The following is a 72089-nucleotide window of genomic DNA, read 5'->3' as shown; positions in this document are numbered from 1 at the left end:
AGTTTTTTTTCTTTCCTCTGCTCTTAATTGTAATTCAATGTGTTTCATTTCTTTTTCTTTCTTTTCCTTTTGCCTCTAATTCAAGCTGTTTCATATTCAATTGAATTTTAGCCATTTCCAAAGATTCTGATGGAGTTTCCAGCCAAATTAAATGCTGAACTACTGTTGTAATTATCTCTCCTTTCCCCGTGGATGAAGGTAACCTCATCTCCAGCTTGTCTGCCAATTCCCGAGCAACTTCTCCTTGTTTACCTTTTGTAAAGCCCCCAAAGTCACGTCTTCCATCCCCAGAAAACTTTTAGTGACTGAGAGAGGCATTACTGCACTAAGCACTGCTTAAACCAACTGAATTCAACACCTGGAACAAAAACCATTAACAAAGCTCTTGTCATTCTGTGTTTGCCACCAGTCTGACCAGTGTTCTTTCTCCAACTTCTCTTGCTGCACTGAGCGTTGACTGACCGAGGAAGAGATCACTGCAAGAAAAATGTGGTTATCAAAGGTTGTCGGATGAAAAGAAAAAGCAGTCCAGAACTAGAAGGCATAGAGTTAAGGTGAGGAGGAAATAGTTAAAAGGGACCCAAAAGGCAGAGTGGTGCGTGTATGGAATGAGCTGCCAGAGGAAGTGATGGAGGCTACTACAATTGCAACTTTGAAAAGGCATCTAGATGGGTATGTGAATAGGAAGGGTTGAGACGGATATGGCCAAGTGCTGGCAATTGGACGAGACTAATTTAGGATATCTGGTTGGCATGGATGAGTTGGACTGAAGGGTCTGTTTCCGTGCTGTACAACTCTAAGACTCTATGATCTACCACTCGCCACCTTCGAGTCCAACGACCCTAATTCCAAATTGCAACTATAGAATAAATCCTGACAAGAGCACACAATTTGTTATGGACTCAGACAGACCCCCTGAAATACTTTAAGAAGGTAACTTATACCCTAATGTTTTCTTATTTTAAAGGCAGATATGAACTGGATATTCCAAGAGTAATGCAGTTGGTCAAACAACTCAGCTTTAAGCAAAACAGGATTTATTTGCATACTACAGTTGGAACACGAACAAAAGAAAATAGAGTTTGGAATAACTTAACTATTTGGAAACCCAACCAACTCAAAAGGGGGCGGCACGGTGGCTCAGTGGTTAGCACTGCTGCCTCACAGCTCCAGAGACTCGGGTTCACTTCCTCCCTCAGGCAACTGTCTGTGTGGAGTTTGCACATTCTCCCCATGTCTGCATGGGTTTCCTCCGGGTGCTCCTGTTTCCTCCCACAATCCAAAGATACGCAGGTCAGGTAAATTGGCCATGCTAAATTGCCTGTACTGTTAGGTGCATTAGTCAGGGGTGAATGTAGGGGAATGGGTCTGGGTGCGTTGCTCTTTGGAGGGTCGGTGTGGACTTGTTGGGCCAAAGGGCCTGTTTCCACACTGTAGTGAATCTAATCTAATCGAAAAAAGCACAACTTAATGAAGGAGCTGTTCCAATATCCACAACATGTCAAAATCACCCCCCTTGGCAAATGGTAAATTCAAACTCAGGTTCTTAAAGGCAGGAGATATTACAAACAGAAGAGTCAGGCAAGAAACATCTGTTGAAGTATGGAACCCTTCTTCACAGTAACAACTTCTCTGTTACCAACAGATTATGACTACCTGCTAAAACAAACCAAACTAGAAAAAACCTGAACTAGGAGAACTGGTCACTCCCTTGCCCCATTGTTTAAGGTAACCATTTCCAGACATATCGGTACCTGTGTCTTTATGACCCTTCTTGAAAAAAGCTAAAGACAAAATAACCTTGTTAAAGGGACAGCATTGTCACATTAGTGGGAAACATTTAAAAACCAGCAGAGGATAACTACAAAGCAATAAGGGAGGAAAAAATGAAATATGAGAAAAAGCTAGCTAGTAATATACAAAAAATGCAAGAGTTTGCTTAGATATTTAAAAGGTAAAAGAGAGACAAGTGTGTACATTTTACCACTGGAACATAAGTTTGGAGAAGTAGTAATGGGGAACAAAGAAAAGGTGAAGGAACTGACCCAAACTTTGCATCAGTTTTCACAGTGGAATACATCAGCATCATTTCAGAATTTCAAGAAAGTCATGGAACAGAGATGAGCATAGGAACCATCACAGATGAGAAGGTGCTGGGGAAGCTGAAAGGTCTGAAGGTGGACAATCATCCACACCAGATGGACTACATCCCTTCAGATTTCTGAAGGAAGTGGCTGAGCAGATTATAGAGTATTTCATGAATCACTGGAGTCAAAGAGTAGCCCAGAGGCTGAGAAAATGGCTAATGTAACACCCTTGTTTAAGAAGGGAAAGAGATAGAAGGCAGGCCACTATATGAGACAGTGAGGTCTGCAGATGCTGGAGATCAGAGTTGGGAGGGTGTTGCTGGAAAAGCACAGCAGATCAGGCAGCATCCGAGGAGCAGGAAAACTGATGTTTTGGGCCTGATGAAGGATTCTGGAAGGAAACTATAGGCCGGTTAGCCTGACCTCAGTCAATGGTGACATTTTAGGGTCCATTATTGATGATGAGATTGCAACGTTTTGAAAGTAAAATAGGCTGAGTCAGTATGGCTTCATCAAGGGGTCATCATGCCTAACAGACCTATTAGAATTCTTTGGTCAGGTAACAAGCAAGTTAGACAAAGGAGAGCCAGAGGATGTGATCTATTGGGATTTCAGAAGGCCTTTGACAAGGTACTGCACAGGAGGCTGCTAAATAATATAAGAGCCCATGCTGCTAGGAATAAGGTACTGGCATGGATAGAGAATTGGCTGACTGGCAGAAGACAGACAGTAGGCATAAAGGGATCTTTTATTCAGGATGGTAGCTGGTGACTATTGGAATTCCACAGGGGTCCATGTTGGGACCACAACAATTGTCGCTATACATTAATGATCTGAACATTGGAACTAAGGGTATTGTTACTAAGGTTCCAGAAGACACAAAGATAGGTAGAGGGACAGGGAGTGTTGATGACGTGGGAAGAAGGATTTCAACAGGTGAGGAGAGTGGGCAAAGAAGTAGCAGATGAAATACAGTGTGGGAAAGTGTGACATTATGCAAGTTGGTAAGAAGAATTGAGGCATAGACTACTTTCTAAACAGGGAAGTCCTTGGAAATCTGAAGCACAAAGGGACTTGGGAGTTATAGTTCAGGATTCGTTTCAGGTTAGCACTGCTGCCTCACAGCGCCAGAGACCTGGGTTCAATTCCCGCCTCAGGCGACTGACTGTGTGGAGTTTGCACATTCTCCCCGTGTCTGCGTGGGTTTCCTCCGGGTGCTCCGGTTTCCTCCCACAGTCCAAAGATGTGCAGGTCAGGTGAATTGGCCATGCTAAATTGTCCGTAGTGTTAGGTAAGGGGTAAATGTAGGGGTATGGGTTGGTTGCACCTCGGCGGGTCGGTGTGGACTTGTTGGGCCGAAGGGCCTGTTTCCACACTGTAAAGTAATCTAATCTAAAAACATGTAGGTTCATTTCACCGCAAGGAAGGTAAATGCAATGTTAGCATTCATTCCTACCTGGCAATAATACAAGGGCAGGGATGTACTGCTGAGGCTGTATAAGGCTCTGGTGAGACTGCATTTGTATTCAAGGAAGGACAACAGAAGATCTAATTGAAATGTATTCTCCCCACTAATTGGAGAGACTGGGACCTGAGGACACAGCCTCAGGGTGAACCATTGAAAGATCCCTGACAGTGTGGATGGATGACCTTTTCGAACTGAGGTGTGGAGGATCTCAGAGGCTGGTGTTCGTCACCTGATGAAGGGGCAGCGCTCCGAAAGCTTGTGATTTCAAATAAACCTGTTGGACTATAACCTGGTGTCATGTGACCTCTGACCTTGGTTACCCCAGTCCAATACCGGCATCTCCACGTCATGGCTATCCTTCAGCATGTTAGGAAAATGGAAGCAAAGTGGTGTGGTCGTCACAGTCTGAAAATTATGAATTCAGAATTGAGTCTGGAAGGCAAAATTGAAAAATGAAGCACTATCCTTTGAATTTTCAAGCAACTGGTCACCAGATACTTGTGCTCATATTTACAATACAGTACAGTACAGGAACAGGTTCTTCGGTCCACTTAGTCAAGATCGATTCGGAATCCTTACTTAGACCGGTGACTTATTGCCCATGCATATATGTATCCCTCTGTTTGCCTCACATACTTGTACAATGAAAGGAAGGGCAAAAGCAGTCATCCAACCTATATCTGATCTCCCCGGAGTACAGAAATAGCTTGTAAGCTTCCAATAATTGCTAAGATTGAACAATTCAGTATTCAGTGCAGCTATTCAACATTATAGGTACAGGAGTCGGGAGATCATATTGCGGCTGTACAGGACATTGGTTAGGTCACTTTTGGAATACTGCGTGCAATTCTGGTCTCCCTCCAATCAGAAGGATGTTGTGAAACTTGACAGGGTTAAGAAAAGATTTACAAGAATGCTGCCAGGTTTGGAGGGTTTGAGCTTTAGGGAGAAGCTAAATATAGCTGTTTCTCTAGAGCATCAGAGGCTGAGGGGTGACCTTATAGCGGTTTATAAAATCATGAGAGGCATGCATAGGATAAATAGACAAGGTATTTTCTTTGAGTTGGAGGAGTCCAGAACTAGAGGGCATAGGCTTAGGATATCTGGTCATAGATTCATAGAGTCATAAAGATGTACAGTACGGAAACAGACCTTCGGTCCATCTCGTCCATGCTGACCAGATATCTGAACCTCTTATCTAGTCGCATTTGCAAACACTTGGCCCATATCCCTCTAAACCCTTCCTATTCATATACCCATTCAGATGCCTTTTAAATGCTGTAATTGTATCAGCCTCCACCAATTCCTCTGGCAGCTCATTCCATACATGCACCATTCTCTGCATGAAAAAGTTACCCCTTAGGTCTCTTTTAATCGTTCCCCTCTCACCCTAAATCTATGCCCTCTCGTTCTGGACTCCCCCACCCCAGGGAAAAAGACATTGTCTATTTATCCAATCCATGCCCCTCATAATTTTATAACTGGTGTGGATGAGTTGGACCGAAGGGTCTGTACTGTCCTGTACTGTCCTATGACTCTGTTTAGCAGAATCTACTGCAAAAGTGCTTTGGTTATGTAACCCTAAGGCATGATGTTGGGCTTTTGCTTTGTTGACATCCTTCATTAAACCCCAAATCGTAAATTGAACCCATAATCAATAAGAAATTTATTAAATGTGAGTGAATACAATATTTTGTCCATGTGTTCATGTTCCATCTTAAGATCAGTGACTTATTTTTATGAGTAGAATTAATTGGGTTGCTTTTCAAAACAAACTGCACTGGTACAGTGGGCCAAATGGCCTCCTACTCTGCTGCAGGATTTAACAATTCAAATACACATAAATCTTAATGTTTCACTGCCACATGATAAGACTACCTATATATGTCATTCTTGAAGAAAAATATTGTTGTGGCAATGTTACACAAGGTCCTTCTTCTAATGAAGTCTCTGCTTGGCACTGATCCTTAATTTATTCTGCTTCTGTCTTATTTCCAGTTAGTTTTCCAGTCAGTATTTCTCTTTACAGTTTGTATGCTCCTGACATTATTGCTGCTGTCATCTTGATGTCTGTCTGTTGGCATTTGTTTAAGCTTTGCTCAGTAATGTTTCTCTTTGTTTAAGGCTCCCACTCTGACATTTTTCTGGCAACATAGGCTTATAGGATTAGGAATAACCCATTCAGGCCCTTGAGATTAATCTACCGAAGATTATGGTCGGTTTCCATCTTAACGTCATGATTCCGTAATGTGTAAAATAAAATTGAACAATGTCAATTTCCCCTATACTTTTGGGGTGTGAGCTAAGGCCAACATTTGTTGCCCATCCCTAATGAATCTTGGGAAGGTGTTGGTGGACAACCTTATTGTATCACCACAGCCAATGGGAGGAAAGTTACCTCCGCAGAACTGTTAGGGAGGATATTCCAGGATTTGATCCAATGTACTTCCAAGTCAGAATGGTGAGTATGTTGGAGGGGAACTTGCTGGTGGTAGTGTCTCCATGTACCTGTTGCCTTTGTCCTTCAATTATGAAAGGTGCTACATAAATGCAAACCTATATGTTCCTTTTGACTGTCCATTTCTGATTGCCTCACACTTTTGAAATCTGGATGTCATGAAACCCAAAAACCATTGCTGCTTATCAAACTAATCTTGTATTTTGCTGCTGTTGCTGCCGGATTTGACGATCACCAGGGATCAGGGATAACTTAGTAGGGCACATGGTGAGGCTGGGTAGTCAAAGTCAAAGACTCAGATGGATGTGATGTATTGTGGCCTGAAGTGGTATTTTAAACGAAAGACAAAGCTGAAGCTGGGCTGGAAGTGACAGTGAAGCACAGACTATGGTGAAAGGGTAATATTTGGATTAGGAAGCTGACTGCATTCTTGTGACCAAGTGAATAACAAAATATATAATTGAAATAAAATAGAAAAATTCCGTATCTGCAGATATCATCGGGTAGAAGGTGCAGACATCTGAATACACGCACCAGCCGGTTTTGCAACAGTTTCTACCCTACTGTTGTTAGAATATTGAATGGACTCAGGAACTCTTAACATTTGCCTGTACCTGTGTTTTTGTTTTTGCCACTGTTTATCTATTATTTACTATCTATGCTACTTAACCCTGTGATCTGCCTGTATTGCTCGCAAGACAAAACTTTTCACTCTGCCTTGGCACACGTAACAATAAATTCAATTCAATTCAAGTCCAACCTAATTATTATAGATTCCAAGAATACAAAGCAGAAGTCATTAGTAAATTCAAAATCATTTAAAACATAATTATGATTATAATGAATCTAAACTTTTTGTGGCATGTATCTTGTCTTTTTGAATGTGTAGAATTTTAAAACGTTTTTTATGTGGTCATGCAACTGGGACATAGCCTCTGTGTGTTGTCTTCCAGGTTACTGGCAACATTGAAGGAAGAGTGATCACAAGAGAGAAATAATTGAATTATCTCTGATTTTAATAGTATTTAATTCTTGATCAATGCTCTTTATCAAGCTCTAGCATTGAGTGGGTCCAGACTAATAACCCACATCTTCAAAGTCATTAGAGAATGAGATGGAAGCAATTCAGCACTGTTCATGTTTCCAAAAGCTTTCCTCCATTAGAAAATCTCAATGTCTTTTATGTTCAGGCATTTATTTTTATCCATTCATGCTATGAGGGCATCGCTGGCTAAGTCAGCACTTATTGCCCATCCCTAAATGCTCAGAGGGCAGTTATGAATCAACCACATTGCTGTGGGTCTGGAATCACATGTAGGGCAGACAAAGTAAGGACAGTTTCCTTCTCAGAAGAACATTATGAACCAGGTGGGATTTTCCCAACAATCGATTCCATGGTCATCATGAAACTCTTAATTCCAGTTACTAGTGGCGTACCGCAAGGGTCGGTGTTGGGTCCACTGCTGTTCATCATTTTTATAAATGACCTGGATGAGGGCTTAGAAGGGTGGGTTAGTGAACTTCTGGACGACACTAAGGCCGGTAGAGTTGTGGATAGTGGCAAAGGATGTAGTAGGTTGCAGACAGACATAGATAGGATGCAGAGCTGGGCTGAGAGGTGGCAAATGGAGTTTAATGTGGACAAGTGTGAGGTGATACACTTTGGCTGGAGTAATCAGAATGCAAAGTACTGGGCTAATGATAGGATTCTTGGGAGTGCAGATGAGCAGAAAGATCTCGGTGTCCATGTACACAGATCCCTGAAAGTTGCCACCCAGATTGACAGGGTTGTTAAGAAGGCATACAGTGTTTATTAACAGAGGGATTGAGTTCCAGAACCAGGAGGTTATGCTGCAGCTGTACAAAGCTCTGGTACGGCCACACTTGGAGTATTGTGTGCAGTTCTGTTCACTGCATTATAAGAAGGATGTGGAAGCTTTGGAAAGGGTGCAGAGGAGATTTACTAGGATGTTGCCTGGTATGGAAGGAATGTCTTACGAGGAAAGGCTGAGGGCCTTGAGGCTTATCTCGTTAGAGAGGAGAAGGTTGAGAGGTGACTTAATAGAGACATACAAGATAATCAGAGGGTTAGATAGGGTTGTCAGGGAGAGCCTTTTCCAAGTATGGGACGGCAAACACGAGGGGACACAACTTTAAAGTGAGGAGAGATAGGTATAAGACAGGTGTCAGAGATAGTTTCTTTACTCAGAGAGTAGTAAGGGTATCGAATGCTATACCTGCATTGGTAGTAGATTCGCCAAGTTTAAGTGCATTTAAGTCGTCATTGGACAGGCAAATGGACTTACATGGAATAGTGTAGGTGGGATGGGCTTCAGATCAGTATGACAGGGCGGCGCAACATCGAGGGCCGAAGGGCTTGTACTGCGCTGTAATGTTCTATGTTCTATGTTTTGTGTTCTATGTTCAGACTTTCTAAAATAAAAATTGAATCCAAATTCCACCATCTGCCATGGCAGCATTTGAACCAGGTTTCCCAGATCCAGTACTGGGGGTCTCTGGATTAAAACTCAAGTGATAATGCCACTGGAGCATTGTGATGTCACAAACAAGCAGATAAATTCCCCTCTCCATTCTACGTTTTAACCTCTGTCTCTTTCCAATATACCATGGGCTTTTTTTTTATTATTCACAGCACGAGGGCATCACTGGCTGGGTCAGCATTTGCTGCCCATCCCTTCATACCTTGAGGGCAGTTAAAAGTCAACTACATTGCTGTGGGTCACATGTAGGCCAGACCAGGTGAGGATGGCAGTTTCCTTCCCTCAAGGGCATTAGTGAACTGGATGTGTTTTTCCTAATGATCGACAATGATTTTGTGGTCATCATTCGACTCTGAATTCCAGATTTGCTTTTAAAATTGAATTCAAATTCCACCCTCTGCCACAGTAAGATTATGAAGCCAGCTCTCCAGAACATTACCTGAGTGTCTGGGTTAGCAATCCAGCGATAATACTACTAAGCCATCACCTCCTTCTTTAGCTGCAATGACAAAAACGCAACTTTTATTTTTATAGTTCGTTTATGGCATATCACAGGAGTGTTATCAAATAAAATTGTACAGTTACCCACATCATGGGAAGTAAGGCCAAGTTGACCAAAACGTCAGTGAAAGTGATTGGTTTGGACAATGAAGAGAAAGAGGACCAGAGATGGTAAGGTCCAGAGAAGGATTTCTAAAGTTGAAGGCCTCGACAGCTCAAGGCCAATGGCAAAGCAATTAAAAATCAATGATGCACAAGAGGCCAGAATGCAGGAGCCCAGAGATTTATGAGGCTGTAGATTGTTATGGAGATAGAAAGGAGTAAAGCCATGGAGGGATTTGAAAATCAAGAGGAGAACTTTCAACCTGAAGTCTTGTTTGACCACAGGTCAGTGGACTCATTTGGACCGGGACACAGTGTGAGTTGGAATGCAGGTTTACAGTTGTTCGATAATGATTGTTAACATTTTAACAGTGACTTGGAGACAGTAAGGTCTGCAGATGTTGGAAGCTAGAGTCAATAGACCTGAAGCTGGAAAACACAGCATCTTAGGAGCAAGAAAGTCAACGTTTTGGGCTGAAAACCATTGTCAGGACTTTTAAAATACTTAATATTAATATTGATATTTAATATGTTAACAGGTCCCTTATCCTTTTTGAGTTAATTCCTGACAGACAGTGCTTCAGCAGCACCATAAATCAAAACCTTCTACCCTTTAGGCTTTTTAATTTAATGAAACTACCTTGCATGTTACAGTAAAATTGTCTGATTTCCCTTTCTGTCCCTTTCCCTGTCTCTCCAAATAATGACCTCATCGGGGACGTTTCTAGACTTGCCCTATCTGCAATTCAGATCCAGATCAAATTGCAAAACTAAACATCTGAGATCCAATTAGAGTCCTTAGAACATAGAACATAGAACATAGAACAATACAGCACAGAACAGGCCCTTCGGCCCACGATGTTGTGCCGAACATTTGTCCTAGCTTAAGCACCTATCCATGTACCTATCCAATTGCCGCTTACAGGCCGCCAATGATTCTGACTCTGCCACTCCCACAGGCAGCGCATTCCATGCCCCCACCACTCTCTGGGTAAAGAACCTACCCCTGACATCCCCCCTATACCTTCCACTCTTCACCTTAAATTTATGTCCCCTTGTAACACTCTGAAATTTATGTCCCTTTGTTGCTTGACTTTACGTATCTTAGTGACTGTAACAGGGGAAGGTGCTGGGACATTTTTTAATTAAAATCTGAATGATGTAATATTACAGGAGCAGTGGGAACAGAATAAGCTGTGACTGGGTGGATGTGGATTTTCGAAGGTGCCAGGGTAAGTTGAGAAAGCTGTTAAAAAGTATTTGGGATATGACTGTATAAATAGTATCAGAGCACAAGGGAAAAGAAAGTTCTATTAATCATAGAATCACACAGTTGTAAAACTTGGAAACAAACCCTTCAGTCCAACTTGCCTATGCCAACCAGATATCCTAAATAAATCTAATCCCATTTGCCAGCATTTGGGCTATATCCTTCCAAACCCTTCCTATTCATATACCCATCCTGACACCTTTTAAATGTTGTAATTGTACCAGCCTTCACCACTTCCTCTGGCAGCTCATTCCATATATGGAGTTTAATTCAGACAAATGCGTGGTACTGCATTTTGGGAAAGCAAATCTTACCAAGACTGATACACTTAATGGTAAGGTCCTTGGGAGTGTTGCTGAACAAAGAGACCTTGGAGTGCAGGTTCATAGCTCCTTGAAAGTGGAGTCACAGGTAGATAGGATAGTGAAGAAGGTGTTTGGTATGCTTTCCTTTATTGGTCAGTGTATTGAGTACAGGAGTTGGGAGGTCATGTTGCAGCTGTACAGGACATTGGTTAGACCACTGTTGGAATATTGTGTGCAATTCTGGTCTTCTTCCTATCGGAAGGATGTTGTGAAACTTGAAAGAGTTCAGAAAGGATTTGCAAGGATGTTGCCAGGGTTGGAGGATTTGAGCTATAGGGAGAGGCTGAACAGGCTGGGACTGTTTTCTCTGGAGCGTCGAAGGCTGAGGGGTGACCTTATAGAGGTTTACAAAATTAGATAGGATAAATAGACAAAGTCTTTTCCCTGGGGTCGGGGAGTCCAGAACTAGAGGGCATAGGTTTAGGGAAAGATATAAAAGAGACCTCAGGGGCAACTTTTTCACGCAGAGGGTGGTACGTGTATGGAATGAGCTGCCAGAGGATGCGGTGGAGGCTGGTACAATTGCAACACTTAAGAGGCATTTGGATGGGTATATGAATAGGAAGGGTTTGGAGGGATATGGGCCGGGTGCTGGCAGGTGGGACTAGATTGGGTTGGGATATCTGGTCGGCATGGACGGGTTGGACCGAAGGGTCTGTTTCCATGCTGTACATCTCTATGACTCTATCACCCTCTATATGAAAACGTTGCCCCTTAGGTCCCTTTTATATCTTTCCCCTCTTGCTTTAAACCTATGTCCTGATGATGTTACCTAGTATGGTGACAAAATGTCTGAAAACAAACCTTCCAGCTCAGCGAGCAAACCTACATCCAGAACCTCAACTTAAGCTACAATTCTTCTCAAAACTCTGCTCTTTAGCTTTGAAATCCTAGGGAAAAGACTTTGGCTACTTACTCTATCCATGCCCCTCATAATTTTATATCCTTCTATAAGGTCACCTCCGAGCATCTGACACTCCAGGGAAGACAGCCCTTCACAAGTCATCGGTTTGACCTCAGTTGGTGTGATGCACCCTATTTTTAGTGCGATAGTTTAGCTTTGGTTAAGGTTTTGATGAAGATTGACCAGAATTGTATTAGGGATGAGAGGCTTCAGTGAAATGGAGAAACTGGTGAAACTGGGACTGTTGTCTGGGCATGGAAGCAAAGTTGAGGCAAATTTTATTGGGGTGTTCAAAATGATGAAGGTTTTGGGTAAATTGTATAGGAGCTACTGTTTCCAAAGTGGAGGGCCAGTGACCATTGGCCACAGGAATTAGATTACTTGGTAAATAAGCCAGAGGGGAGCTGCAGATTTGTTTTAAAGCACTGAGTTGTGATGATCTGGCCTGTGTTGCCTGAGAGATTCATGAGTAACTTTCAAAACAGAATTGAATAAATAATTAAAGGGAAAAAGAAATGGGTGTTGGAGTGAGATACTAGTAAATGGCAGAATGAGCTCAAAGGGCCAAAATGGCTGACTCCTGCATGCTCCTATGGCTGGGATTTCCTGCCCTCCCTTATGGTGACTTTGTGTTTTTTTAAATTAGTTCACAAAATGAACACATTGCTGGCTAGGTCAGAAATTATTGCCCATCACAAACTATATTACCAATTATTCCTTTCTCATTGCATAATACACAGACTAAGATGGCCTGTTCATGAGTTGGTTCCTCAACATATTTGTCCAGAAAACACTCTTATGTACACTCTCGGAATTCCTCCTCTTCATTATTGTGACTAACTTGATTCCCCCATTCTGTATGCAGATTAAGGCAACCCATAACTGCAGCTGTTTCTTTACCACATTCATCTCTGATTTCCTATTTAATGCCATTCCCAATATCACCACTACAGTTTGGTGGTCTATATACCACCTGCAACTGGGACGTTTGGCCCCTTGGTATTTCTCAATTCAACATACACATCGTCTAGATTAATATCTTTCCTCATTGTTGTGTTTATACCCTCTTTAACCAATAATACAACCCTACTGCCTTTTTCTTTTTGTCAGTGTATCCTGAATACTGAATAGTCCAGGATATTCTGTTCTCATCCCTGGTCACCGTGCAGCCATGTCTTATAAACATTTACATTTATGTGCTTGATTAGTTTATTCATTTTATTTCGAATGCTCCTTGCATGCAGGTGCATTTTTAATGTTCCTTGTCCTTCTCCCACTAGTTTTACGTAGCCTTGTTTGATTCTGGACTTTGATTCCTCTGTCTATTTCTTCTCTTATTCCCCTTTCTGTCTTTTGTTCTTGTCCTTGATTCCCCTTCCTCCAACTCTTTGCATAGGTTTCCATTCCCCACCCAATTTAGTTTAAAACCTCCCCAACCACTTTAGGAAATGCTCCCCCTGAGGGCATCAGTCCCGGTCCTGCCTGTTTTTACTGCTCTGTCCTCCCCCAGTCCCAATGCGCCAGGAATCTGAAACTGTCCCCTTCACACATTTTCTTTAGCCACATGTTTGTCCAATACATCCTGTTACTTTTACCCTGAGTAGCACTTGGCAGTGGAAGTAATCCTGAGATTACTACCTCTGAGGTCAAACTTTTCCAAGCTTGCTTTCTAGGTCTTTTTTAGGATGTCATTCCTTTTTTAAAAATCTATGTTGTTGTTTCGGGTGATTTAATTCCCAATAAAACTCCATCCTACCACTGCAGGTAATAATCCAGCATCAGCGATATTTCTCACCATGGCAACTGGAGAGAGGGGAATGGAGATGGTGGGGACCACAGCATGGAAACTACTGCAGTGTGCTTGCAGCCTCTCCCACATAATCCCAAATCTCTCTCACATAACTCCCTGTCGCTCCCAAATCACTCCCACTCTCTCCCACATAACTCCCTGTCACTCCCATATCACCCCCACTCTCTCCCACATAACTCCCTGTCACTCCCACATCACCTCCACTCTCTCCCACATAACTCCCTGTCACACCCACATCACCCCCACTCTCTCTCACATAACGCCCTGTCACTCCCACATCACCCCCACTCTCTCGCACATAACCCCTGTCTCTTCCACATAACCCCAACTCTCTCTCACATAACTCCCTGTCTCTCCCACTTAACTCCCTGTCTCTCCCACGTAACTCCCTGTCTCTCCCACATAACCCGCTGTCTCTTTCACATAACCCCCACTCTCTCTCACATAACTCCCTGTCACTCTCACATCACCCCCACTCTCTCCCACATAACTCCCTGTCACTCCCACATCACCCCCACTCTCTCCCACATAACCCCCTGTCTCTTCCACATAACCCCAACTCTCTCTCACATAACTCCCTGTCTCTCCCACTTAACTCCCTGTCTCTCCCACGTAACTCCCTGTCTCTCCCACATAACCCGCTGTCTCTCCCACATCACCCCCACTCTCTCCCACATAACTTACTGTTTCTCCCACATAACCCCAACTCTCTCTCACATAACATGCTGTCTCTCCCACATAACTCCCTGTCTCTCCCACATAACTCCCTGTCTCTTTCACATAACCCCCACTCTCTCTCACATAACTCCCTGTCTCTCCCACATAACCTTTACAGTCTCTCCCATAGCTCCCTGCCTCTCCCACATACACCTCCCCCATTCTCTCCCACATAGCTCCCACATAATTCCTATCACTCCCACATAATTTCCACTCTCTCCCACATAGCTCCCAGTGTCTCCCAAGTGGTGAGCACAATTCAGCTAATCACATCCCTTCACCTTTAGCACATAGGCCAGCAAATGTTTCAGTTTCAGATAATTATCCTATTCCCTTTTGAAAACCAGGTTTGAAACTGCCTCGAGCACTCACTCAGACAGTCCAATTCAGTTTCAGATGAATCAGAAAAAGATTTTTTCCTCATGTCTCTTCTGGTTCTTTTGTCAATCAGCTTCTATTGGTGTTCTTCATGATTCTGCTGGCTGAAATGTTTTTATAGAATAAAGTGAGTTCACATTGTTTGGAATTGCTTCGTCTATGAGCTTTTGAAACTGAAGCCATCTTTAATGGCCAATTGAATCTGACTTGCTCCAGGTATAATGCAGAATAAAAATTTCAAATAGTGAATGGATTTTAGCTTGATGAGTTGACCCATGACTCTCTCCATGTATTTCAGTGAAATTATGCATTTCCTTTCAATTATGTATTCACAAAGCTTTCCAATCCTTTCACAATTTTCAAAGTTTATTTTATTCATGTGGAGCTCACTCCTTTACAATCTAATGAGATCAAGATTTTTTTGACAGTCCACCAACTACAGTATAGAGTTTAGAGAGATGGCTGCTATCCAACATGTTACATCTCAACTTGGAGCTAATAATTTGCCCCTCCTCACCTCTCATTATGTACCAATCTCTTCCCCCACTGACACAAGAGGGCTGTTGTTTTTAGGGTCACCATGATAAGTTGGAGAATGCTCTTAGGATTTTGATCTCATGACAATGAAGGAATGATGATATTAATCCAAGTCAAGAATCACACAACAATGACCATTTTGGTTTCAGTTCTTTCATATGTAAATCCCAGAACTTTTTTATAATTACATTCTCAAGTGAGCTTTAACAATAGGTGCCATGTTGGCCCAGATAATGCATTGAAGATGTAAGGTGCCCTGTATGAGGCTGGCTGTGCCCCAATGTTCAGACTGATTCTAATCTAAAAAAGGGATTTACAGAATCTTACATGGATTCATGCAGTTTTTGAGCAAAATAAAATGTAATTCTGCAAGTACAAATTTACCGGGGCAATTTGAGTGTCTGTGAGAGAGTGTGTGTGAGTGTGAGTGTAAAGGGGTATAAGTTTGTGAGAGAGTGCGTGTGTACTCACATACACACACTCTCTCACAGACACTCATATCCCCCAAAATGGTCATTGTAAAGGATGAGAGTCTTGCTCAAAAACTGCATGAATCCATGTAAGATTCTGTAAATCCCTTTTTTAGATTAGAATCAGTCTGAACATTGGGGCACAGCCAGCCTCATACAGGGCACCTCACATCTTCAATGCATTATCTGGGCCAACATGGCACCTATTGTTAAAGCTCACTTGAGAATGTAATTATAAAAAAGTTCTGGGATTTACATATGAAAGAACTGAAACCAAAATGGTCATTGTAAAGGATGAGAGTCTTAACAAACAATCCAGCTCTTTTTCAATATCTAATTTCAGTTACATCACATTGTAAATTTTTGCTATAAATTCTGTGTTTATGACCTTATACTCCACAACCACCTGATGAAGGAGCAGCGCTGCAAAAGCTAGTGCTTCCAAATAAACCTGTTGGACTATAACCTGGTGTTGTGTGATATTTAACTTTGTACACCCCAGTCCTACACCGGCATCTTCACATCATTATTCCAAGTCAGAATGGTTTGATGGGGAACCTGTAACTGGTGCTGTTCTCATACATCTACACTTCTTGCCCTTGTATGATAAGGAGCTGTTGGTGTTGGACTGGGGTAGACAAAGTCAAAAATCAACTAGGCAAAAAAATCACACCACACCGGGTTATAACCTGGTAAGATGAAAGACTTAACAGCAATCTAGGTTTGTTCAGGATATTGTATCAGTTGCATGACATTATTATCTTGTGCTATAAATTCTGTGTCTTATGATCCTGCTCCACTAGCTACCTGATGAAGGAAGAGCCTTCCAAAATCTAGTATTTCTAAATAAATCTGTTGGACCATAACCTAGTGTTGTGTGATTTTGAACCTTGTCCTTCCAGGTGCTGGAGACTGTGGGTTTGAAAGTGCTGTCTGAGGAGCCTTTGTGTCTCACTGCAGTTCACCTTGTAGCTGGTACACACTGCTGGCAGGAGTGGTGGGAACAAATGTTTAACTTGATGGGTACTGACTAAGCAGACTGCTTTATCCTGAATGGTAAAAAAACTCCTTGAGTGGTGTCCTCCTGTAATATGTTATCGTCTTTATCTCCCCAATCTACTATCATCTGCAAATTTAAAAATCTTATTTTTAATTCCAAAGACCAAATCTCTGATGTTAATTGACAGAGTACTGATCATTGGGATTATCCCCAGCACATCCCACTGCTTTGAGTAGTTCCCCTTTATTTACCACTCTGTGTTTTCAGTCTTGAAGTCAGCTAACAATCCATTTGGCCACTTTCCTCCAATACTATATTTTCTGGGTTCATTGCTCGTTGGTTTAGGAGGAACATTCTCAAAGGCACTGTTCTGATTATGTTCTTCGAGAGGAGATTAAATTTCTGGGGATGGGATGAGGGAATTGTAATTATTCATTTTGTTGTTTTTTTTCCCACATATTCATGGGACTGTTGGCTGGGTCAGCATTTGTTGTCCATCCCTATCTGTCCTTGAACTGAATGGTTTGCTGGGTCATCTCAGAGGGCAGTTAAGAATCAACCACATTGCAGTCAGTCTGAAGTCACACGTAGGCCAGATCAAGAAACGATAACAGATTTCCTTCCTTAAAGGACATTAGTGAACCAGATGTGTATTTAAGACAATGGCTCAGCAGTTGTCATTTTACAGCTTTTAAGTCCATACAGTTATGAATTCAAATTTTACCATCTTCAAGCAGGATTCAAAACCATATTTCAGAGCATTAGTCTCGGGGACTCTGGATTACTCGTTGAGTGAGATTACCGCTACCTAACCACTCTCCAAATGGTGAGAGATGGCAACATTTTGAGATTCAGAGGGAACTGGGTGTCCTCATGAATGAATTGCAAAGCTTAGTGTGCATGTACATCAAGTAATTGCAAAAGCAAATGTAATATTTTTATTATGAGCAGGGTAATTGAATATAAAAGAGGAAAGATTATGCATGGCATTAGTGAGACCTCACCTGGGGAATCTCCTTATTTAAGGAAGGATATAAATGGATTGGAAGCAATTCAGAGAAGATTCACTGGACTAATTCATGAATTGGATAGTTTGTCTTATGAGGAAAGGTTGGACATGTTAGCCTTGTATTCATTGGGGTTTAGAAGCATAACAGATGATTTGATTGAGACATATGAGATCCTGAGTGATCATGACTGGGTTCATGTAGAAAGGATATTTCCACTTGTGTGGAAGCCCAGAACTAGGGGTCACAGTTTAAAGATAAGAATCATCCATTAAAGACAGAGATGAGGAGAGTTTTCTTTATTCATAGAGCGCTATGAGCCGATGGAACTCTCTTCTTCAAACTGTGCTGGAAACAGAATCTTTGAGATTTTCAAGGCAGAGGTAAATAGATTCCAGTTAACTAAGGGGGTGAAAGGTTCTCAGGGATCTTTGGGGTACAGTGGCTCAGTGGTTAACACTGTTGCCTCACAGTGCCAGGGACCTGGGTTCAATTCCAGCCTTGGCAGCTGTCTGCGTGGGATTTGCACATTCGTCCTATGTCTCCAAGGCTTTCCTCCGGGTGCTCTGATTTCCTCCTGCAGGCAAAAGGTGTGCAGGTTAGGTGGATTGGCCATGATAAATTGCCCCATAGTGTCCAGGGATGTGTGGGTTAGCCATGGGAAATGCAGGGTTACAGGCATTCGGTGGGATGCTCTTCAGAGGGTCCCTATGCAATCGATGGGCTGAATGGCCAGTTTCCACACTGTAGGAATTCTATGATGAGCAGGAATGTGCAGTAATCAGATCAGCCCTAATGGTGGAATAGCCATGATAGCTGAGTGACCTACCCAATGCTTCTAATTTCCTATGTTTGTATGTTCATGTTGCCGTTTATTAGTGCATGTGGGCAACTGAGCACTCGGATGAGAATGCTGAAATCTCATTTGTTAGAGTAGCTAAAGAGTAACAAGTTGCCCTGTGATGTAAATGATCTTTCTTGTGGTTTATTATATTAGCACTTCTCACTGTTGTGAATGGCAACTAGGGACGCGGCCACAACAGAAACATTAGCTTGAGCTTGAAGCAATGCTGCAGAAAGTTACAGACCTGTAAAAGCAAGGACGGTGAACACAACAAGGAGCTGCAAGTTGCTAATGAGACAGTCCTTTAACAATTAATAGCCAGCAATGATGCTCCAGTGAAAGAATTCAAGCAGGGCCCAGAATAAAACAAACACTGAGGCGGGAATTGAACCCAGGTCCCTGGCGCTGTGAGACAGCAGTGCTAACCACTGTGCCACCGTGCCGCCCACCTGAAATCTGAAACAAACATAGAGAATGCTGGAGAAACCCAACTGGTCTGGCAGCATATGTGGAGAGAGAAAAACACAGTTTCCAATACAAGTCCGGCATGACTCTTTTACAGAATGGCTAAAACTTTGATAGAATTTAAACAATCTAGGGGGGTCAAACCAGAATCTTCATAATGAGTTGGGAGCTTTTACGAAACAAAACAATAAGTGCCAAAAAAGATCTGAACCACTTGAAATAGCTTGAGGAACAAAATAGTCAGTGGCTAAAGTGGAACAAACCTTGACTGTGGTAGGTCAGGACAAACAAATCCTGGAACAGCAATTGCTGTCAATGAAACAAAAACCTAACAACACAATGAAGGCAATATCAGTGATGATTGTGGGAATCAATGACACTTTCAGCTGAACCTCACCATCCTGACATTTGGGTGTAACTGTCAATTACCTACATATTATAAACTCATAGACTCGCCTGTTATTGCAACTACTGTAATCTTTTTATTATCTGATACTTACGGCACCAGGAGTGTACCGACTGATCAAATATTCTAGTTAATCAAGACATCCACATAATCAGCGTACAACTGCACACCCAGTAGTAGAAACGTAATTATGGATGTACAACATCACTGTTATACTTTATTTCCAGCATAAATCACTTAAATAATAATGTAATTTTGCCTTAAACAAAACTTACCAGCAGACAGCCTTCTCACCTCACACCCTCAAATGACAACTCGGACATCACAATATTTGAGGAGAAATTGACTTGAAATTGAAATTGAATATTGATATTTCATGTGGGCAGTCACTTGAACAAAATGTATATTTACATTTAGGTACTTAAATGAAAGAAATATAATAATTGGACATCATAATACAGTCTTTGTGGTTTATAATTTTTGCCAGTTTATCAAGGGTGCTTTTTCACAAGATACAGGTTAAAAAGAAGTTTGCTGGAGTTAAAATTGTTCTTTGAGGAGAAAGTGAGGTCTGCAGATGCTGGAGATCAGAGATGGAAATGTGTTGCTGGAAAAGCGCAGCAGGTCAGGCAGCATCCAGGGAACAGGAGAATCGACGTTTCGGGCATTAGCCCTTCTTCAGGAATGAGGGAAGTTGGTCCAGCAGGCCAAGATAAAAGATAGGGAGGAGGGACTTGGGGGAGGGGCGTCGGAAATGTTTAGAGGTCGAGGGCAGGTAGGAGGCCAGCACGGGGTGTCCAGGTGGATGGGGTGTGTTGGAGGCGGGAGAAGGGGTCGTCAGAGGGTGGGCGGGAGTCTTGGTTAAAGAAGTAGGCGCGGAGGCGAAGGCGGCGGAAGAATTGTTCGATGTTTAGAGGTCGAGGGCAGGTAGGAGGCCAGCACGGGGTGTCCAGGTGGATTTAGAGGTCGAGGGCAGGTAGGAGGCCAGCACGGGGTGTCCACATTTCCGACGCCCCTCCCACAAGTCCCTCCTCCCTACCTTTTATCTTGGCCTGCTGGACCAACTTCCCTCATTCCTGAAGAAGGGCTAATGCCCGAAACGTCGATTCTCCTGTTCCCTAGATGCTGCCTGACCTGCTGCGCTTTTCCAGCAACACATTTCCATCTTTAAAATTGTTCTTACAAAGTGGGTTAATGCTGAATGTGCATTGTGCCTTTAAGCAAGGTCATCATTAAGGACTCTGTGTGCTGTGTGCAATGCTGCAAATTTATTTGGCAGTTCGCCGTTGGTGAGTTTACACGCTACACATTCAGAAATCAGTTGGTTGCTGGAATAACACGAAGTATGGAAGCTGGAGATCTGAAACAGATAATGCTGGAGTAATTCAGCACGCCTGACAGCATCTGTGGAGAGAGAAACAGAGCGATCATACAGCACATCCATTCATGTTGGTAATAAGGACAGTACTGACTGTGCTCAAAACACTATGTGCTTGGAAAACTTCAAAAATAATGACTCATGTTAGATATGATTCGTGTTTGGATAGTACTTACTAAACACTCACAGCTGAGCTAAAAATGGCATTAACAACAATTCATCAGTTGGGTTTGCAATGGGATTTACTTATGTCTGCTGGAAGTTACAGGCCTTAAACCAGTTTGGCCTCTCATTAAGAGCCAGGTAAGGGTCCGGGGATTGTGGTGGTGTGCAAGGTTTCAGCAGCAGGAGTCCTGACAGCGTGAGCCAGGGGGAAGCTGGGAAGGTAAATTTGAACGTAAAACACTTGTGAATCAGCAGAGTGAAGGATGAACAGGAGTGGAAGCAAACACGGCCAGTGCTGGGTAAATGAACTAATATATTCAGGTAGTGGCAAAACCCGAAACACTGCATGTGTAGTGTCTCCCACCCATCCTAACCAAAATAAACAACTCTGTGTGGAGGGTTGGGAAGGTGAGGATTTTTAAAAATCTCTTTCAGCTATTTAGAGCAAGGGGTTGAACACGAGGGCAGTTGCATGCTCCTCTTGCAGGATGTGGGAGGTAAGGGTCACCACTAGTATCCCTCCTGATTTCATCTGTGAGAAATGCATCCAACTCCAGCTCCTCACAGACTGCATTAGGGACCTGGAGCTGGATGAACTTTGGATCATTTGGGAGGCTGAGGGGGTGGTAGAGAGAAGTGAAAGAAAGGTAGTCACATCTAAGTTAACAGGGTAAAGGTAGCTGGGTGACCGTCAGTTGAGGGAAAGGAAATAGGCAGACGGTGCAGGGATCCTGTGTGGCTGTTCCTCTCAATAATAGGTATACCACTTTGGATACTGTTGAGGGAAAGCCATAGTGACCAGATCTCTAACACTGAGCCTGAAGGGAAGGGAGCAGAATAGGAGAGCGATAGTGATAGGAGATTCAATGGTGAGAGGAACCGACAAGAGATTCTGTGGTCGCGAACGAGACTCCTGGATGGTATGTTGCCTCCCAGATGCCAGGGTCAGGTACACCTCGGATTGAGTCTGCTGGATTCTTAAGGGGGAGGGGAAGCAGCCAGAAGTCGTGGTACACATCAGTATCAATGACAGAGATAGGGAAACAGAGCAAGACCTGAAACATGATTATAGAGAGTTAGTTTGGAAGCTAAAAGACCAGAGTAGGAATCTCACAGTTGCTACCGGTGCTATGGGCTAGTGAGGCTAGGAACGGCGAGCAAGTGCAGATGAACACGTGGCTGCAGAGATGGTGTAGGAGGGAGGGCTTCAGATATGTGGATCATTAGGATACCTTCTGGGGAAGGTTGCACCTGAACTGGAGGGGCACCAATATCCTGGGCGGGAGGGGTCCATGTTCATAGATCCCTCAAAGTTGTCACCCAAGTTGATAGGTTTGTTAAGAAGGTATGTGGTGTTTTGGCTTTCATGAGCAGGGTATGGGTTTAAGAACCATGAAGTTATGCTGCAGTTCCATAATGCCTTGGTTAGACAACACTTGGAATATCGTATTCAGTTCTGGTTACCTCATTATAGGAAGAATTTGGAAGCTTTAGAGAGGATGCAGAAGAGATTTACCAGGATGCTGCTTGGACTGGAGGGCATTCTTATGAAGAAAGGTTGAGGGAGCTAGGGCTTTTCTCATTGGAACAAAGAAGGATGTGAGGTGACTTGATAGAGGTGTACAAGATGATGAGAAGCATAAATAGAGTGCATAGCCAGAGATTTCTTCTCAGGGTGGAAATGAGGGGACATAATTTTAAGATGATTGGAGGAAGGTTTAGGGGAGATGTCAAGAAATAAGTTCTTTACACAGAGAATGGTGGGTGCATGGAATACGCTATCAGTGGTGGTAGTAGAGTCAGATACATTAGGGACATTTAAGTGACTCTTGGATAGACACAAGGATGATTGTAAAATGAAGGGTATGTGGTTAGTTTGATCTTAGAGTAGGATAAAAGGTTGGCACATCATCGAGGACCGAAAGGCTTGTGGTGTGCTGTATTGTTCTGTGTTGTCTGTTCTAATAGTTCCTGGTGCAATTTCCATGGCAACACCGTAACCAGTCAGCACCTTTTTCTCATGCAGTGTATGTCAACAGTTGCTCCCTTTCAAATCTGTCCTTCTTGCATGTACCCTCATGATTGGAAGATAAAAAGCTTAGACAGCATTTCTCCGGTTTCAAAAATACTAAGGATCACTATTCTGTGTTACATTGTTCAGGCCTTTGCTGGCATACTGAAGAGTTACAATAGCAGTGCTTGCCAGATCCCTGAAGTGAAACGACAATTTTATGAGCTGTCACCAGTAGACCCTTAATAAGCCTTGTTGATCAGAAGACTGGAGTACAGATGGGAACACTCTGTAACAGCTTTGCCATTGGCACTTAGGATAATTCAGATGATTGCTGTGTTTAATCATTTGGTATGAAGGACAAAGGAATGAGTTTGAGACTCACTCCTGGTACATTGTGTTAAAATCATCAATCACTCGCTATTTTATTTGATTGCTAATAGAATTACAGAGCTCAACTAAAGTGAACATATTGGCCTGGAACATTTTTTCAAAGCTTAATGTCTCAATATTATTTTATTTTCAAATCTGATAAATATGATAGTGATTACATTAGAGCAAAACATACTTAAAATTATTTACAGTGACATTGTTAATGTTTTAATTGTTGAAAAACTTTGGTTTTCTATTTCCATAATCAATTTATCTCATCCCTTGAAGGCATTACGCTATTTCTGAGGTACAGTTTGATTGATAGTGTGTTCCCAGTATCATATGTGATTCTCCAATATTGACGTCGTACATTTGATGTTGAGTCAGAGCAGCCTCTTTGATCATGGGTGGCAGAGGCAGGACCATCATGGTGGTGCTCTATTCTGTTTTTTCCCTGAAATTCATCCTCACACTGCTACAGCCGTTAGCAATCTGCTAGGGGAGCATTGGCCAACTTTCTTCCTTTGAACTCAGTGTCGCTGAGACTCAGTACTCTTCCTATCCTGCTGCATGTGAGATAGTATACAGGTAGGAAGCTGGAAGACCACAGCAAGTCAAGCAGCATCAGGAGGTGGAGAAGTTGACATTTTGGGTGGAACCCCTCTTCAGGACTAGGGGTCGGTCTAAGGGGAGCTGCAGATAAAGGGGGTGGTGGGGGGCAGGGTGGTGAGTAGGGGAGAGGTGAAGACTGGCAGTGGGTATGACTTGGTTGGTCAATGGGAGGAATGAATCTGGTAAGTGACTAGGAGGAGTGGAAGGGAGGGCGAGAGATGAGAAGGGAGTCGGGGGATCGGAAGGAAGGTTATCTGAAATTGGAGAACTCAATGCTGAGTTCTCTGAATTGTAGGCTGTCCAGGCGGGAGATAAGGTATTGCAAATCCCATCATGGCAGATCTTGAAAGTTAAATTTAGTGAAAAATCTGGCATAAGAAAGTCAGTCTAATGGTGACTATGTAAACACGGTCAATTGCTGTAAAAACCCATCTAGTGTACTGATGTCGTTTAGGAAGGAAATCTGTCATCCTTACCTGGTCTGGCCTCCATGTGACTCCAGACCTACAGCAATGTGGTTGACTCTTAAATGCCCTCTGGGAAATTAAGAGTGGACAATAAGACCTGGCCTCGCCAGCAACGTCCACATCCCATGTACAAAGACAAATAATGGATGAATTTGACTTATGGAACAATATTTCCTGGAATTTAGCTTACTGTCAATATTGTCATAAGTAACAACGTATCCTGCAGTGTATACATCCAATGAATGAGTTAATGCTAATCAGTAATTAGCGTTCTGCTTCTCACATCTTTCTCTACTGGGAAGTCTTTAGCGATCCTACAGATGACAATAATTAACTTTGCTCAATGAAAGAAAGACTGCGTTAGTTGGAAACACATTCATTCTAATGTATAAAGCATGAAGCAATCCCTATCCTATGGGGACAATGCAAAATTAAAATATAATTTCACAAAGCTCTAGCTATTAATCAGACTTGAAACAAATGTATGAATAATTCAGAATAACAGAGCATGGATTTCTTTACCCTAGGGAGCTCTAGGACTTTTGAAATAGATGAATGATTTTAGCACATAATGATGATTCAAAGAGATAATGAGGGAAGCACTTGGACTGTAGAAATATAAAGTATATAGAACTATACAGGACGACTGGTCAGTGCTAGTATTTATTGCCCATGCAAACACCTCCCCCTCTGTGTCATCCTGCCCGATCACACTCTATTCCCTCATGTCTCCCTCACGAGCTTGTCTCACATGTTTAGAGACAAAAAAAACTGCAGATGCTGGAATCCAAAGTAGACAGACAGGAGGCTGGAGGAACACATCAGGCCAGGCAGCATCAGGAGGTGGAGAAGTTGACATTTCAGGTGTAACTGCAAATTCCGAAACGTTGGCTGTTGTTGTTCATTGGAGATTGCTGTGGTAAATTAACTGTGGTGGCTCTGACACGACAATGTTGATTACACTTCCAAAGTATCAGCAAAAGTTTTTAAGGTATATGGTAACTGTGAGCGATAAATAATAACATGAAAATATTTATTTTCTATCCTAGATAAATGGTGAACATTCATTCTAATTTTAATGCTAACTCTTTGGGCTTCTGCATTTCTGATGCACCCAGAAACATTGCAGGTTTCAGGATTTGATAACATTTGATACAATGAGTTACGGGGTGTTTGGCACTAGTTTTAGCCAGTAATTGGCATGACATTTGCCACTCTATTAGCAGCAACAGAAGATTTATGTGTTGTACCATCTCAGCAGGGCATGGATGACAGAAATGTGTTGCATGCAGCTCCCGGCAAGAGTTCAGAACAACAAAGTACTGTGGCTTTGACAAGAGATTGCTGCGAAGGGAAATCAGTCCATCACAATGGGAAAACATTTTCAAAACACATCATCTGGAGTTATTTTTAGGAGGAATGGGAAAAGTTTCTAATCCTAATATAGAAGTTATGTTACGAATCACAAATTGCCTTAACATGCATACACCGCTGCATTGTAACTGTGCCAACCTTGATTTCTTCTGACCTTGAAAGCTCCCGAGGTATTCTCTGTTCTGCTAATTTTGGCCTCAGAAGCACTATCGCAATTTTCATCACTCCATCATTGGCTGCATGTCATTAACTGACAAACCCCCTGGCCTCTGAAACTCCCTTCCAAAACCTTGATACCTCTCTATATCATTATCCTCCTTTAAGCCTTACCTTAAAAACCAGGTCTACACAAGGGTGTAAGGGTGTAAATCTCCTGTGCTCTTATTGAGCATGTTTAGGAATTCTTTCAAATTGTGGACCAGAAGAAACCACAATGATCACAATTGTGATGCTAAAAAGTATCATTCTTTCCTCTACATTAGGTCACATGCTCTTCGAGTCATTTGTCAATGTGCACTGGTGATTCATGCTTATGATCACATTTCATATCATAGCGGGAGGTGGTGACACAGTGGTAATGTCACTGGCCTAGTAATCCAGTCTACCAGAATAATGCCCTGAGGGATGTGGGTTCAAATCCCATCATGACAGATCTTGAAAGTTAAATTCAATGAAAAACTTGGCATAAGAAAGTCAGCCTGATGGTGACCAGGTAAACACAGTCAATTATTGTTTTTTTTTAAAAAAAATCTCGTATATTGATGTCCTTTAGGAAGGAAATCTCTCATCCTTACCTGGTCTGGCCTACAAATGACTTGACACCTACAACAACATAAAGGTAACCATTTTCTGCTCTTTCTCCTTTCCTCTTGTGCACCAGAGCCACCCATTTTGCCATGCACTTGACTTCTCCTGATACCACCCGCCTAAAGCCACCCCCAAATCCCTCTCCGCACAAACACAATAGTATGAAAAAAAATAGAGAGGAGGATGGTCACAGGAATTTTGTGCACTACCTCGCTTCGCTCACTCTGCCTGAGGGTCACCCATACCCTTTCTACCTATTCAATCTTTACCTGCAGTCTGGTCGCCTCACCAATCACGCTATCCATGATAATTGAGGCATCACAGATGCTCCCCAGTGAGTCCACATGCCAATCCTGCCCCTACTCCCAGATAAATGGTGTCGGCCTCAAGCCTAGCCATGATTTATGCTGTCCTTCTCTGTGCTGCTCCCTCACGGGATCAAAGGTAAGAGATGGTGGTGAGCTGTTGAATTAGAGTTTTAAGTTTGATTCACTGTCACGTGTACTCAAGCACAAAAAATATAGGAGTACAGTGAAAAGTGAATTATGACCTTCAGCCTCTGCTGCCTTAGCAAAAACAATCTAATTTTGTCCAAACCTCACCTTATAGTTTATACACTCCAATCCAAGTAACATCTTGGTAAACCTCTTATGTACCTCTCCAAAGCCTCCACTTCCCTCTGATATTGTGGTGACCAGAACTGCACACAATACTCACAATGTTGCTGAGCTAAAATCTTATACAGTTGCAATGTGAATTGCTAACGTTTAAACTCAATGCCCCAGTTGGTGAAGACAAGCCTGCTGTCTGCCTCCACTTATATTGCCACTTTCAGAGAGCTATGGATTTGGACCCCAAGATCTCCCTGTACATCAATGATCTTAAGGATCCTGCCATCATATCTGCCATCTATATAACTGTATGCATTATCACACATGCCCATCTATAAAAGGGTGCCATTCTTTAAAGGGAAAGAGGGAACATTGTATAATGGCACAGATTCCAGACTTCGCAGACAATGTACCTTTAAGACAGTTACATGACATCATGACATCTGACCTTCCTGCATAAAGGCATCTTCCTTGGCTTCAGTCACACTATGGTATGGGATCCATGAAATCAAACAGCTATGTATGTGCAATTGTACAGCAGCATCAGTATGCACCACTTTGTCTGCAAGTGGAAGCACATTTAAGACAGAAATCAGGAGAAATTTCTTCTCAGAGCGTAATGAGTCTGTGGAATGTTTTACCATGGATGGCTGTTGAGGCTGGGTCCTTAAGTATATTCAAGCCTGAGACAGACAGATTTTGAATCAATAAGGAAATCAAGGGTTGCATGGAAAAGGCAGGTAAATGGAGTTTAGGATTATAAGATCAGGCATGATCTAAATGAAAGGTGGAGCAGACTCAATGGGCTCCTAGATATGATTTTATATTGTGACCTTGCAGATAGTCAGCATTGTACAGAAACTGTAAGCTGTCTGACTCAACAAAAACCCAGGTTTTATGGTATATGTTAAGTGGACTAACATATACAGATAATCAGACAATACATACCAAACCATCTTCTTGAAGAAAACTAAATGGCGTTACAAGCCATATGAGAGGACAATTAAAAGTCAACCACATTGCTGTGGGACTAAGGTCATATGTAGACCAGGCCAGGCCAGGTAAAAATAGAGGATTTACCATGACTGAATGTGACTTTTCATTTCAGTTTCATATAATTGATTGAATTTAAATGCCCCAGCTGCTGGAGTGGGATTTGAACTCATGTCTGTATGACATTGTTCAAATATCTGGACTATTTTTCCACTAACATGACCAGTCAATATAATACACAGGGTGTGGATTAGATTAGATTCTCTACAGTATGGTAAAAGGCCATTCAGCCCAACAAGTCCACACCACCCCTCCAAAGAGTAAACCACCCAGACCCATTCCCCCACCCTATATTTACCCATGACACAATGGGCAATTTAGCATGGTCAATTCACCTGAACTGCACATCTTTGGATTTTGGGAGGAAACCAGAGCACCCAGAGGAAACCCACGCAAACATAGGGAGAACGTGCAAACTCCACACAGACAGTTGCCTGGGGTGGGAATCAAACTCAGGTCCCTGGTTCTGTGAAGCAGCAGTGTTAACCACTGAGCCACTATAGCCAGAAGAATCAGAGGTGCTCAAGAGATCAGACTTTGAACAGTGCAGCGATCTCTGAGAAACATAGAGTTGGTTATCCATCATTGATTAAATCATGTACTTTGAGTGCAGTTGCTGAGGTTGTATCATTATTGTGTTTATTGTAGCAAACATTCTCTTATTAGGTGAGCATTTAGAACATAACATCGAGTCATACAGCATGGATATAGACTATTCGGCCCAGCTCATCCATGTCAACCAGGTTTCCTAAACTGAACTATTCTTATTTGAAAATAAGAACTCGAAGCAGGAGTAGGCAATTCAGCCCCTCAAGCCAGCTCCACCATTCACTATGATCATAACTGATCTCAACTTGGCCTGAACTCCACTTTCCTGCCCAGTCTTCATAACCCTTCAACATGTTACTAATTAAAAATTTGTCTGTTCTCTCCTTAGATTTACTCAATGTCTCAGCACTCACCACACTCTGGGAGTAGTGAATTTCATAGATTCATGACCCTTTGAGAGAAGTAATTTTTCCTCATCTCTGATTTGAATCTGCTACCCTTGTCCCAGAACTATTCGTTCTGAATTGCTGCATGCCTTGGAGATTTGGGTAAACGTTTAGCAATTTATTATGTAAATGGAGAGCAAAACACTGTGTTTGGGCTACCTCTGCCGCAGTAAGTAAGTTGTTGTAATGAAATTATACTGACAGTACAGCCTTAATGCATACAGGCACAATCCCCTGTTAAGAGAGAGAGTGACTGTGAACTGAGGTTGAGCTAATCATATGTAATGTTGCTTATCCTCATCCTATTTTGTAATTAGTATAACTGAGCCAATCACAGGAATTTATTAACAACAAAAAATTTGATAAGCTGGCTCTTTATTTTGAATTTAGCATTACAAATGAGCCCTCAGAGAGGAAACAATTCTAAAAAGTATGAGAATTAGGAAAATTTAAATATTTCTGATGTTGAAGGTGTTCCCTGTCTGTGCCATAATGTTTAGATTGGATCTAATCTAAAAAGTGAGTTAACAGAGTCTTACATGGATTCATGCAGTTTTTGAGCAAATCACAGCTCAATCAAGTTAGCAAACACACCTCGCCCTTCACAAGTTGTGCTGCCTTTTCATTTGCAGACAGGTTCTTTTGCAAATCTTCAACCATGATTAATTTTACAAAGCACCCAGTAATTTACATAAAAAAGAAACTGCTATATACTAATAAGTCTCGTCAATGTTTCTCTCTGAGAACCCGTATTCCTCACTGACCTGTTCAGTCAGGTGCTTTAATTTTTAAATTCATGATAAAGTTACACTCAAATGCCCTTGGAGGCTGCACCACTGCAGTATCATTACTTTATTAGAATTTGCGTGATTTTCCTGCCCATTTACATATGACACAAATGGTTCAAAAGGTGTGAGGAAAGTAACGACAATTAAAGAGGATTGAGCGGTTGAGTTTTGTTTGAGATGAGGGTTAATGTGCCATGACAAAGCTTAATTAACAGTTGTAATGTTATACTGATCTGCTCATATTTAAGTGAAAGTAAATTATTTCTCAGCTTATGCTGGGGTTCAAGATTGAAATTGCAGTTGAATCTCAACAAACACATATTAATGCATGATCCTAAAGTAATTATGTTCAGATCTGAATGAAAAGGAAGCAATGTATTTGCAAATCTTGGATCATGACTAATTTGATAATGTGCTCAGTGATTTGATCAGAGACTGTAGTAGCAGGTTGCATCATTACTTATGCAGCAGTGGAAGATTCTCTCCATGTCGGCACGCCCCATGCTGAGAGAATATCAATATAACGTTCATTCAGATATTTTGATATTAGTGTTGACTGGTTTGCTTAATTGCCTGCCTATTGCACAAAATAATAAAACAAAACATTCATAATGCAAAATGTTTTCATTTTCATGTCAAGGTAATCCTTCATTATTGAGTTCAGCTGCCTAGCCTTTTACTAATTAGTGTTTAAAAAGCATCTGGATGGGTATATGAATAGGAAGGGTTTGGAAGGATATGAGCCAGGTGCTGGCAGGTGAGACTAGATTGGGTTGCGATATCTGGTCGGCATGGATGAGTTGGACCAAAGGGTTTGTTTGTGGGCTGTACATCTCTATGACTCTAGATGAAGCCAATACTTGAAATGACAGACTTCCACTGCAAGGACTCAACAAAATTGAACAACATGTCAATTACATCTGTTAGGATTGAACATAAAGTTGCAATCATTATTGTGTTAATGTTTGTGTATATGTGATAGATGAGTGGAAAAAAGAGGAATTAGATTTCAGAGTGAAACCATGTCAGTGATTCACATGCCATGATGATTTGTTCTTTGAAGATTGTGGGGAAATTGTTCTGTGCTCATACTGACGAACAGGACATCTGTTGGTAGAGGTGAGATGTAGAGTACCTAAATGGCTCATCTGGACATAGGTCCATTGGGCCAAAGTACTGGAAAACCTATCTCCTGTTATCTCTCACAATTCAACACAACTTTAAGAACACACTTATGATATCTTCACTGTATACCATAACGTGTGACCTAAGGTATGAAGCTCTCAGATTCCATCTGAACTTAGGCCAAAAGACCATAAGATATTGGAGCAGAATTATGTCATTTGTCCCACCAAGTCTGCTTTGCCATTTGATCATGGCTAAAATGTTTCTCAACCCATCCTGCTACCTTCTTCCCTTAGCCTTTGATCCCCTCACTAGTCATGAACTGATCCATGTCTATCTTAAAGACACTCAATGACTTGGTCTTCACAGTATTCAGTGACAATGAGTTGCACAGAGTCACCACCCTCTGGCTGAAGAAATTCCTCCTCATCTCAGTTCTAAAGAGTTGTGCCTTCACTTAGAGCTTGTGCCATTGGGTCTTTGTCTCTTCTCCTGCTGGAAGCATCTTCTCCACTTCTACTCTATCCAGGCTTCTCTGTGTTTTGGAAGTTTTAATCAAATCACCCCTTTTCCTTCCAAACTTTATTGAGTACAGACTCAGAGTCCTCAAATGCTCTTCATGTGACAAGCCCTTCATTGTGGGGATCATTCTTGTAAACCTCCTCTGTACCCGTTTCCAAGACCACCACATCCTTCCTTAGATGCAGGGCCCAAAATTGCTTGCAATAATCCAAATGCAGTTTGACTAGAGTCTTGTACAACCTTAGCAGTATATCTCTGCTCTTGTATACTAACCCTCTTGAAAAGAATGCTAACATTGCATTTACCTTCCTAACTGTCAAATAAACCTGCATTTCAACTTTAGAATCCTGAACTAGGACAGCCAAGGTATTTTTTGCTTCAGATTTTCAAAGCCTTTCCCTATCTAGAAAATAATCTACGTCTCTAATCTTCCTACCAACGTGTATAATCTCACATTTTCCAACTGCAACTTCTTTGCCCACTCTCCTAGCCTGACTTCTGCAGCCTCCTCACCTCCTCAACATTATTTCTGCCTCCACCTATCTTTGTGTCATCTTCAAACCAAATGATAATGCTCTCAGTTCCTTCTTAATGTGTAACGTGGTTGGTTGTGGTCTCAACACTGATGCCTGTGAAACTCTACTAGTTACTGGCTGCCATCCTAAAAAAGACCCTTTTATCCCCATTCTCCGCAATTGTGAGTCAGCCAATCCTGCATGGTGTCAAGCTTCTTGAGCTTTGATGGAGCTGCACTAACTCAGGAACGTGGGGGGTATTCCATCACACTCTTGACTTTTGCCTTGAAGCTGGTGGACAGAATTTGAGGAAGGATCCTTGTTGAAGGATGCTCAACCCCCGACCCGCTCTTGAAGCCACGGTATGTATATGGTGAGTGCAGCACAGTTTTTGATCAATGGTCACCCTCAAGATGTTGATAGTGGGCGATCCTGTGTTGGTTATTTCATCAAACGTCAGGGGGAAATTGTTAGAATCTCTCTTTATCAAGATGATCACTTCTGGCACTTGTGTGGTGTCACTTGCTACTTTTCAGCTCGAGCCTGGATATTATGCAGGTCTTGCTGCATTTGGATATGGACTACTTCAATGTCTGAGGAGGCACAAATATTGACATTGTGCATTCATTGACAAACAGCCCCATTTCTGACGTTTTGATAGAGGCAGGGTCATTGATGGAACAATTGAAATGGGGGGGACAGTCTGTACCTAACATTCAGAAATGAGCCTGACAGAAGTAATCAATAATAGTATCATAGAGTCATAGAGTCAAAGAGATGTACAGCATGGAAATAGACCCTTCGGTCCAACCCGTCCATGCCGACCAGATATCCCAACCCAATCTAGTCCTATCTGTCAGCACCCGGCCCATATCCCTCCAAATCCTTCCTATTCATATACCTATCCAAATGCCTTTTAAATGTGCCTCCACCACATCCTCTGGCAGCTCATTCCATACACGTACCAAGCTCTGTTTGAAAAAGTTGCCCTTAGGTCTCTTTTATATCTTTCCCCTCTCACCCTAAACCTATGCACTCTAGTTCTGGACTCCCCAACCCCAGGAAAAGACTTTGCCTATTTACCCTATCCATGCCCCTCATAATTTTGTAAACCTCTATAAGGTCATCCCTCAGCCTCCGACGAGGATTTTGGAGATGGTCAACATGACTCACTGAGGTTTAAGATAGTTATGGAAAAGGATATGGATAGGCTGGGATTTTAAGGTTCTGAACAAACAAAAGACAAATTTTACAAAGATACAATATGATTTGGCCTAAACAGACTGGAAGTAGCTAATTGCAAATAAAGCTGTGTCAGAGCAACTAGGAGGAAATAGCGAGAGTCCAGGGCAAACGTTACCCTGTAAACATAAACACTGGATCCAAGACCAGAGAACCCTAGATATCAAGGGACATAAAAGTTACAATTAATGTACCACAGTATCTGAGGTGTCAATATGGTAGAGACCATGGAGGTATGTGAAACAAGCAGAGGGGAATGTAAAAGGGAAATCAGGGAAGCAAAGAGAGTGCAGGAAAACATTGGAAAGTGGAATAAAGAAAAACCCAAAGGGTTCTTTTCAATATGTAAAGAATGAGGAGTAACTAGGGAATGAGTAAGACCTGTTCGGGAGCATGGAGATAATCTGTTTTGTCAACACAGTTCTCGCTTAATACTTTGTATTGATTTTCATTATAGGAAAGAACAATGAACTAGGATAGACAGAACATAGAAGATAGAACATAGTAACTGTATCTCAGTATTCTCCTCACCAACCTGATCTTTTTATTTAGCACTTCCACTATCTCCTCTGACTCCATGCACAACTTCCCACTACTATCCTTGACTGGCCCTAATCTTACTCTAGTCATTCTTTTATCCTTGATATACCTATAGAAAGCCTTCCGGTTTTTCTTGATCCTATCCACCAATGATTTTTCAAGTCCCCTCCTGGCTCTTCTTAACTCTTTCTTTGGAGTTCTCCAGGCTAACCTGTAACTCTCAAGTGCCCTAACTGACCCTTCACATCTCATCCTAATATAAGCCTTCTTCTTCCTCTTGACAACTTTCTAATCAAACCATGGCTCCCGCGCTCGACAACTTCCTCCCTGCCTGACCAGTACATACTGATCAAGGACAGAATACATCCGCACTTGGAGAGACACAAGTTAATTAGGGATAGACAGCATGGATTTGCTAATGGAATGATGTGGAAGTGCCAGTTTTGGACTGGGGTGGACAAGGTCAGAAGTCACATGTTACCAGGTTACAGTCCAATGGGTTTATCTGAAATCACAAGCTTTCGGAGAGCTGCTCCTTTGTCTGGTGAAATGAAAGAGAATTCCATGCCTGTGTGTTTTCCTCTCATTTCACCTGACAAAGGGGCAATGCTCTGAAATCTTTTGATTTCAATAAACCTTTTGGACTATAATCTGGTATCGTATGACTTCTGACCTTGTCCACACCAGTCCATCACTGACACTTCCACATCACTGAATTAACAAATCCATACTGACTATCCTTAATTAATTAGTGTCTAGTTTGTGTTTGACAAATTTGATTGAATTTTTAGAAGAAGGAAGGAGGAGGGATGATGAGGATAATACATTTGATGTGGGTATGCATGGACATTAGCAAGGCTTTTACTAAGGTTCCTCATGGTAGACTTAGTCAAGAAGGTGAAAACCCATGAAATCCAAGGTGAAGTGGCATGCTGAATCCACAATTGGCTGAGAGACAGGAAGCAGAGGGTGATGGGAGAGGACTATTTCTGTGACTGCAAGTCTGTTTCCTGAGGGGTTCCACAGGGCTCAGTGCTAGGGCTCTTGCTATGTGTGGTGTTCATTAAAAAATAAAATTAAAGGTAGGGGGTGTAATCAAGAAATTTTTGGAATGACATAAAAACTGGCAGAGTGATATGTAGTGGGGAGGATAGCTGAAGACTGCAGGAATATGTCAGCAGAATGCTCAGGTGAGCACAGTAGTTGCAAATGGAATTGAACCTGGAAAGGTAGGAGATATGGCAGTTGGGGAAGGCCAATAAGGCAATGGATTATACTAGGAATGGCAGGACCCTGGAAAGTACTGAAAATTAGAGGGACTATGGTGTACATATTCATTAATCACTGAAGGTAGTAGGGCAGGTGGATAAGGTGGTTAAGAAGGTAAATGGGATACTTGCTTTTACTTACCAAAATGTGGAGGTGCAGGTGTTAGACTGGGGTGTACAAAGTTAAAAATCACAAAACATCAGGTTATAGTCCAATAGGTTTATTTGAAAGTACTAGCTTTCAGAGTGCTGTTCATTCATCAGGTAACTGTAGAGCAGCTATAAATTCTGTGTCTTATGATCCTACTCCACAGCTACTTGATGAAGGAGCAACGCTCTGAAAGCTAGTATTTCCAAATAAACCCATTGGACTATAATGTGGTGTTGTGTGATGTTTAACTTTATTTACCAAGGCATCGAATACAAGAGTAAGGAACTGTTTACAACTCTGATTAGGTCAGAACTGGAGTAGTGTGTTCAGTTCTAGTCAACACATTACTTGAAGGCTGCGATTGCACTGTATGGTGTGTGGGGGAGATTTGTAAAAATATTGCCTGGACTAGAGGTCTGAGCCATGAGGAAGAACTGGATAGGCTGGGGGTGCTCTCCTTGGAGCAACAAAGATTGAGCAAGGATCTGATGTTTACCCACAGAAGTAGGCCTTACTGCTGATTATGCCGGTCAGCAAACATCGGGCTATATTAATCCCATAATCCAGTTTTTAGGCCTTAATCCTAGAGGCTATGGTAATGCAAATGAGTATCTATATACTGTATAAATACTATGGAAAATATCCTTGACTTAACCATCCTTTCAGGCAGTGAGTTTCAGATTTCCACCATCCTCTGAGTGAAAAATATTCTCCTCAACTCTCCTATTAGTCTTCTACTTCTTACCTTAAATCCATGCTACCGGAGTATTGATAACACTACTACTTGGAAAAAGTACCATCCTATCCACCCTATAATCATATATACTGTTGTGTGATTTTTAACTCCATTCTTCTGCACTCTCTCCAATGTGTTCACTTCCTCCCTACTGTGGCAAATAGAACCTTACATAATACTTTGGCTGAGAAATTAATGGATGTAAGGCACGTTTGGGCACGGTGGCTCAGTGATTAGTATTGCTGCCTCACAGCACCACAGTCCCGGGTTCGATTCCTGCCTCGGGTCACCGTGTGGAGTTTGTGCATTCTCCCTGTGTCAGTGTGGGTTTCCTCTGGGTGTTCTGGTTTCCTCCCACAGTGCAAAGATGTGCAGATCATGTGAATTTGCCATGCTATATTGCCCATAGTGTCAGTACATTAGTCAGGGGTAAATGTAGGGAAATGGGTTTGGGTGGGTTATTCTTCAGACGGTTGGTGTAGACTTGTTGGGCCAAATGGCCTGTTCCCACACTGTAGGGAATCTAAGTTATCCAATAATATAATGCAATAAAGGGGAAGTATATGAAATTAGTTCACAAGACATCCACAATCTCAATGAATATTGGAAAAGGCTTAGCACCTGTACCTTTTCTGTGTTCTTACACGATATTGGGAAAAGATAATTTCATTGCAAAAAATAAATTGGATTTGAGCAGGTTGGGTAATTACTAATTGAAGTGTAGAAGAAGGAGAAAAGCATTTCAAAACATAACAATCCTAAGTTCATTGCAAGGTAGTTAGTAAGATGATGTTGCTCCAAGTGCCTGTATTCAGAAGTACTGCTTAAGAATATGGGATGTCCCATTTACGACAGTGATGAGGAGGAATTCCTTCCATCGGATGGTTACCGGTCTTCAGAATTTTCCACTCTCAAAAGGAGTGGGCTGGGCCATTGAATATATTCATGGTGGATTTAGACAGATTTTTGATCTAGAATGGATTGAGGATTGTGGGTGGGGGAGGTTGGGTGGAGGTAAGGCCACAGTCGGATCAGCCATAATCACGCTGAATGATGGGACAGGCTCCAAAGGCTAAAAGACCTGCCAACCCCTTGGAAAGGTCACGTTTCTTAGGCAAATCTGTTTTAAGGGCAAATGCATCTTGATAAGCAGAAGAACAAAACCATTATGTCACATTTTGCATGAGGGCAATATACTTGACAAAACTGAGGTTGAGTATGACTGTTCAACTTGACAGCTGAAACGTACGTGGCATCCATAATGATGAAAGTGTCAAGATAGGGAAAAAAAATGCTACATCCTTGACTTGTCATAAGTACAAGGATTAAGAGAATTACCACTGAAGTAAAACATGACATAACAAAATTGCTTTTTCTTCAAGAGAAGCTTATTCACAAATTTAAAATTTCAGTTAAACCCGACTTTACTTGTAACGTATCAATTAAGAATTAGTTTCTTGACATTGAATTGCAAAGCACCTGTGATTGTGTTAATGACATTGTATGTTTTTCTCAGAAACAGTGGGAGCGTTTGGCTTTGTAAAAGGTAAATTTGTTACAGTCCTACTGGATTGCTCTCTCATTAGCAAGAAATGGCTGTTGTTCACTTAACCAGGGGGTGACACTGTGGCTCAGTGGTTAGCCATGCTGCCGCCCAGCACCAGGGACCTCGGTTTAATTCCACCCTCAAGCGACTGTCTGTGTGAGGTTTGCACATTCCCTGTGTGTCTGTGTGGGTTTCTTCTGGGTTCTCCCCTTAGTCCAAAAATGTGCAGGTTAGGTGGATTGGCCATAGCATCCATGGATGTGCTGACTAGGTGGATTAGCCATAGGAAATGCAGGGTTACAGAAATAGCATAGGGGGGTGGGTCTAGTTGGGATGCTCTTCAGGCAGTCAGTATGAACTTGATGGCTGAATGGCTTGCTTCTACATTATAGGGATTTTATGATTCTATTCTAAGTTACACCTTAGGAGAAGGAAAGTCCTTCATGATAACCTCAGCTGGTGTAAGAATTGAACCCACAGTCTTGGAGTCACTGTGCATCACAAGCCAGCTGTCCACCCAAGTGAGCTAACTGACCCTCTTGGCTTCATAATATTGGGTCAGTTAGCTGGTTTGCGATACAGAGTGATACCAGGTGCCAGCTCAATTCCCATACCAGCTGACGTTACTGTGAAAGTCCTACCTTCTTAACCTCACCCTTTGACCCTATGGTGATCCTCAGGTTAAACCATCATTTTAATTGTCTCTATCTGACAGGAGAGCAGGACTATGATAACTTTACCTACTGTCATATATAATCTTGTAAAGGTCAAGTCTTTGCAACCAGGTTTTTTGACAAAAAGTAGGGGCTTGACTTTTGAGAGGCTGAAATTGTGACAGGCCTTTGACAGCTCAGGTAATGACCCTGTCGATTGTGGTTCTCAATTCACCAGGGAATGGCTGTCCCAGGCCTTCTGCTGGTACTTCTGATGTTTAAGGGAGAAAGGAACATTTGAGAAAAGGCTCATTCGACTGTTCACATTAAGCCCTCTCCCAAAGGCACGTAATGTCTATGTAACATGGAAGATATTTGGGCAAAATGTCTGGCAGGGAGGCGGGGGGAGAGGTGGCAGAACAATTCATCCCTGAGATCAATTATTACTTGAGTCTATTATTTTTTACCCTGGAGTAAATCCAGTCATTGCTTAATACAGTCATAGACTCATACAGCACGGAAACAGACCCTTCAGTTCAAACAGTCCATGCCGAATGTAATCTCAAACTAAACTAGTCCTATCTGCCCAGTCCTGGCCCATATTCCTCCAAACCTTCCCTATTCATGCACTTACCTAAGTGACTTTTAAATGTTGTTACTGTGCCCGCATCCACCACTTCCTGTGTCAGTTCGTTTGACACACGAACCACCCTCTGTGTAAAACATTTGTCCCTCGTGTCTTTTTTAAATCTCTTTCTTCGCACCTTAAAAATAGAAAGCATACTGTCCAGGGACAATTGCTCTGCACAGGACAGGAAGAAACTACAGAAGTGTGTGTTCACGGCCCAGACCATCACAGAAGCCAACCTTCCATCCATAGACTCCATTTATGCATCTTGTTGCCACGGAACAGCTGTCGACATCATGAAAGACCCATTCCATTCCTGTAATACTCTCCTACAATCTCTTCCATCTGACAAAGATACAGAAGCTTAATCACACGTACCAACAGGTTCAAGAACAGCTTCTTCCCTGCCATTATTAGACTGATGAATGAGCTCCCTAACTTTAAATAATATTGATCTTGTTAATGTTGATCAAGCTTCGCACACCTCTTATGCAGTGTAACCTGTAGGCCACACTCTGTCTATGCCCCCTAAGACCTGCCTATGATCTGCCTGTACTGCTCACAAACAAAGCTTTTCACTGCACTTAGCTACACATGACCACAATAAATCAAATCAAATCAAATCAAATATGCCCCCTAGTCTTGAAATCCCCCATCCTAGGGAAAAGGCATCTCCCATTAACCTCATACCTCTCATGATTTTGTAAACTTTCATAAAGGGCACCCCTCAAGCTCTATGCTCCATTGGAAAAAGTACATGCCAGTTTTCTAACTGGCACTGTCATTCTGGATACATAAAAATGGAGTATGGCAATTCAAGACACATGATAATGTACTTATTGCTCCATTTCACAATTTGGGAACATCAGTGGACAAAAGGAATTGGACAGGTATACATTTCAACTGACAAACAACAGCACAAAAAATTGCATTTACATCGCACGTTTCACAACTACCAAGTGCCTCCCAAGTGCTTTCTAGCCAATGAATACTTCTGAATGTAGTCACAGTTGTAATATAGGAACTGTGGCAGTGCACACAAAGCAATTACCAACAAACAGATCTATGATAATGACCTATTGAAGTTAAGTGTTAGCTGGATCCTCTGCTCTTGCCCAAATTAATGCCAAGGAAGCTTATACATTCGCCCAAGCGAGGAGCTGAGGCCTCAGTTTCACCTTTCAGGTGAAGGACAGTAATATTGACACTGCAGTGTTCTCTATCTGGGTTTTTGTGCCTGAGGCCTGGTGGGACTTTGTGATTTTGAGGTCAGCGTGCTACCCCCATTGAGTATAAGGCAAACCATGCACAGAACTCAGGCTGTGGAGAAGGGAGGGAGACAGGGAGAACAAATCTGATCAACCTTAAAGTCTTGACTCTGGATTGTCACAGCAGTCCAAACTCATCCTTAGCAATAGCTTCAATGAATAGTCCAAAGACACAGTGTAGAGAGCTCAAAACATTTGCCAAGATCATTTCACTAGGGGTTGCACGATTGCCTCTTGAAATTTTGGAAACATGGCTTGTTTCCTGCAGCAATTTAGGGTCCCTACCTTCAACTTTAACAGCTTGGCTTAGAAGGTATCTTTAACCCAAATGAGGACATGAGAGCCACCAGATTTATTGTTTTAAACTGTTAGTTTCACCCTTTAATGGAGCCTGGTTATATGAACATTTTGTTCCTTCCCTCACAAAGTTGTTGAGACTACACAAGCCCTACTTTCTGAGTCTTCATATTAACTGTCTGGCAACTCTATACAGGTAGTCTTTTTTTTTTAGAAATATATATCACACCCACTCTCAGTTACAGGTTCGACATGCCACTCGCTCATCCCCGAGAGCTGAAGGCATGTTGGCATCAGCCCAGAAAGACTGACTTCAAATGTATGCAAAGGTGCTGCTGGAGAACAGCTGAAACTGATCCAGAGCAATGGTGCAACTAATGTTGATTCTCCAGTCAGATACCATCCCCCATTCACCTTGGGAGACTATTTGAAGTTAATGCAAACAATACCAAACATCAATATATGAGTGTAATTCATCTGTTCAGATGACAGGCCAAACTTCAGGCTGTTTATTCAAACAGCAATTTCAATGGGAAAAAGCATCAAGAGGTATGAGGAGAAATCAGAGTTAACACTTCAGGCCCAGTGACACTTCTTCAGAATGTTAACTCTGCTTTTTCTCCACAAATGCTGAATTTCTCCAGCAATTTCTGATAACTCTCAGCTTCACTTGCCTGCCTTTTCCCTGTAACTCTTGCTTGCCTTACTGATTAAAAATCTCTCTCTCTCTCAGCCTTGAACATACTTAATGATCCCAGCCCCCAACAGTAAAGAATTCCACAGATTCACTACCCTCTGAGGAGGGTAAATCCTCCACCTCTGTGTCTGAAGTAAGCAATCATTATTCCGGAACTCTTCTGCGTAACCTGTCTTCCCATCCCCTAACTCCCTTCCCAGCCCCTCCCCCTCCCCCTCCCTTCCACTCTTCCCTGCAACCAACCGGATTCATTCCTCCCACTGCCAACCAGGTCGTACCCTCTATCTGTCTTCACCTATCCCCCCTTCACCACCCTGCCCCTACCTCCCCCTTTATCTGCAGCTCCCTCCACACTTGTGCCCAGTGCTGAAGAAGAGTTACACCCGAAACATCGACTTCCCTACCTCCCGATGCTGCCTGGCTTGCTGTGTTCTTCCAGTCTCCTGCCTGTCTACTTTGGACTCCAGTACCTGCAGTTTTTTTGTCCCTAAATGTTAATCCATGCCTGCTTAGCAGTGTTCCCAATAATTTTTGTTTCTTCTGTGCAGACCTTGGATGTCTGTGCGTGGAAGCGAACTCCGAGTCTGGAAGTCAATGCTGCTGACAGTATCAGAATCTCAGAGTGGCAGCACTTGGCCCCACAGCTTTGAAAGAACATTGCTGAGTAGGCGTTAGTCTTAGAGGTGAGAATGATCGATAATTGTAAACACAAGGACATTGAGGTGGATAACGTGGAGCCAGAATCTCATTGAATATTAGAATAGGGTCCAGGAATGAAATCACGCAGTCTCATTTCTCTGTTGCTAAACGGATCACGTGTATGGGATTGTTTGAAAGAAGATATCCAATTAGTCCCACTTCCTCCCTCAATATGCCACAGCATTGCTGCCAGAATAAATTCACAAGGTGCTAATTATGAGGAGGTTCTGAATTTCTAATCAGTGAAGATTATATATTTGCCTATCGTACCAGAACACACAGTCCAAAGAAATCAACACCTTCCAATTCTTCTGCTAACTAATGAATCGAAATCTCAGTTGCCCTGATCAGAATGAAGCTTATTTGTGTTTGTTCTTGGATTTCAAAAGCTGCAAGTGTAACTTAGTTAACCGACATGTCCTGCCTGAGCAACAATTGGTTTTATACTTGGAGGGAAACTGAAATATACAATTCGGATGAGTGAAGATTTGAACCAAAAACCTTCCCTCTTCAAACACAGCATCATTTAATATCAAAATGAAACAAAGATCCGTGGATGCTGAAGATCAGAAATTGCAGGAGAAATTCAGCAGGTCCAGCAGTGTCTGTGAAGAGAAAGCAAAGTTAATGTTTCGAGGCCAGTGATTGTTCTTATACTAACTCTGCTTTCTCTCCACGGATGCTGCCAGACCTGCTGAGCTTCTCCAGCAATTTCTGCTTTTATTATTTTATATCTTCAGTTTCTATCCGTATGCCCAACACTGAAGAAAATCTAGTCTTTTCCAATTATATCTTCTCGGAAAGTGAGAGAACCTTTTTTTGACAAAAATGTTCCAAGAATAGTTGTTCTCCAAACTCAGTGTTAGTCACCTTCATGAAATAGCACACTCCAACATGGTGTTAGAGAAAGAAAACAAGCAATTGCATTTATGTAGCACCTTGTATGACCTCCAGATGTCCCAAAGTGGTGTCGAGCCATCTAATTTGATTTGTATCTGTTTGAGTTTAGTAGATAAGAGGTGATCCTGATGGGTGTTGACAATGTTGCTACAGTGAGTAAGTTTCCCCTGGTGGGGAGTGAATTGGAAGTATTTTAAGGTTATACAGTTATAGAGTCATAGAGATGTACAGCAGGGAAACAGACCCTTTGGTCCAAATTGTCCATGCCGACCAGATATCCCAACTCAATCTAGTCCCACCTGCCAGCACCTGGCCCATATCCCTCCAAATCCTTCCTATTCATTTACCATCCAAATGCCTCTTAAATGTTGCAATTGTACTAGCCTCCACCACTTCCTCTGGCAGCTCATTCCATACACGTACCACCCTCTGGGTGAAAAAGTTGCCTCTTTGGTCTCTTTTATATCTTTCCCATCTCACCCTAATCCTATGCCCTCTAGTTCTGGACTCCACCACCCCAGGGAAAAGACTTTGTCTTTTGACACTATCCATGCCCCTCATAATTTTGTAAACCTCTATAAGGTCACCCCTCAGCCTCCGCACTCCAGGGAAAACCGTCTGTTCAGCCTCTCCCTGTAGCTCAGATTCTCCAACCCTGGCAACATCCTTGTAAATCTTTTCTGAACCCTTCCAAGTTTCAAGTATCTTTCCAATATGAAGGAGACCAGAATTGCACGCAATATTCCAATAGTGGCCTAACCAATGTCCTGTACAGCCACAACATGACCTCCCAACACCTGTACTCAATACTCTGACCAATAAAAGAAATCATTCCAAACGCTTTCTTCACTATCCTATCTACCTGCGACTCCACTTTCAAGGAGCTATAACACTCCCTAGGACCTTACCATTAAGTGTATAAGTCCTGCTAAGATTTGCTTTCCCAAAATGCAGCACCTCGCATTTATCTGAATTCAACACCATCTGCCACTTCTCAGCCTATTGGCCCTTCTGACCACTGTAATCTGAGGTAACCTTCTTCGCTGTCCACTACACTTTCAATTTTGGTGTCATCAGCAAACTTACTAACCGTACCTCTTATGGTCACATCCAAATCATTTATATAAATGATGAAAAGTAGTGGACCCAGCAACGATCCTTGTGGCACTCTACTGGTCACAGGCCTCCAGTCTGAAAAACAACCCTCCACCAGCACCCTCTGTCTTCTATCATTGAACCAGTTCTGTATCCAAATGGCAAGTTCTCCCTGTATTCCATGAGATCTAGGTAAAAACAATGACTGCAGATGCTGGAAACCAGATTCTGGATTAGTGGTGCTGGAAGAGCACAGCAGTTCAGGCAGATTTCGAGGAGCAGTAAAATCGACATTCCATTGGATCTAACCTTACTCACCAGTTTCCCATGGGGAACTTTGTCGAACACCTGCAATTTATTTAGAAATAAGGAGATTCCCCATTTAAGTCAGAGATGAGGAGGATTTATTTTCTTTCAGAGAGCAAATGTTCCCTTAATTGAAGGGACAATGACAAGGGGCACCTTTTAAAGTGAAAAGTAAGAGATTTAGAGGGATCTTGAGGAAGTCTCTATTGACCCAGAGGGTGGTACGTGTCTGGAATGCGTGGCCTGGGAGGGTAGTTGAGGTGGGTAACCTCACAATCATTACAAAATGCTTGAATGAGCCCTTGAAATTTTTATAATTTCAAGTTTATGGACTTATTGTTGGGAAGTGGGACTAGTGTAGAATGAAATTTTGGCAGTCCAGTCTTGGTGGGTTAAAGGTCCACTCTGTACTGTATGATTCTATGAGGGACATTGGAACTCTGTACTTCAGGGAGCGGTGAAAGTTGGAGTTATTGAATGCTTTTAAGCCAAAGGTGGATATATTGTGCCTGGAGAAAGGGGCGCAAAGTCATTGGGGTCAGGGGATACATAAGGATATAGATTTGAGATCAAATCAGATCAGACATGAAGTGGCAAAAAGGGTGATGACTCTTGCTCCTAACTTGTGTGCATGTAAATACTATTGAAGTACAGTTGCTGTTGTAATCAGGATAATGAGATAACTACTTTATACACAGCAAGATCCCACCCCAAAAAAGAGTGTTATCTGAATCTGGTTGAGAGGTACTGGTACAGATATGTGGAATAACTCCCCAGATGTTTTTAACTAGTGCCATGCTTTGGGATATTTCTATTGTTATGAAGTTGAGGGCATGTACTGTACTTTTAAGGAAGAGTGAAATTTGTTGGCAGTGAGAGTTTGCAGGGACTTGTCATGTGACTGAGTAGCAGTCTTACAGTGTACTGGAAAATTGAAAATATATAACATTTGACTGCTTTGTTTACAATAGTTCAAATTTAACTAGTTTAAATTATGCTAAGAGAATGTGAAGACTGCAGTTGCTGGAGATCAGAGTGGAGAGTGTAGTGCTAGAAAAGCACAGCAGGAAGCCTGGTGAAGGGCTGATGCCTGAAATGTTGATTCACCTGCTCCTTGGATGCTGCCTGACTTGCTGTGTTTTTCCAGCACCACACTCTTGACAAGTTTGAATTATGCCCCAGGATACCAAAACCAAATCGAATTTGAATTTTAAAGTTTGACAACATCAGACCAATGAAGCGATTGGTGTTTGGGGTATAAATATGCTGGCATTTTGGAAGTTAGCCACAGAGAGAGCAACCTGCCACCTAGAGAGAGAGACTGCCATTCAAAACACTCTCTGTCAAAGGTACCTTTTCATATGAAGCATCTTTGCAGCAAAAGACTGAAGGTGACTGAAGAGCAGGTGTGCAAGCTGGAATGGATAGAGACAGAGGAAGCTGATGTGCTGAAAATTTTGTCAAACATTAAGATTGACAAGTCGCCAGGCCCAGACCAGATTTGTCCTCGGCTGCTTTGGGAAGCGAAAAATGCAATTGCTTCACCACTTGCGAAGATCTTTGCATCCGCGCTCTCCACTGGAGTTGTACCTGAAGACTGGAGAGAGGCAAATGTAATTCCTCTCTTCAAGAAAGGAAATAGGGAAATCCCCAGCAATTACAGACCAGTCAGTCTCACGTCTGTCGTCTGCAAGGTGTTGGAAAGGATTCTGAAGGATAGGATTTATGACCATCTGGAAGAGCATGGCTTGATTAAATCAGTCAACACAGCTTTGTGAGAGGCACTCATGCCTCACAAACCTTATCGAGTTCTTTGAGGATGTGACTAGAAAAGTTGATGAGGGTCGAGCTGTGGATGTGGTGTATATGGACTTCAGCAAGGCATTTGATAAGGTTCCCCATGGTAGGTTCATTCAGAAGGTCAGGAGGAATGGGATACAGGGGAACCTAGCTTTCTGGATACAGAATTGGCTGGCCAACAGAAGACAGCAAGTGGTAGTAGAATGAAAGCATTTTGCCTGGAAGTCTGTGGTGAGTGGTGTTCCACAGGGTTCTGTCCTTGTGCCTCTACTGTTTGTAATTTTTATTAATGACTTGGATGAGGGGATTGAAGGATGGGTCAACAAGTTTGCAGACAACACAAAGGTTGGAGGTGTCATTGACAGTATAGAGGGCTGTTGTAGGCTGCAGCAGGACATTGACAGGATGCAGAGATGGGCTGAGAGGTGGCAGATGGAGTTCAACCTGGATAAATGCGAGGTGATGCATTTTGGAAGGTCGAATTTGAAAGCTGAGTACAGGATTCTTGGCAGTGTGGAGGAACAGAGGGATCTTGGCGTGCAGGTGCATAGATCCCTTAAAATGGCCACTCAAGTGGACAGGGTTGTTAAGAAAGCATATGGTGTTTTGGCTTTCATTAACAGGGGGATTGAGTTTAAAAGTCGTGAGATCTTGTCTATAAAACTTTGGTTAGACCGCACTTGGAATACTGCGTCCAGTTCTGGTCGCCCTATTATAGGAAAGATGTGGATGCTTTGGAGGCGGTTCAGAAGAGTTTACCAGGATGCTGCCTGGACTGGAGGGCTTATCTTATGAAGAGAGGTTGGCTGAGCTTGGACTTTTTTCAATGGAAAAAGGAGGAGTAGAGGGGACCTAATTGAGGTATACAAGATAATGAGTGGCATAGATAGAGTCGATAGCCAGAGACTATTTCCCAGGGCAGAAATAACTAACACGAGGGGTCATAGTTTTAAGCTGGTTGGAGAAAAGTATAGAGGGCGTGTCAGAGGTGGGTTCTTTACACAGAGAGTTGTGAGAGCATGGAATGCGTTGCCAGCAGCAGTTGTGGAAGCAAGGTCATTGGGGACATTTCAGAGACTCCTCGATATGCATATGGTCACAGACATTTGAGGGAGCATACATGAGGATCAGTGGTCGGCACAACATCGCGGGCTGAAGAGCCTGTTCTGTGCTGTACTGTTCTATGTTCCATGGTCTATGTTCCATGTTCTATGTTCTATGTTCTATGTTCCATGTTCTATGTTCTATGTTCTATGACCCGGGGAGATCCACAGCCAGAGAAAGACAGACACTGACAACAACAGCCGTGGTCTGGTTTTGAAAATTAAGTTGATGTAGTTTTCATCTGGGCTTTTATTGGATCAGTATATTGTTATAGAGTTGGAGGTGGATAACAGACCTTTAAAGGAAAGGGGGGCTTAGAGTTGTGAATAGTTGTTGTTTAACGTTCACATTTAGAGTTAAACAGTAAATTGGTATTTTTTTTTTCAAATAGTAGAATTTCGGGGTTCTCTGTCATTCTTACTTTAACAGATTACGAGGTGAGATGAGCTTTGCTGGGTGTTGGGTTTAATTTGCCGAGGTGTTTACCGCCATGTCATAACACTGCATAGCTGAGAGGGGGAGCTAGGATCTTGGTTTAACATCCCATTTGAAGGAGTGCACCAACTGACAGTGGATAGTTGCCTCATACTGCACTAAGCTTTCAATTATGTGTTGGCATTTGTGGCATCAGATTCATCAGATCCAGGCGTCAGAGTGCTCCCGTTCTGACACAGCTGATTTCTGGGTAGCGCATCATGAAAGGAATTCCAAGACCTGGGCCTCATGATAATGAGGGAGCAGCGATACTTCTCCATGTCAAGATGTTGTATAAACAGGGAGAAATTTGGAGATCTGATTTTTCCCACAGGACTGCTGCTGAGGTTATGCAGGACATTGGTGAAGCCTCTTCTAGAGTTCTGCATTTAGTTCTGGTCTCCCTGTTACAGAAAGGATATTATTCAGCTGGAGAGGGTTCAGAAGAGATTTATCAGGATGTTGCCAGGACTGGGGGGTTTGAGGCTAGAGACACTGGGACATTTGTCAGTGGAGTGTAGGAGGCTAAAGGGTGACTTTATAGAGGTGCATAAAATCATGAGGGGCTTTGATAAGGTGAATGGCAGGTGTCTTTTCCCTAGGCTGGGGGATTTCAAAACTAGAGGGCATTTTTTAAGGTGAGAGGAGAAAGATTTAAAAAGGGGCAATTTTTTACTTGGGGAGTGGTTCGTGTGTGGAGTGGACTTCCAGAGGAAGTGGTGGATGCAGGTATAGTTATAATGTTTAAAAGATATTTATATCAGAACATGCATAAGAAATGTTTGGAGGGATATGAATCAGGAGCAGTCAGGTAGGACTAGTTCAGTCTGGGATTATGGTCAGTGTGGACTGATTGGACCGAAGTATCTGTTTCCATGCTGTATGACTCTATGACTCTGTGCTCTGTTCTTGTCCTGGTGGAGGGGAGATGCTGTCCTAACTTTGCTGTAGCCAGACTGATCGAAGGAGTGGACATTGAGTCCAATGGCAGGGGTGTTGACCAATTGTCTAGCTTTATTCTGGGTTGCAACAAACTCACAGAGTGTTGTCCCTCTGCAACCTCGTACCCTACCCTACCCTCCAGATTTGTGAGTCTGCACTCTTTCTTGATAACACTCTTGCAGTCTCCTCTTCCTTGCAGTTTCCCTTGACTCACATTGCTCCTTCAGCTTTCCTCTCCCCTATGCCTCTTGCAAACCTCTTCCAGCATTATTCCCCTCACCCCTCCTCCAGCCTCCTCCAGATTTCTCTTTCCCCTTGCAGTTTTGTGCTCCCTCCATGTGCAGATTAGTCCTTGCCCTCCACCACATCCTACTAGCCCTACACCCTTCTTGCAACCTCCTGCCTCCCCCCCAGCAGTTGCACACAAGTACCCTGCCACCCATCCCTTACCCTTACATAAATCCCAACTCATTAAGGACTTGCCTAAAAGAGTAAACATGGGAGAGAATCAACCTATCACTAGAGGAGCAGTTCCTCACTGGTACTGTCCATTTTGCGCACAGTAGCACCTTATCCTACGCTGTTTTGGGTTATAATCCCTCACTGCCCTCTCCCCAACCCCATGTATTCTGAACCCTGACTGGCTGTCTTACATGGTAAAAACAATGACTGCAGATGCTGGAAACCAGATTCTGGATCAATGGTGCTGGAAGAGCACAGCAGTTCAGGCAGCATCGAGGAGCTTCAGCACCATTGATCCAGAATCTGGCTGTCTTACATGTCCATGTAGCTCCACTTCCACCAAACCCATGCTGAGGCTGAGGCCTGCATTGCCTACCTGCCACTTGTCCATTTCCTGTGCCCTTGTCACGTTGGTGACTATTCCTCTGCGATTCCTCCTCACCACCAGACCCAAACCTGACACAGCAACTTTCAGTCCACCTCTACCACTGCACCATTACAGCTTTAACTTACTAACAGGTACCTTTTGGATCATGCTTCTCTGAAGCAGTTTGATTTACGACAATTGGCTAACTATATAAATGCAAGCGATTGTTGTTGTAACTATTGAACTTAGAACATTTCTGTAATTCCTATTCATATTCCGGTAAGACTAAGTTTGTAAAAAGCACTTCAATGTTCTTTGCAAATGAATATCTCCTTAGCATTGCAGAGGATTAGAACTGACACAGAGAAGACCATTTTCATTTTCCTAACAGGCTGAAACCATTTCTAATGCATTACTATTCTTATGGAACAGTAGTTTCCTGTAATGGGGTGGTGTACACTATCCATCAGTCCCTTGGTCCATCTATCTCTGTCCTTGAAGTTGGAATTTGTTCAATATTAATCTGTCTACAGTGTGCCGAGGTCAAATGACAATTCACGATCTATTCCACAATGTAGCCACTGATCTAATCCACTCCCATTTTCCCTACAGGCCAGCTACAAGCCACTATAACATTATCAAACATTTATCAGGTTGAAGCAGGTAAGGTAAACTCCATCTCATCAAATTATCCTAAGGCAATTTTCAAAAAAGAATTAATGTAACTTTAAAACGTGTAAGAACACCGGAATTATTGCTGCTGCCAACATACTCCCTTGAGTAAATTGCAGGAAGAGTAAAAGAAAATACTAGCTGTACTTTGGGGAATGAAGACTTGAAGTTCTTTGATGATGAGACTTCTGATGAACCTGGCTTTTGGGAACACTAAGGTTAAGCCCTCTCTTCACTTGGCTAAACTAAGCAAACATTATTCACCTAAAGTCCCTTGGCCTGTGCCACAGTAAATACAGTGATCTAACCAGAGTAGGCAAGATACATATTCTCTGGACTGTAAATCAGAACTCAATTCTGTTATAAATAAAAGATAAAAATGTTCAAAACTTAGCTCTGTAACAGGAGAAGGAGTCATGAAGAAAGTGTCCTAAGGTAATTATCTTCAGGAAGTGACAGAACGATGGGTCTCAAACACATACTGGTTGGAGTTGATTTGATTTTTTATTGCCACATGTACCTAGGTACAGTGAAAAGTCTTGTTTTGCAAGCAGTACAGGCAGATCATAAAAAACAAAGATATACAGATCATAGGATGCTTCGACAGAGTGAGGCATGCAGGGTTACAGCTGCACAGGAGGTGCACAAAAGCAAGATCAACATTAGATTTTAAATTAGAGGGGTCCACTCATCAATCTAATAACAGTAAGGAAAAGGCTGTTCTTGAACTTGTTGGTGCATGTACTCAAGCTTCTGTGTCTTCTGCCTGATGGAAGGGGTTAGAAGAGTTCTGGATGTAGAAGGGGTTAGAAGAGTTCTCGCTGAGCTGGAAGGTTTGTTTTTAGATGTTGCATCACCATACTAGGTAACATCTTCAGTGAGCCTCCCCCACTTTCTATTTATATGTTTGGGTTTCCTTGGGTTGGTGATGTCATTTCCTGTGGTGACGTCATTTCCTGTTCTTTTTCTCGGGGGTAGTAAATGGGATCCAAGTCAATGTGTTTGTTGATAGAGTTCTGGTTGGAATGCCATGCTTCTAGGAATTCTCATGCATGTCTCTGTTTGTCTTGTCCTAGGATGGATGTGTTGTCCCAGTCGAAATGGTGTTCTTCCTCAACCCCATTTCTAGAAGCATGGCATTCCAGCCAGAACTCTATCAACAAACACATTGACTTGGATCCCATTTACCACCCCCTGAGAAAAAGAACAGGAAATGACATCACCACAGGAAATGATATCACCACAAGAAATGACATCACCAAACCAAGGAAACCCAAACATCTAAATAGAAAGCTGGCTACACCCTCAGTGCTTCATCCAGAGGCTCACTGAAGATGTTACCTAATATGGTGACAAAACGTCTGAAAATGAACCTTCCAGCTCAGCGAGCAAACCTACATCCAGAACCTCAACCTGAGCTACAAATCTTCTCAAAACTTGCTAGGGTTAGAAGAGTGTATTACTGGAGTGGGAGGGATCTTTGATGATGTTAGCAGTTTTTCCAGGTCAATGAGAAGTGTAGATGGAGTACATGGATGGGAACGTGGCTTCTGTGTTCGTCTGGGTTGTGCACACCACCTTCTGTAGTTTCTCTACATACAGAATCATAAATTAGTGGAAAAACTCAGCAGGTCTGTGAACAGAAACCAGAGTTAACATTTTGAATCCAGTGGCCATTCTTCAGAACTCAGTTGAGCTGAGATTTTCCAGCAATTTATGATTTTGTTTCCAATTTCCAGAGTTCACAATTCTTCGTTTTTTTTTTGTTTGGTACATAACCTTTATCATCTGGAAGGTTTAGGGAAACAAGTACATGGGAATATCACCAACTGCAAGTTCCCCTTCAAGTTATTATTAGACAATACTTGAAGAACAATATCATTTAAGGCTAGGGGCTAGGTGCTGGAAAATGGGAGTAGATGCTTGATGATGAGCACTGATATGATGGGTTGAAAGGCCTCTTTCCAGGCTGTAAGACACTATTTCTCCATAACTCTATATCATTCACCACCCTGACTTGAACCTGTATTGTTATTCCTTCTGTTGCTGTTGCTGGTTTAAAATACTGGAAAACCGTTACTAAGAGTTCTGGGGTGTACCTGGACCCCTAAGGATAGCAATAGTTCAAGAAGACAGCTGAACATCACATTTTCAAGGTCATTCAGGGATTGGCACCAAATACTTGTCCATCCAGTGAAATGCAAGTCCTCAAAAAAATGTAAGAAACCTAAAAATAAATAAAAACTTTGGAAATGTGGATTTTTATTTTATTTTATTTATTATTGCTATATGTACTGAGATACAGTGAAAAAGTATTGTTTTGTGTGGTACCCAGACAAATCATACCATCCACAAGTATGTCAGGGTAATAGAACAGAGTGCAGAATACAGCTACAGTGAAGATGCAGAGAAAGATCGATTCTAATATATGAGAGGTCCTTTCATAAGTCTGATAACAGCAGGGACGAAGGTGTTCTTAAATCTATTGGTATGTGTTTTCGAACTTTTGTATCTTCTGCCCAATGGAATAGAGTGGAAGAGATTATAACCAGGGTGGGAGGGGGTCTTTGATTATGTTGGCTGCTTTCCTGAAACAGTGGGAAGTATAGATGGAGTCAATGGGTGGAAGGCTGGTTTGTGTGATGGACTGGACTGCATTCACAACACTGTAATTTCTTGTGGTCTTGGGCAGAGCTGTTGCCATGCCAAGCTGTGATGCATCCAGACAGATTACTTTCTATGGTGTATCTATACAAATTGGTGAGAGTCCTTGTTGACATGCTGAATTTCCTTATCCTTCTGAGGAAATAGAGGCGGTGATGTGCTTTCTTGGAGTAGCATCGACATGGAAGAATCAGAACAGATTGTTGGCGATATTCACTCCTAGAAACTGGAAGCTGTCGACCATCTCCACCTCAGCACCATTGATACAGACAGGGGCATGTACTCCACTCAGCTTCCAGAAATTGATGACAGGCTCCTTTGTTTTTCTGACATTGAGGGAGAGATTGTTGTCTTTTCACCATGTTACTAAGATTTATCTCTTTGCTGTACTTTTTTCTTGCTGTTCTGACCCACTATATTAGTGTTATCAACAAATTTGTAGAAGGAGTTAGAGCTGAATTTAGCCACACAGTCTTGAGTGTACAACGAGTATAATTAGGGGCTGAGCATGCATCCTTGTGGGGCATCAGTATTGAGGATTATGGTGGAGGAGGTGTTGTGGCCTATCCTTAGTGATTTCAGTCTGCAGGCCAGGAAGTTGAAGATCCAGTTACAGGAGATGGTTGGGGGAAGGGGGGGAGGGGGGGGAGTGCGTGGTCTTTTTAAGAGGTGATGTGCTTTTCCAAGTTTGGAGATTTTTTAAAAAAATGTCTGCAAGCAGCTGTTGGTTACACCCAGTTGTGAAATTGAAGCATGTAACGATAGGCTGTGTGGTTGGCACCCTAGGCTTGTTTTGATGATAGGGCAACCAGATTGAAGATTAATTTAAAACAGGCCCAAGATACCAAAACCCAATTAAATTTAAATCTGATGGTATTGATTCCTTCAAACCAATGTGATTGGAAAGAAATGAATACGTCATCATGGGTATAAAGAAGGGGGCAATTGGACAGCGAAGGGACAGCAAACAGCCATCTGAGTAAAATGTCTTGCCCGCACAGAAATCTCCACACTCTCTAAAAAAGCACCATCTATTCATAAAGGGACACGGCACTCTTAGATAATATTCCTGACACCTGAATTCAATGGAGCCAGATATTCAGAACAGAAGAATTCCCAGAGAAAACATCCCTTAAAGAAGGATCAGTGGAAGAAAGGCGCTTAAGACTGGTGAGACAGTGGAACATTCTGGAAGACACATCCTGTGTGGACTTTGAGAGTATAATTTTTAATTTCATTTTTTTGTTACTTGAATTTTATTGGAACAGCATACCAATAGAATTTAGTTCAGTAAGAGAATAGATAGTAGTTGTGGGGGGGAATTGTTCTGTTTGTTCGTAATTATGTAAATTTGTTCACTGTTAGGGTTAAACAAACACATTGTTACTTGTTACTGATAAAGTGGAGATCAGGGATACCTTTCGTTTAACCATTATTTTAATATATTATGAGGTGAGGTGCTCCTTTGTGGGTGGTTAGATGATTAGCTCTCGGATTGGGGTGTGGGTCAACTCAGTGCTGTCACAGAAGATAATGGCCTTCTTGAAGCAGGTGGGAACTTCACATCATAGTAAGGAGAGGGTAGAAAAGAGTGCAAGTACTCCCCTCAGGTGGTCCACACGGGATCTGAGTGGACAGTCAGGGACTCCATTCGGGCCAGTTGCTTTCCATGAGTTCATGCTCAGGAAGGCCGAGCTAATATCTGCGGCAGTGACTGGGGATATATGTGTACCTGAGGCTGTCAGGGCAGGCGACATTGTTTCACTGACCTTCTGTTTGAAATGAGCATAGAATGTATTGAGCGCGTGGGGATGGAAAGATGTCCCATACACAATCATGAGATAAATGAGAAGCTGATTGAAACATCAAGAGAAACAAATTAAAGTTACACACAGAAAATCTCATCTTCAGATATATTTCTGAAGAACTGGAAAGCAAGTGGGATCTCTTCTGGAGGGCAAAGTGGAAGGCAGCAGAAAGAAAGGTCAAGCGAAGCATAATTGGATGTTTGAAGTCGCAGAGTGGTTACAGATGAATAGCCGTGGTTGGGTGTGGATGGTGCAAGTCAGATAACTGTGACATACGAGGACCTCAGATCCCCTGGTAAGAGCAGCTACCAGTAGGAAAATACAGGCCTAATAATGGGGAGATGCGAGTTGAAATCACAGCATGGCAGCTAGGTAAAGTACACATAATTGTTTCAATAAATCTGAGAGCCATCAGTCATCATGGAATTAGACCATAACCTCTTGAATCCAGAATTCTTGGTGTCATTTCATTTCTTGGTTCTGGAATTTTCTGGAATATGCAATGATGTCAGAATGCCTAAACATTAGTGTATGAACCAGAAATAAAAGCTTGGATATGAACATTTTTCTGAAACGAACAATGACAATAAAACGTTATAAAACATTCATAAAAATTGATCTTTTTAATCCAGCATTGATTCTTCCATGCATCTGACCCCAAGGTACAGAACTAAAGTAATGTCAGCAATGTTGAGGGTCATTGTCATATTGCCCAAAGGATATTAAGACAACTCGTAATCCCAAATAATCAACGTCCTGATTGGGGGCACTTGTGATGCAGTGGTAGTGTCCCTACATCTGAGCCAACAGTCCTGGGTCCAAGTCCTATCTCCTCCAGTGTGTGCAACATCATTGAACAGATTGCTTGGAAACCATCCTGATTTCATGACTGGAGAGACATTAGATGGTCATTTAAAAAAAACGGGTTCACTATTGTACTTTGGGGAAAGACACCTGCTGTCATTACCTGGTCTGGTCTACGTGTGACTCCAAGCCCACAACAATCTAGTTGAATTGTGACTGCCCTTTGTGATGGTCTGTGAAACAAATAATTTGCTAAAGAGGTGGCATACCAACAAAGATGGGCAATAAATTCTAGTCTCATCAAGGAAGTCTCTGTCACTTCTGTAACTTAAAAAAAATCAATTGTGAGCTGAATGCTCCTGTTTTTTCCCCCAAAAATGTCACTTTTCAGGGGATTCATGGCTGGTCAACTGCAAAGGTCAAAGTTAAATTTTCTCATGCATTGCTCACTGTTCACCTCATTAATGATGCATCCGGCACTGTCAGTGCCCAGCTACAGGAACCATACCCTCGCAGGCGTCGGGTTGTTCTGGGCACTGCTGTAAAAATAAAGTCTGTTTTGCTTAAAACTTAGTGATGGACCAATTGAATTGCATCTGGAGCACAGCGCCTGACACTTGCTTTTCCTAAAATATAAACGTTAGTGTCGAGGCTATCTCCATAACATGCCGGGAGCTCTGATCTGGTCCATAGCAACTGAATAGTTCTCATACATCCCATCTTCCTAGAATCTTCCTCCAGCGGTGCCCAGGCCCCTCCAGTTATGCCACACAGCAGTTCAGGAGGATGAACCTGCATCTGGATAGGGCACTCACAGCAGACCCCAAACTTCAAGACCCATATGCCCCTGGGAACAATCGGCCAAGTTTTTGGACCAAAAAGAAAGCAGGCACCTGGATTGGAGGACCATGGGACTGTGCTCAGACATCATGAGTAGGAAAGGATAAAAATGTAAAGCCAGAAACTTAAATAATGGGGGCGGGGGGTGGGGGATCCTCACCATATTCAGCATCCTGAAGTAAATATTCCTACACTTCTGCTCATTGACATTCTTCAAGTCTTGTCTCTCATGTCTTTGTTGCTGTCTGACCTGAAGAAGTCACACTCGTTTGACATATGCCTCCTCAGACATCACAAGGATGAAATACGTTGTAACGGGCAATCATTAGTCATCTCTCAACAGCAACTGACAGCTTGACAGCAGATTGCATCAGACGTCAGGGATCCTTGATGTGTTACATTGATAATTACAACCAGCCGCCATACCTTAATATAGGCAACACTGAGGCCACGTCAATGGATAAGGGTTAGGATAGTGCCTGTCCTGCATAGCTCATCATTGCACCTGCCCTGTGAGTGACAGGACAGAAGCAGTGATGATCCCCCATACTTCTTCAGGTAACGTTACGTTCTTTCTATCAACTTGATGAGGAAATCATTCAAGGGTCGGACATGTGTGTTGGGAAGTTCACATCTCCCCTCTCTCCTCAGAGTAATTGCACAAAATGCTACCTCTCTCAGGTTAAAACACTCTTGAAGGAGAAAGTGAGGACTGCAGATGCTGGAGATTCAGAGTCGAGAGTGTGGTGCTGGAAAAGCACAGCAGGTCGGGCAGCATCCGAGGAGCAGGAAAGTCGACATTTTGGGCATAAGCCGACTCATCATAATTCCTGTGCAGGATGATCAAGCATTTCCATGTAATTGACCAATTTTTGGAAACTCTGAAACACTGAAGCTAACTGATGGTGAAAGGGTGTAAAGGATTCCTCACAACATGCTGCCTATCACAAGGGACTGCAATGTCAACATTCAGATTCCAGATACTGGCTGAAGCATGAGAAACCACCTAACATCAATGCTATTTTCTTATTTATTTATGGGACATTGGTGGCACTGCAGAGTCTGTATTTATTACCCACCCCTAGTTGCCCTTGAGAAGTTGGTAGTGAGTTGCATTCTTTAACCACTGCAGTCATGTCGTTGTAGTTAGATCCATAAAACTGTGAGGGAGGGAGTTCCAGGATTTTGACTAAGCAACAGTGAAGGAACGGTGATATATTTTCAAGTCAAGATGGTGAGTGCCTTGGAGGGGAACTTGCGGCTGATGGTGTTCCTGTGAACCTGCTGCCCTTGTCCTTCTGGATGGAACTGATTGTGGGTTTGGAAGGTGCTGTCTGAGGATCTTTGCTGAATTTCTGATGTGCATCTTGTTGGTGGGACATACAGCTGCTACTGAGAGTCAGTGGTGGAGGGAGTGGATGTTTGTTGATGTAGTGTGAATCAAGTAGGCTGTTTTGTCTGGAATGGTGTCATGGCCCTTGAGTGTTGTTGAAGCTGCACCCATCCAGACAAGTGGAAAGTATTCCCCCACACTCCTGACTTGTACTTTGTAGGCTTTGAAGGGTTAGGAGATGAGTCCTAGTTTCTCAACTTGTAGATGCTGTGCTTCTATAGCAAGTCCAGTCCAGCTCCTGGTCAACAATAACCCCCAGGATGTTGATACTAGGGTATTCAGTGATGGTAATACCATTAAATGCCAAGAGGAGATGGTTAGATTCTCCAGATGTTTTATTTTTCCTGAGAATTGATTCATGGTCTGTTGAGGTTGTTTGTTAATTGAAATCAAATTCCACCACCTGCTGTGGCAGGATTTGAACCCAGTTCCCCAGAATGCCACCTATGCCTCTAGGTTAAGGGCTCATCGATAATACCACATGGCTACCAACTCAGCCTATTTCTTGCAATATCAGAATAAATTCTGGTTGTGTTGGCAAACATGCTTAAAACTAAGCCTTCGACTGTGACTACTCAGAACTCCTGAACAAAACAGAATTTGCTCAAAAAGCCTGGCAGGTCTGGCAGCATCTGTGGAGAGAAATCAGTGTCATTGTTTTGGGTCCAGTGATCCTTCCTCAGAACTAATGGCAGTTAGGAAAATGTTTTTTTTATGCAGAAGAAAGGGTGGGGGTAAGGAGTAAATGATAGTTATAGGTGGACCCCAAAGAGAGAGAAGAAGGGATGGGCAGACAAAGGAGTGGATAATAATTAACCTATGAGAATTGCACAATTAGTGGCGAATAATGGATAGTGTTGATGTGGAGACCATGTGATAACAAGGCTTGGTGTGTAGGGGTTGGGGTGAGGATATGGGACAAGGTGCCTCAAGCCTTAAAATTATTGAATGTGATATTGTGTCCAAAAGAGTGTAGGGTTGCCAAACAGAAGATGAGGTGTTCTTCCAGTTTGCACTAAGCTGCGCTGGAGCACTGCAGCAAGCCTGAGACAGAGATGTTGGCCAGGACTTTCCAGCAATTTTCCAGCATCTGCAGTTCTTTCAGTTTTCACTCAGTAGTTTTGCAGAGGCTAAAGACAAAATAAGGATTACATTCAGTTGTGTGGAAGTGTCGTGTGCAGATCATGATCACATTCCATTTTGTAAATCTTTACCTCAGCCTTTCCAGGAACATTTGTTTTCATGTGAAGAAAATGAGATCTGATTTTGTGAAGATTTCTTGGAAATGTTTCGTCTGGCTAACATTCCTCGCCAAGAAGAATGGAGGTTGTTTTGTGAAGAACATTCTCAGTATTTTTCAAGAATTTTATCAGCATTACAAGCCCTCAGAAACTGGGGTTAACTCTTTCATCTTTTGAGATTACAAATACATATTAATTATTGGGTTAGTTTTACTGTCTTCCGAAGTTGATCCTGACCCTTCCATTTCAGATGCAATGTATCAACATTGCTCTGAAACTCAACCAGATCAGAGAGATTAGAATCCTTACCTTGTGTTGAGGTGGGGACTGTTTCTATGGCTGACAGCGTTAAAGAGGAAGTGCTACATATTGAGTAAGCGTTGGCTGTTGTCTGTTGAATGATGAGTTTACCCCTGAGTACAGGAAATTCTGCCTAGGCAGGAAATTCCTCAGCAATATTAAAGCATGAGAATAATTTTCAAATCCCAAAAACTCTTCATCTTCATCTAGCATTCCAGATGTGACAATCAACAGTTTGCAGTTTCCTCTTGTCTTGTCACCCAGGATATTGTGGACTGACTGCAGATGCAGTTCCAGCAGCTCTGACTGTGAATCTTGCAGTGATAGCAGCAATCTCTGAAGAAACTTTTCCTGATCCTTTGCAGTCCTTGAGTGTGTCCTTGGAATCTATACTGGGTGGTCTACCTGATATTTCATAGAAGAATACAGCGCAGTACAGGCCCTTTGGCCCTCGATGTTGCGCCGATCCAAGCCCACCTAACCTATACTAACCCACTATCCTCCATATACCTATCCAATGCCCGCTTAAATGCCCATAAAGAGGGAGAGTCCACCACTGCTACTGGCAGGGCATTCCATGAACTTACGACTCGCTGAGTGAAGAACCTACCCCTAACTTCAGTCCTATATCTACCCCCCCTTAATTTAAAGCTATGCCCCCTTGTAATACCCGACTCCATACGCGGGAAAAGGTTCACACTGTCAACCCTATCTAACCCCCTAATCATCTTGTACACCTCAATCAAGTCACCCCTAAACCTTCTTTTCTCTAATGAAAACAGCCCCAAGTGTCTCAGTCTTTCCTCATACGATCTTCCTTCCATACCAGGCAACATCCTGGTAAACCTCCTCTGCACCCGTTCCAGTGCCTCCACATCCTTCCTATAGTATGGCGACCAAAACTGCACACAATATTCCAGATGCGGCCGCACCAGAGTCTTATACAACTGCATCATGACCTCAGGACTCCGGAACTCAATTCCTCTACCAATAAAAGCCAGTACGCCATATGCCTTCCTCACCGCACTATTTACCTGGGTGGCAACTTTCAGAGATCTGTGTACATGGACACCAAGATCCCTCTGCTCATCCACACTACCAAGTATCCGACCATTAGCCCAGTACCCCATCTTTTTGTTATTCTTCCCAAAGTGAATCACCTCACACTTAGCTACATTGAACTCCATTTGCCACCTTTCTGCCCAGCTCTGCAGCTTCTCTATATCCTGCTGTAACCTGCCACATCCTTCCTCACTGTCAACAACTCCTCCGACTTTCGTATCATCCGCAAACTTGCTCACCCAACCTTCTAACCCCTCTTCCAGGTCATTTATAAAAATGACAAACAGCAATGGTCCCAAAACAGATCCTTGCGGAACACCGCTAGTGACGGCACTCCATGAAGAAACTTTGCCATCAACTACTACCCTCTGTCTTCTTCCATCCAGCCAATTCCTAATCCAAACCTCCAACTCACCCTCAATGCCATATCTCCGTATTTTCTGCAGTAGCCTACCATGGGGAACCTTATCAAACGCCTTACTAAAATCCATATATACCACATCTACCGCTTTCCCCTCATCAACCTCCTTCGTCACCTTTTCAAAGAATTCAATAAGGTTTGTGAGGCACGACCTGCCCTTCACAAAACCATGCTGACTATCCTTGATTACATTATTCCTATCCAGATGTGCATAAATCCTATCCCTTACAATTCTCTCTAAGACTTTGCCCACAACAGAAGTGAGACTCACCGGCCTATAGTTACTAGGGTTATCCCTACTCCCCTTTTTGAACAAGGGAACCACATTTGCTATCCTCCAGTCTTCTGGCACTACTCCTGTAGCAAAGAGGACATAAAAATCAAGGCCAATGGCTCTGCAATCTCCTCCCTTGCTTCCCAGAGAATCCTAGGATAAATGCCATCAGGCCCAGGGGACTTATCTATTTTCACCTTTTCCAGGATTTCCAACACCTCTTCTCTACATACCTCAAAGCCATCCATTCTACTTATTTGTGACTCAGTATTCACATCGACGACAATGCCCTGTTCCTGAGTAAATACTGAAGAAAAGTATTCATTCAGTGTCTCCCCAATCTCTTCCGCCTCCACACGCAACTTCCCACTACTATCCTTGACTGGACCTATTCCTACCCTAGTCATTCTTTTATTCCTAACATACCTATAGAAAGCCTTAGGGTTTTCCCTAATCCTACCGACTAAGGACCTTTCATGTCCCCTCCTTGCTGCTCTTAGCTCTCTCTTCAGGTCCTTCCTGGCTACCCTATAACTCTCAATCGCCCCAATTGAACCTTCACGTCTCATCTTGAGATAGGCCGCCCTCTTCCATTTAACAAGGGATTCCAATTCCTTATTAAACCACGGCTCCCTCGCACGACCCTTTCCTCCCTGCCTGACAGGTACATAATTATCAAGGACACTCAATAGTTGCTCCTTGAACAAGCTCCACATATCATTTACACTCTTGCCTTGGAGTCTACTTTTCCAAGCCACACATCCTAAGTCATGCCTCACCGCATCATAATTTCCCTGACCCCAGCTATAACTCTTGCCCTGTAGTACACACTTATCCCTCTCCATCACGAGAGTAAAAATCACCGAATTATGGTCACTATCCCCAAAGTGCTCACCTACCTCTAATTCTAACACCTGGCCTGGTTCGTTACCCAGAACCAAATCCAGTATGGCCTCACCTCTTGTTGGCCTGTCTACATATTGTGTCAGGAAACTCTCCTGCACACATTGAACAAACACTGACCCATCTAACGAACTTGAGCTATAGCTTTCCCAATCAATATCAGGAAAGTTAAAGTCCCCCATAACAACCACCCTATTACTGTCACTCATCTCCTGAATCACCTTCCCTATCCTTTCTTCAATGATTCTAGGACTATTAGGAGGCCTGTAAAAGACTCCTAACAGGGTGACCTCACCTTTCCTATTCCTAACCTCAGCCCAAACTACCTCAGATGGCAAGTCCTCATCCATCGCCCTTTCCACCACTGTCATTCGTCTCTTTGTTCTGGAATTGAAAATTTGGCGCAGGAGTCTCAAATTGCTATTGTTCCACTATTGTAATTGAATGGTAATATAGCTAATGTATGTTGCATTTGCTGCACTCAATGTGGCCTACTCCATACTGGAGGTACCAAACGCAAACTGAATGACCGCTTTGCAGAGCACCTCCAGTCTGTGCACAAGCATGTCCCTGACCTTCTCATTGTTGGTTATTTTAACACAGCTTCCTACATGCATGCCCACTTGTTTGTCCCCAGCTTACTGTAATTGCAGTGAGCAATTTTGGACCCCATACCTCAGGAAAAATGTATTGGCCCTGGAGCAGGTCCAGAGGAGGCTCACGAGAATGATCCCAGGAATGAGCAGCTTAACATATGAGGAAAGTTTGAAGACAGTGGGACTATACTCGAGATTAGAAGGGCAGGGGGAGGGGTGAGATCTGATTGAAACTTATAGAATACTCAACAGAGTGGGCTTTGGGAAGATGTTTCCATTGGCAGGAGAGTCAAGTACCGGGGAGTAAAACTTTATCGTAAAGGGAAGACCTGTTAGGATTGAGATAAGGAGAAACTTCTTTAACCAGAGTGTGATGAGTCTGTGGAATTCATTGCCACAGAAGGCTGTGGAGGCCACGTCATTGAGTACATTTAAAACAGAGCTAGATAATTTCTGGATTGACAAGGGGATCAAAGGTTATGTGGAGAAAGCAGGAAAATGGGGTTGAAAAACCGATCAGCCATGATTGAAGGGTGGAGCAGACTCGATGGTCTTGTCGACCTAATTTCTGCCCCTATGTCTTTATGGTCTTATGCTCCAGCAAATTCCAGCACAAACTGGTTTTACAACATCCCATCTCAGACTAGGCACTTTACAACCTTCTGGACTTAATATTGAGTTCAACATGTTTCAGATTGTAAACCCATTCTCATTCCTTTCCCTTTTTTAAGTTTAGTTGTTACCTTCTCTCTGGAACAACATGTCCTCTCTCCCCTCCCCTCACTCCAGTGAGCTGTGTGTTCTTTCCAGTTAGACGCACCATTGTTCTGCCATTCTCAAATTCCGATCACTTAATCTACTCTATCAACACCCTTTCTCTCCCAGCGCTCCACCCCTCTACTATTGCAAAAATGCTGTCCCTTTCACACTTCATAGGCAGGGGGCTGGAAGAACACAGCAGGACAGGCAACATCAGGAGGTGGAGAAGTCGGCATTTCAGGTGTAACCCTTCTTCAGGACTGGGGGTGGGTGTGGGGGGAACTGTTGATTAAGGGGGAGGTGGGGGCAGGGTGGTGAAGTGGGGATAGGTGAAGACAGGTAGAGGGTATGACCTGGTCGATCGATGAGAGGGATGCATCCGGTTGGTGGCAGGGAGCAATAGAAGGGATGGGGAGGACCTCAGAAGGGAGTCGATGGATGGGGAGGGAAGTTATTTGAAATTGAAGAACTCAATGTTGAGTCCTCCGGGCTGTAGGCTGTCCAGGCGCAAGATGAGGTGTTGTTCCTCCAATTTGCAGTGTGGTTCGTTGTGGCAATGGAGGAGGCCAAGGATGGTCATGTTGGAAATGGAATGGGAAGGGGAATTAAAATGGATGGCGACTGCGAGGTCAGGTCGGCCTCTGGTGGCCCTGCTGAGATGCTCAGTGAACCGTTCCCTAAGTTTATGTTTGGTCTTCCCGATGTAGAGAAGACCATATTGGGAGCACCTGGCGTAGTAAACCAGGTTGGAAGAGAGGCAGGTAAACTTCTGACTCACCTGGAAGGACGTTTTGGGGCCCTGGATGGAGGTGAGGTTGATGGTGTACCAGCAGGTTTTGCATCTTTAGCAGTTTCTGCCTCCCTCCACACTTCACGTCAGCTCTGATGAAGAGCGATCTTGATTCAAAGTGTTAGCTTGCTCTCTCTCGATGGATGTTGCCTGACCTGCTGTGATCTCCAGCAATTTTTATTTTCGGTAATATTCCTCAGCTCGTCTTCCATGCTTCAACTTTACCATTCAGAAGGCTTTCACTGTCAAATCTTCTCTTCACCAGACTACAATGTGAATAGGATAAAACAAACCATCCTAGTGCTCCAGCTCACTGACTAGCTGTCCCTTAAGTCCTGTGAGGTTTGGGAGATTGTTACTGATTCTATTCTTTTCATTTCATCCATTGACAGCACATTTCCAGGTCAGCCTTCCTGTCATTGTTATCCAAAACCAGATTATGTAAATGGACATCTGAAGTAAGCAGTGATCCAGCACCACTTACTGTGGCTTCAGTGGTCATGTATTAGACTTCGGCTAAAAGAATGGACCCTTTACATCTTGCAACTTCCTGCTCTCGTGCCACCAAGAGCAGTGGTACAGTAAACAAGGCTTAACAGCTTCCAAGCAGTGTGGCCTAAGCTTGTATCAACAATCGAAGAACCCACATGAGAATATGATCAAACAGTACATTCTTTGTTTATTCCCCCAAAGAAAATCTATAAATTGTAGTTGATCCAACAAGATTTGACATACGTCTCTTCACAATAGCACAAGTACACACAGCTCTACGTGAATTGAGTGAATACGTTTGATATTTCTTTCCTTGTAGCATTTTGGGATATGTGAAATTGATACATATATATATACAAAATCACCACACAAAGGTAAAGAATATTTCTACTCACTTCCAACATTTTCAGTGAGTATCTAGTGCCTCAAAGTCATTCATTCTCTTAATAAGGAGTCAATAATTGAAATTTGTATGTTACTAAAAGCAATCTAGATCCAATTTAACTATAACAGTTCAAATAGCAATGCTAAAAACTGGATGCCATCTTTTGAAACATTCCTTTTGGATCAGTGCAGATTTTACTTCCAAATGCTCCTTCCTTGGTACATTTAATAAGACTGCACGGTTTTCTGTTTCTGACATACTTGAAATCTCAATCTCAGTGCTCGTACACAATAGGAAAGAGATGCTTAACGCACTAATGCTACATTCGATTGAATGTTAAATTTTGTAAAGGCCACAAGCATTTGAGCTGATTGGCTGTATAAAGAATAATACATGTAGCATTGTAATGAGCACTGAATGTTTTCATACACATTTTGATCAGCACCCCATCCAGCATCTTAAACAATGACACCCTCCATCATCATGTATGGTAGTAACTGTGTGTACCATCTACAAGGTCTATTGCAGGAACTCACCAAAGCTTCTTCAATGGCACCTTCAACTGTTCCTCCATTCAAGGCTGATCTTTACTCAGAAACCCAGTTTCTGCTCTGGGTTTACATGTGACTGAAAAGAACAATTGTTTGGCTATGTGGAACAAGATCTTGCACGGTATAATGTAGCCCAGAGAGCAGGGTTTTCTTTCTTTTGTTCTGAAGAAGGGTCACTTGACCTAAAACATTAACTCTAATTTCTCTGCATAGATGCTGCCAAAACTGCTGAGTTTTTCCAGCACATTGTGCTTTTATTTCTTTCTCTGTTGCTGCTCTGCCTAATCATTCCAGTGGTGTGATTGAAGCTGTGTTGCAGCTTGGTGTCATAGACTCATAGAGGTATACAGCATGGAAACATACCCTTCAGTCCAACTCATCCATGCCGACCAGATATCCCAAATTAATCTAGTCCCATTTGCCAGCAAATGGCCCATACTCCTCTAAACGCTTCCTATTCATATACCCATCTAGATGTCTTTTCAATGTTATAATTGTACCAACCTCCACCACTTCCTCTGGCAGCACATTTCATACACACACCATCCTCTGCGTGAAAAAGTTGCCCTTTACGTTCTTTTAAATCTTTCCCCTATTAAACTTATGCCCTCTAGTTTTGGACTTCCCGCATGATTTTATGAACTTCTGTAAGGTCACCCCTCAGCCTCCGACACTCCAGGGAAAACAGCCCCAGCCTGTTCAGCCTCTCCCTATAGCTCAAACCCTCCAACGCTGGCAACGTGCTTGTAAATCTTTTCTGAATCCTTTCAAGTTTCACAACATCTTTCATTTAAGAGGGAGACCAGAATTGAACACAATATTCCAAAAGTGGCTTAACCAATGTCCTGGACAGCCACAAGATGACCTCCCAACTCCTATACTCAATACAATCACCAATAATAGCAAGCATACCAAACGTCTTCTTCATTACACTGTCTACCTGCGACTCCACATTCAAGGAACTATGAACCTGCATCCCAAGGTCTCCTGGTTCAGCGACACTACCCAAGACGTTACCATCACGTGTATAAGTCCTGCCCTGATGTGCCTTTACAAAATGTACTACCTCACCTTTATCTAGATTAAATTCCATCTGCCAATCCTCGGCCCAATGTTCAGTGTTGATATTAATACACCACTTATGATGTTATACTTTTGATGAGGTCCCTTCTTAGCTCTTTGATTGCGCAATTGTCATTTATTCACTAGATTGTAATTTCTAATACACTCTCCTAGCTGCTCCCCTATCTGCAAGGATTGGGCTTGCTGCTCTCGTTTGTGTCTTTTCTGATGCATCGACATCTTTGCTATTACAAGCAACACCTCAGATAGTTTTCAAAGTGTGCCATCTCTAGGTAATTCAACTTTAGCATGATATCTGTGTGATATGTCATCTATTGTTCTGGCCTCATTGCACTAACATTTCGTAGGCTTTTTTTAATTGCTTCATTATTTTGCCAAGACATTGGAAGTAATGGGAAGATGTAAGGCTGCAGTTAGGCATCAAATGAGTGCTGTGTTAATAAGACATACTGTCTGTTTGAAAGTCTGGATCAGCATGTGGCTTTAAACCAAATTGATGATTAACATAATTAGAAAATACTACAGTCAAAATTTCGACATGCACAGTGCTTGAACCCTGATGCTACATAATCTTTCGTGTATGTAGGTTGTAAATGTGGATTGTAACATAGGCTCATGCCCGAAACGTCGATTCTCCTGCTCCTTGGATGCTGCCTAATCTGCTGCACTTTTCCAGCAACACATTTTCAGCTCTGATCTCCAGCATCTGCAGTGCTCACTTTCTCCTTGTAAATGTAGATTGTAATGTAGGTTGTAAATGTGGATTGTAATGACTGACTCATAGAGGCTGATTTCAGGATGGATCAGGGAAATGGGAGAACACATAGTTTCTTGGCCAGGATTCCAGAGACCAATGTCAGCTCTCTAGATGCTCAAACATTCTGATTCACTTGAATAATTGATTTGAATTAGATTCTTGTCATGTGTACTCACATGAGGACAGTGAAATGGTTGCAAGTCACCACTTACGATACCATCTTAAGTACAAGGTACCGAGGTACAGAGTTTTGGTAAAGTTCTGAGGGAAAAAAATTGAAAAATAAAGAAATAAAAGGTCCAGTTTTACAGATTATAGGAATAAATTGGAAAAATACAGAAATAAAAAGTTCAGAATCACAGTCGTTCCAATCCAGTCCATGCAGGTACTTAGCCTCTAGTCTGTGCTGAATCTTGATTCCGGACTGCACTGGGCTTCACCTCATAGCTCTTGAGGTCAGGAGACTGCTCTGGAATCACTGCAAGACTGGAAGTCCATGCTGAGGCCATGCTTGGCTGAGAGACGGCAGGCTGCTGAGATACCACCATGCTGGGCTGGGAAATCACCATGCTGGGCCGAGAGACTGCCACGTGCCGCTGAGAGACCACCACATGATGTTAAGGACCACCGCATGCCACCGAGAGACCATCAGGCTGGGCCGCTGCCAGTTCACCAGGCAGAGCTGTAGAGACCGCCATGCTAGACCAACAAGAGAGAATCAAGCTGGGCTGGGAGACCACTATGCGCCACTGAGAACCCAACACATGCCGCCAAGAGGTCATCAGGCCAGGCTGAGAGGTGGCCAAGCTGGGCCACTGAGAGACCACCAGGCCCGCACCAGGAGACTGCCATGCCAGGCAGCTGAGAGAGTACCAGGCTTGGCCGGGACACCAGCCTGCCAGGCCGAGAGACCACCACATGCCACCAAGAGACCACCATGTGCCACCTAGAGACCACCAGGCCGGGGTGAGAGACCACCAGGCCGGGGTGAGAGACCACCAGGCTAGCCCGAGAGACCGTCAGGTTGGGCCAAGAGATCACTAGGCCGGGCCAAGAGACCATCTAGCCTGGCCAAAAGACTGCCAAGCTGGGCCATGAGACCACCAGGTTGGGCCAGGAGACTGCCAAGCCGTGCCGATAACTCGCCAGGCCAGGCTGGGACACTATCAGGCTGGGCCAGGAGATCGCCACGCCAGCCAGAGTTTACGTTTCGAGTTTGGTATGACTCTTTTATAGTGTTACTGGGCTCGAAACATTAACTCTGCTTTCTTCCCACAGATGCTGGGGGACCAACTGAGTTTCTCCAGCAATTCTATTTTGAATATTTTAGATCTCAATCATCCACAGTTCTTTGTTTTATTTTTGTGTTTAATTCACTGTCACATATCTTTCAGGTACACTCCCCATGAAGACATTCTGCTGCTCATTCCCATTCTCTGGGTCTCCTGTAAGGAGTCTAAACAAAGTTCCACCATACAACCCTCTTCAGATGTTGGCCTCAGAAAATTTCGGAATTTTGGTGTTGAAGCCTCCACATTCAGTCCCAGCAAATATCAAGAGTCCTCTTCAAATCCCGCCCCCAGCATCGAGAGAATAGCAAAAGGTGATACATTCTTAAGTAACGCTGGTAACTTTCGATAGCTTCATATTTAGTCACCGAGCATCAATTCTCTGCTGAGAAAGGGCATTCAGCCAAGTGTAGCCCATCCTGTAGCCTCTTTTGTGAGCAAATAAACAATAAACATAAGGAACGATCTGAAGCGGATTCTGAAGTCGAGGCCTGTTGAGCACAAAGCCGTAACTATTCTTCTCTCTGTACAGGTACTGCCAGAGATGCTCAGTATTTCGAACATTCTCTGGTTGTGTTTCAGGTTTCCAGTATGTGTAATGTTCTGTTTTTAATTAATTGGCAATCAGGCAAGGATCTTCTGGACAGGTGAACTGAGTGCAAGTTTCAACTCCTTTACCAAAATGGCATTGTGAACTAAATGTCAGCTAAACCAATGGTTCAGCTTACAATATTAGAACATAAAGACATAGGAGCAGGAGTAGGCGATTCAGCCCCTCGTGCCTGCTACCATTGGATATTATTCATAGCCATTTGAGAGAAGTAATTTCTCCTCAATTCTGTTTTAGATCTGCTGCCCCTTATCTGAAAACTATGAACCCTCCTTCTAGTTTGTCCCAGATGAGGAAACATTCTGCCTATGTCAACTTTCTCAATCCCCTTCAGCATCTTCTATACCTCAGTAGATCTCCTCTCATTCCTCTAAACTCCAGCGAGTACCAGGTTAAACTCCTCAATCTCCCTTTATAAGACAAACTCTTCATCTCTGGAACCTCCTCTGAATAGTCTCCAATGCCTCCTCCTCAAGTAAGGAGACCAAAATAATACACAATACCGCAGATGCAGTCCTTTTAATATTTTGTACAGTCACATTCCTTTACTTACATATTCCTTTCCTTACATGTTCCTTTCCTTGTGTAATAAATGCCAAAATTCCATTTGTATGACTCCTAACCTAGTCACCTCAGTGGCGCTTTAGCACCTAACATGTCTAGGGATGAAATGTGCTCCATTAAAGCATTTTTATTTACTCCTTAGCTCCTTTCAAATGGTCTGTGGGTTGAAATAATTAGATCTGATAAATATTAAATTGAATATCCTTCTTCAAAATACTTTTGGAGGTTTTACAGTGCCAAAGACACTACATAAATGAACATTGCTCTCACTGATCTTGCTATGATGTCAAGGGTGTTGCAAAGACACTGTTGTTGCTACTATATGTCCCAATGACAAACAGTAGCCTGTTTAAATCTGTGTCTAAGTCAACTCTGACCCATACTAAATTAAAATGTACACCACCTTCTCACTTATATCTTTTTCATTTGTATTTATTGCACAGCAGAAATTGTTGCAATTTTTCCTCTGATTGAGAGCAACAAGCCTTTTGTTAAGACTTAACTGGAAAGAGTATGCCTGTAATGATGCCCCACTGTTTCACAAGCTGTCACATAATGTATAAATAAATGAAATCTCAAAATGAGTGGCTGGTAGCTCCATAGTCCAAAAGAAATTCATGGCAGGCTAGATCAGGAATAGCAGAAGAAGTGTGTTTATCACAACACCCTTAAAACTTTAACAAAAAACAGAAAAGATTTCCAAGCTATTATAAGGCAACTTAAACTGTGCCACTTCAAAAAGCATAAATATACAGACATTAAATCCTTGGTGGGGTAGGGGGTTTGGGGTGGATGGTTGGGTTGACAGTCTAACGATAAGGGGTAGGCCTTTTCAGACTGAGATGATGAGAAAATTCTTCATCCAGAGAGTGGTGAGCCTGTGGAATTCTCTGCCACAGAAAAAGGTTGAGGCCAAAACATTAAATGTTTTCAAGAAAGATGTGGAGGTAGTCCTGAGGACTAAAGGGATTAAAGGGTGGAGGGGAAAGCAGGAACAGTAAATTGAGTTAGGTGATCAACCCTGATCATATTCAACAACAAAGCAGGCTCAACCAACCTACATTCTACATTATGTGTTTCCATGTACATCACAAGTAAGTCAGGCAAAAGACAAATAATTTAGCCCATATACTACAGGTGGAAAAGAACATAGACAGAGCAAATAAAATTCCAAAGGTAAAAATTCTAGATCACAAGGTGGAGAGCTATTTTTTCACAGTCCTTTTGATTTTAACAATGATGACTAATTTTTCTTAGCTTCTATCTCTTCTTTTCCACATAAGAGAGAATCAGGACAAGAGAGAGAAAAAAAGGCAGAGGTGGATGCCTCCAGTCTGAGATTCTGCAAATTTCTCTTACTCTGTTCCTGCAGCACTTACAGCTCTTTAACACTGCAGCCTAACCAATCTGAGGGCTGTTGTCAGGCAGAATTTCCTTAAGTCAAAAGATGAGTATAGGAGTTGGGAGGTCATGTGTGGTTGTACAGGACATTGTTTAGGGCACTTTTGGAATACTGCATGCAATTCTGTTCTCCCTGCTATAGAAAGGATGTTGTGAAACATGAAAGGATGTTGCAAGGGTTGCAGGGTTTGAGCTATAGGGAGAGGCTGAATAGATGGGGTCTATTTTCCCCGGAGTGACGGAGGCTAAGGGGTTAGCTTAGAGAGGTTTATAAAATCACGAGGAGCATGGATAAGGTAAATAGACAAAGTCTTTTCCTCAGGGTGGAGGAGTCCAAAACTAGAGGGCACAGGTTTAAGATGAGAGGGGAAAGATTTAAAAGGGACCTAAGGGGCAACATGTTCATGCAGAGGGTAGTGCGTGTGTGGAATGAGCTGCCAGAAGACGTGGTAGAGACTGGTACAATTGCAACATTTAAAAAGCATCTGGATGGGTATATGAATAGGAAGGGTTTAGAGGGTTGGGGCCAAGTGCTGGCAAATGGGAATAGATTAATTTAGGATATTTGGTCGGCAAGGGCGATTTGGAGGGAAGGGTCTCCTTCTATGCTGTATTCCTCTGTGACTCTATTTACAGTGCCACTCATTCTCGAATTCAAACAGCAATATTGCGTTCCACAGCTGAAAAACTATGTATTTTCTTTTCAAGTTAAAGCCCCTCTGGTTTCTGACTGTAACAGTCTGACTTCTATTCCAACTTATCATTCCAAAGAAGAAAATATGTGGTCTCTTCTAGGATTCCTAATCTTTTAACTATGTAAATATTTTGTTTTGACAAAGGGTTCCTTTTTTATAACATAATGTCACATCCCTCTGATGGTCCTGCTTAATTCTAAGTTGAACGGTTGTGTGTCGAAATCCCACTGCAGGGAACTTGGGCGCGCACTATAGACTGACACATCTTTGCAGGACTATATTGTCAAACACGCATCTTCAGCACGAGGTGTTACAATCGAGCTCTGACTATCCTGTAACATATAGGTGGAAGTAAAAATCTAGCTGGACCATTTTGAAGAGCAGAGGTAATCTCCTACACATTTCTGCATCCCTCGACCAACAGCAATAAAATAGATTGTAGGAGCAAATTGCTTCAGATACTGGAATCTGTACT

General features: G+C 42.7%; 1 long non-coding RNA gene across 2 annotated transcripts; it reads left to right on the top strand.

Moving 5' to 3' along the window:
- Positions 1-20938: 20938 nt before the first annotated feature.
- Positions 20939-52189, top strand: LOC148150010 (uncharacterized). Of its 2 annotated transcripts, XR_015757135.1 has the most exons (4): positions 20939-20971; positions 26442-26507; positions 29078-29151; positions 51009-52189. It is a non-coding gene; the product is annotated as an uncharacterized LOC148150010 (long non-coding RNA). The 2 variants fall into 2 exon arrangements; XR_015757134.1 differs by lacking the exons at positions 20939-20971; positions 26442-26507; positions 29078-29151 and adding exons at positions 41145-41244; positions 41660-41794.
- The last annotated feature ends 19900 nt before the right edge of the window (positions 52190-72089 follow it).

Source organism: Chiloscyllium plagiosum, unplaced genomic scaffold (assembly GCF_037043375.1).
Source record: "Chiloscyllium plagiosum isolate Xiang-an unplaced genomic scaffold, Cpla_swu_hap1 HiC_scaffold_5, whole genome shotgun sequence".
NCBI lineage: Eukaryota > Metazoa > Chordata > Chondrichthyes > Orectolobiformes > Hemiscylliidae > Chiloscyllium > Chiloscyllium plagiosum.
This window is presented reverse-complemented; position numbering and strand designations above follow the sequence as displayed.